Source organism: Strongylocentrotus purpuratus, unplaced genomic scaffold (genome assembly GCF_000002235.5).
Source record: "Strongylocentrotus purpuratus isolate Spur 01 unplaced genomic scaffold, Spur_5.0 spur5_scaffold_2, whole genome shotgun sequence".
NCBI classification, from domain to species: Eukaryota; Metazoa; Echinodermata; class Echinoidea; order Camarodonta; family Strongylocentrotidae; genus Strongylocentrotus; species Strongylocentrotus purpuratus.
Genome location: NW_022145605.1, coordinates 15,878,200 through 15,933,622, shown reverse-complemented (window position 1 = coordinate 15,933,622; position 55,423 = coordinate 15,878,200). Strand labels below are relative to the sequence as shown.

Here is a 55,423-nt window from a genome sequence, read left to right as displayed (position 1 = left end):
ACCATTTTTTAATTTTCCTAACCGTTTTTCCATAAAAAAAAAAAAACATGAACCAGGCTATAAAAAAATCTGTCAACACTTAAATGTCTGGAATGGATTGTGAAGCCATTTTATTGCTTTGTGACGATTTCCATTCACCTAAAATGTAATTAAATTGTAATAATATAGTAGGGAGAATTAAGGAATCGATCAGATTAGTTTTTCCCAATTTGTTCCATGAATAATGGTCCGTTTTCACTCAAATTTTCAGATTATCTTTAATCAAGCATTGAAGTCACTACCCTAGCACCACTATCTCACATCTGAACAATGTTACCAAGTCCCTTTAAGGTTAAGACTTACAGATGCTGCAAGCTATAAAGCCCGTCAAAAGCAGACGCTGATACAGTCTTTATCCCGGCCTCGTTTAGTTCCCTGAAGTGTACATTTAAGAGCAAGAACAGGACATTTATTATTAAATCATCCAGAAACGAATGTACTTGGTAAAATTACATAGTTTACAACAACAAAAACGTTATGCCAATGAGCTCGAGTCTTCTGACAGCGTCACAAAATCGACATCTTTTCTAAGTTTACGTTTCTATACAAACTTAAAAAGGCACCGTCCCTAATACATGATAATTTATAGCAATTTTTATTATTGAATTCAATAATTATTGAATCATAATCATTAAAGGTAGGTTTCTTCTGTGAGTGATGATAGCCGAAATCGAGAGGATCTTCTAAATTGTTTTATTGTGGAATTGTTAACAGCTCTGGGCAAATAAACAGTGTACTACTCGCTTACCGCAGAGGCGAGGGACGTCATTCTTTCAGGAATTGTAGGGGGATCACTTCGTTTTGGAGTTGCTTCAACTCTAAAATATAGTATAATCCACTTTCAAGTAGTCGTTTGAATTACTATTCTGACAGTGAATTTCAATATTTTCAGCTTTTTCAATGTATTTCTACTACAAGAATGGATTTTTGTTCCTGTACATTAGAATGGATGCACCTGAAGATTTGTTGTTTGTCATGGAGAATACAGTGTCTTTTCCGTATTACTTACAACCAAACTAAGCTGCCAAGTTCGGAAAAAGCTCCATCAGGAATCGTATCAAGATTATTCTTAACAAGGTACCTGCAAATATAATCAAAGTAGAAAATGAGATAGACGGGTGTCTGTCAACGAAAATCACAATCAAAATAGGCATGGGAATTATATATTCCATTCTTTCGCCATTTAGTCACAGTAGACAAGGGGAAGCTAGAAATACTTTCGTTCACTGGATTTTCAAGATAGACAATTTCATTATATTAAAGAAATAACAACGTCCAAACTTTATTAATACTTTCCATCAGCTTGATTCGTGTATTAATTTGAGGTTGACACAGTAAATAATAAATTTGTACTCACAGATATAACAGTTTGCTCAGCCCAGAAAATGTGTCGGGGTAAATCGTTGATATATTGTTGTCATTTAGGTCTCTAGGATTGAAATTGGAAAGGAGAATTAATTAAGCCCGTCAAAAGCAGACGCTGATACAGTCTTTATCCCGGCCTTGTTCTGTTCCCTTAAGTGTACATTTACGAGCAAAACGGGAAATTTATAAATAAATCATCCAGAAACGAATGTACTTGGTAACATTACATAGTTAAAATAACAAAAAAGTTATACCAATGAGCTCGAATCTTCTGACAGCATCACAAAATCAACATCTTTTCTAAGTTTACATTTCTACACAATGCTGTACGATACGAGGTGAAATTTCTATTCAAAACAATGTCTTTCATAAAATTGCCCACTCTTTGACGACCTTTGACGTCATGGGTAGGATGGAAAATAATATATACATTTATGCATTGCCTAGATAAAAAGTATATATATATTATAAGTAAGATTGTACTGATTTACTTTTCATATACTACAATTTCTATAGGTTTACCTCCTATAGCCCTATAATTTAACATTATTATGTCAAATAGTACATCTGTTAAGCGCTTGGAGATAATGTCGATGTATTATGCCATATATTAACCTAGAATATTCTCATTATTACTTTTTACTTAATAGACATGGTACGTTCTTCGAAGAAAAAACTATAAATCATTTAAATCAGCGATGAGATTCGAATCTACGGAAGGGTTTTCAATAGATATTATAAATAGATTAAAAAACTCACAACCATTCCAAGCCTTTGAGTCCATGAAAGACCCCACCAGGTAGCACCTCGATAAACGTTCTATTTAGATACCTGTAATGCAAAGAGTTGAATGAAATAGTTGGTGTTATACATTTATATAGCTCGAGTCAACTATTCACTAAATCCAATCAAGGGATTTTTTAATCATGCACTGAGGAACATGAACAGCAAATGAGATTGTCATAGTTTTATCAATTCAGATTCAATTGCGATACCAATATTTGAATAATATTGACTGCCAGAGAATTAGATGGCATACTAATAAATGTAACCAAACGATCCTATTTTCTCACCAATTAATGCAGCAAATATAAACGGTTAGATGTAAGAATTGATAAACCACACATCTTAAAGTTATTTAAAAACAAATACTTATTATATTTTTAATCATCTAGAACTTACAAATTTTTGACGTTTCTTTGGTGATCTAAAATTATCTGTCTCGTCATGTTCTCCAAGTTGTAGTCTTCAATGTTCCTGTAAAATGTATACCGAAATGGGATGCTTCTTAATATTTGTGACATGATATTTACAAACATCCATTAATTATGTCATATTAAATAAATACGCATGTACGTATATAAATCTCAAGACCTGAAGACCTGAAGCATTTAGTGTTTTATCTAATTGGATATGTGGGGAAAAAACTACGTTGTACAGTTCTTTTTTAAATGACCTGAAAAAAAACACTGAATTATGGAAATTTTATCTTAGTAAGAGTATAAATATATTCTTATATATATATAAAACATACATTTCATGAATAGAACCATTTTGTTTTAATTCTTTTACATGCATTTTCAAAATATTCGTGAAGTGTGATAATAGGCATGTCATTAATTTGTATTTGTTCGTATATCAATAAATAAAATAAAAATATCTGAGTATCTTACTATGCGCGCTGTAAAACATTTTAAAGAAAAAATGCTCAGAGATGAAATCATTTGGACACAGAAAAGCCGTAAGAAAGTTACTAAACATGTTAAAAGGGAATATATAATTAAATTAAACAAAAATGAGAAATATACTGTATGTAATTTACTCACATGCATTCTACTGTAGCCGACTCATGCAGGGAAGGTCTCGGAGGCATGCAAAACAGCCCTAAATTTAAACAAAAAACGGGATGACATATTTCACTGGCTGTCAGCTGTTTGTGCGATCAAATTTTATCAATGTTATACAACAGATATCTTTATTCATCAAATGTTGTGATATAGATATACGTCAGGTAATAAATTATGACATCAGTTTCTATTTTATTTTTCTATCTATGAGACGAAGTTAGACCTTCAACCTTGGATTTGAAAGTATTTGGCACAAACATTATCGTCACATGTCCATTATTCTAGCCTTAGGAGAAATACACTATCAATAATAAAATTGGTTCAGTAAGGTTTTTTTTTGGATCCGTTCAGTATTCATTGATACACCTTTTTTCAGTTGAATTGTAGATTTAAAAGAAGAAACCTTATCGACAGATTTTGCATAATATCTGTAGATTTTTATTTTTTAATCTTATTCTCATCACTGTTGTGCAATGCATCCATAATTTCTAATACAGTTATAACTATTACATTATACATTACATGTACTCCATTCTTAGCTTATATAATCTTATATAATTTGGTGCAGTATCAATATGGCAAAAGGAGCACCCTCTAAATGATTAGTAGAGAAAAAAATGATATGATAGTCATACATGCCAACTGTTCAGATTAAAGAGGAACATTCCTCTTTTTGGGAGAAGATAATTATCATTTTAATGCAGGTGTTCCTCTTCCTGTACAAATTTGTCTGTAGTATTGAATGGGAGAGTTAGGATTGTTCCTCTTTTTTTTTTTAAATAGCATAATTTGTACAGATTTCTGATTTTCAAATGTTGGCATGTATGGATAGTTAAACTTTGATTCAGCATCTCTTACCCCAAGTTGGCTCTATGAAGCAGTCTTGAACTGCTGGAATGCAAATACCAGTACCTGTGGATTTCAAAGAATTACGTATAAAAAACATTAGTTTGCATCTAGCTTTCAAGACCTCAATCTGTTTCTTCTCTGAGCTCTCTTTTCCCTCTTTCTTCCAGATGAATACATTCGTAGCGATATGGGTACCCGGTAGGATGCGAAAGTTAATGTGCCCTAGATTAGCAAGTGTGCTCTTGTAAAAAAAGACGCCTGGCTGGAATGCTCCCCAGGGAGTGGAGAATGTGCATATATTGTGTGCGGGTAAGCCTGAATCCGATGACCGGGGTAATAATATATATATCTGTAAAGCGCTTTGAGAGGGCCTTCGGTCCTGAAAAGCGCTATATAAGAATTAGCTATTATTATTACTGACTCACTTTCGACTTGTCTCGAGCTCATTATATATAATTTTTAAAAATCACAATTTTCTTTTATAGTGACACAGTGAAACATTCATTCACAAGTCATAAAAAAGCCGTTACATACAGTATACCGATCAATATACAGGCTTTAATAATGAAGTTTGAATGTAACTTTTATTATCTCCCGTTTTTGATTAAGTCATATCTTCCTACCGTTAAGAGTCTCCTTTCTCTCACATAGTCCAGTAATACAGACATCCTCTGTTGAAGAAAAAAAAAGAGATACATTCAATATCAAAGTACAATAGCTCGAACTACATGGCACATTGATAAAATCTAGTGATTAGAACAGCCAGTAGGCCATAACCTGACCTGTATTTTTTGTTGTCAACAATTCAGGTTAAACAAAGAAAACTGATTGCATAATATAGTGAAAGGAAAGATCACCTCCATAGCAAGTAACTCCGACGTCTTGCGAATGATTACAGTCATGAACTCCGAGCCCGCTATGAGAGCAATTAAAGATAGTGCTCTCGTTGCCGACGCAGTGGATGTCGTCGAGGATGATCTCGCCGATACCCTGGCCGAAGTCGTCCGCGCCATGGACGCTGACGGCGTGTCCGAAGCCGAGACTTCTGCAGATGACATTGGCGTTGTTCAGGTCCCAGGAAGTACCGCAGAGAGTTCCCAGGTAACCCTGATAAGCCACCTTCACACGGCCTTCCAGATAGGTGCTCCCGTTGACGAGAAAGACCGCGTAATCTGTATTGGCAGTATGCAGAAAGAAGAGAACCTCTTCATATTTACAAAATCGTGCTTTTTTTTCTTTCTATAAGCCTAGATCATAATACTTTTACTCTCTACATAACAGTCAATTTGTGATTTTTTCTTAAGCTCTAGAAACCACTTTTAAGGCTCGTTCAAATATGGCGCGGCTAAACCACGGCGTTATTTGTTTTGTTTCGTTTTCGATAATGTAGTTTGACATTATTTGAAATATAAAGAAAATTCGGAAAAAATGGGCTAAAAAAAATATTTTCAATGGCATTTAATTTTACCGTCAGGCGAACACGTGACACCCGCATCCATTCGATGAAAACATTTGAAGAAATTCGTGTCGTCGTTTTTGCAGACGTAGATATTCGTTTCGCCGCCGGTGCATTGGAGACCACCCAAGACGATGTCGCCCGTTCCTTGCCCGAACTCCGCGTACGACGACGCGCTAAGGGCGTATGTGTGGCCGAGACTCCTGCAGACCACGTGAGCGTCATTGATGTCCCAGTGATGGCTGCAGACCGTACCCCAGGCACCGTCGAAGAACACCTCAACCCGACCCTGAAGGCTGTTGCTGCCGCCAACTAGACGAACTGTTCAGAGACAATAATGGATGACAGTGAACTATCGGCGCATACAAATTGACAAATTGAGTTCCCCCACAATATTACAAGTCATGTATAAGATGGTATTCGGACTTTTTGTGAGAGTAAATTTACAAGAACGAAATTAAAATAGATTTTAACATCGGTAATCATTATAACACATAATGGCGCATGTGGAAGTAGAAGCGTTTTGAAAAAGAAAGTAGTTTACGTTGCTGATATTATTTTTTGACCGCTAACGTGAGTTTTCAAGTGTGTAAGAGATCATTTTATAAGTGAATAGTTTTATCAGTGAGTTACTATATCGTTCTGTAAAATAGTCAGTCCTTTATTAAGTGTATAGAGTTGAGTTTAGTGTTTTAGGTAGAAATTCGGTCATGCAATCTCACTTGAACCTTTTTAATCATTTATAAAGAATTTCCTACCGCCAGTATTGCATGTCACTGTTGCATCTTGTGTATGATTACAGTCGTGAACGCCTAAGGCAGAGTGTGGACAGTCTAGCAAGATGGATTCGTTTCCAATGCACTGGACTTCGTCCAAGAAAATATCATCAACCACCTCAGCATCATCTGGGTAGTCCTGGTAGTAGTCCACGACGGTTGTTTTCTCGATGGCCTCGCCTAGGCCTAGACTTCTGCAGACCACATTGGCATCGTCTATATCCCAGTTGTCCCTGCACACAGTTCCCCAGGAACCCGCGTTGAACACTTCGACTCTTCCCTCCCATGGGTATTTTCCGCCCACAAGACGAACTGTTTATCATTAGTCAAGAGAAAAAGAAAGAAATGCTAGGCCTACAACTTTGTATTCTATGACACGTTGATGACAAGATGTGTTTGTTCCTGGAAAAACAGTTGTACCCATTCATGAATTATGTGAGGTCCTACAAATAATATATCTATGTATAATTACATAATTATGTTCACAAATCCGTGACTAAATTTTAATCCTTTCATTGCCAATATTAGGACTTTCTGTTTATTGTATTTTAGAAACATTATGCTTCTTCTTCTTCTTCTTCTTCTTCTTCTTCTTCTTCTTCTTCTTCTTCTTCTTCCTCTCCTTCTACTCCTCTTCTTCTTTTGTATACATCATCTTCTTATTCTTCTTCGTCATCTTCTCCTTCTATGGTTTGTTAGGGACTATTGAGGGTCATACAAGAGTTGTAGCCTTTGCCATAATGCCTCTAGTCCACATCTTTATGCTATATATAAAAGCTTTAAAACATGTAATTCGGTTACATGTTACGAGAAATTTCCTTTCTTTTTAATTGATACCTGCACTAGTGGAACATCGAACCCCTGCATCCTCGTCGTGATGGCAGTCTTGAATCCCTATACCACCGTGACGGCAATCCAAAATGGAGGATTCATTCCCGTAACACTCTACTCCATCTAGAAGAATGTCACCTAAAGACAGAAATAAAAACAATATATTATTGTAGATAATTAGGCAGAGAAGGCAGAGAAGGCATAGAAGCATGGATTTCTAATAGTCTGAGACCTAACAGCAACAGTAAATATAAATGTAAGTCTCTCGTACTGTAGTAATGTCAGTGTTTTCTAAATATTTTCTAAACAAAATAATTGCAGAATCATGGTCTGAAAAGGATTATTCCAAAAGGTCGGTAGCGTCGCGTCGCGTCACGTTAACTTGAACGCGACCATTCGTCCAAAGCCCCCCCCCCCCCGGTTTTGCCAAAAAGGTGCGTTGTACCGCCTTAACGCACCCTTTCGGGATAAGCGGGGGGGGGGGGCTTTTCTCGAAAGGGTGCGTAGACTTGTCTTCCACATCAGTCGTTTACAATGGAATTTAAGGAATAGAAATTTAAGTCGTTTTAAATTCAAAGAAAAAAATTAATAAAACTATTTTTTACGGAGTCTTGAAAATTAGGCGTTTATAAGAGTTAAATGAATAACAAGATATACAATCAAATAATTTACAAAAATATTTTTTAAAAATATGAAATAAAGGTGTTTACCTAGTGTTGCATGTCAGTCGTTTATTTATCAAAATAACAACAACAAAAATCCATTTCTTTCTATGTAGTCTACTCCGTTATTTATTTATTTATTTGTAATTTCATTTGCAATAACAAGAAACACAATCGAATAATTTACTTCAAGCCTGTCTGCACTAGTTTGACCAGGGGGGATTAGATCTACCTTCGTGGTCACTGACAGGTGGTTATCTCATCAAATCAGCTCTCATGTAACATAAAAAAAGGGGACCATGGGGGACGTACAACAGGTAACGATTAGGTATTATTTGCTATATAGAGGGTGCAAGTAGGTACAAGTAGTGCAGTGGGGTTTTAAATATTTAAAAATGTCAAATAAAAAAATATTCATTTCTTTCTATGTATACAGGGTGAGTCAGAAAGAATGTCCCACTTTTTAAAAGTTGTATTGTTTGAAGTATGAATATTTAATTAGGGGTTTAATGATATGTCTTGATAGAGTTATCCTCCCAGTAAATTTAAGTACCATTTTCATTTGAATCCGTTCACGCATGACTGAACATCAGACAATCTACAAGACTGCCATATTTCACTTGAGCCAACTTACTGGGTGAGGAATAAAACAGTGCATTGAACAAAGACAGGCAGACAGACACACACACACACACATATGAAAATACAAATAAATGAATAAATAACGGAGTACATAGAAAGAAATGTATTTGTTGTATGTAAATGACTGGGTACCCGGTAAGAAGAAGAAAAAAAATCACATCATCCTCTAGAAAAGAGGACTATTCTTATGCCCCCCCCCCCCGTCCCAACTCCCCCTCTCCTTTTTGCCACCCTTCTATATGATGTCGTACCTGTGCCTTCGCCAAACGGAGCATTGCGTAGAGCCGCCACAGAGCTGGCGTAGCCAAGGCTCATACAGACAATGTTGGCATCTACAAGATCCCATAAATCATCACAGATCGTCCCCCATCGTCCAGCATGTAGAATCTCAACTCGGCCCTCCGAAGGTGTCGATCCGCCTACAAGTCGTACCGATGCTTCTGTAAATTTGAATTAATAGTGAAATTACGTGAAATACGATTTGTTTAAGCTCTTATCAATCCCTCTTTGGATGTTGTCACATTAATCCAGTTGTATTTATTTCAGTGCCATTACACGGAATTCCATTTGGCTGTATTTTGATTTCTTCTTGATATGTTTTCCATTATTCAGGTGATGGTAAAAACGAAAGAAAAAAATCAAATACGAAACCAATAATTTAGAAATTATTTTAATACTAAAATCAAGAATTAAGGTTTAGAGTGTTAAAAATGGTTTAATCTGGTTTAGACGAGGAACCCATTTCACAAAGGTTTTTTTCAATGACAAATGACAAAAATCAGTGACGAGTTATCTGATAACCAATCAGAAGCAAGGATTTCAGTAGCTTTTAACAAAAACTGTAATTTGTCACTGATGAAAAGTTTTGTGAAACGCCTCCCAGGTTTGTTTTTTAAATTGCATTAAAATTATTTGTAAACAAGAGAGAATTAACCCTTTGTGATATGCAAACATACGATACTGTATATTACTGAACAAAAGCCCTTAAGCAAACTTTAATTAATATAAAAAGCTTCTTTTTTTTTTACAAGACTGGTTATGCAGGTAGTGTAGATATACAGTGCGTCCCAGAAAAAACAAAACCGAGAGTTATTGATGTTTTATCATAACTTAATCACATTTATACTTAATAAATGACACATATTTGGAAAGCTTATATCCTCTTCTTTCATTTGATGCAACTCATTATGATGCATATTTCACGCATGAGTGTTTAAAATCAATTTGAAGAGAGGAAACCGAAAAGTCGTTTGGCGGGCTGTATCTGAATTTCAAAGAGGAAATCACATTTCTAGAAAGTTGAGTTTCATATGACACCTCAATCAGGAAAAATGAGCAAAAAAAGACAAAGATCTGTTTGTTTAAAGTAGCCCTTACATTTTCATAATTTTAGCAAACAAATTCGTTTTCACTGGCTGCCTGCCGTAGCAAAAAGCAGAATTGACTCCATTTCGTTAACAATCAGCCATGCATGAAGTCTTTCGTCTACTGCTGATTGTCAACGAAACGGAGTTAAGTCTTTTGTTAATTTCGTTTGTTGATACGGCAGGCAGCCAGTGAAAACGAATTTGTTTGCTAAAATTATCAAAATGCAAACACTACTTTAAACAAACAGAACTTTGTTATTCCTAGCTCATTTTTCCGGAATGAGGTGTCATATGAAAGGGCAGAAACTCAACTTTTTAGAAATGTGATTTTCTCCTTGAAATTCAGATACCGCCCGCCAAATGACTTTTCGGTTTCCTCTCTTCAAATTGATTTTCATCACTCATGCGTGAAAAATGATAAAACAGAATTATCGAAGGCACCTTCGAAATACTAAAGACATATCACATGGGAAGAGATATAAAGAGATATGACATAGAGTGTTGACAGAGAAAGCTGGTCAAAGAGGAGAAAGAGAGAGAGAGAGAGAGAGAGAGAGAGCAGACAAAATCAAATACTCTTTTGAATATAGGACATTTTATTGCACGATTCGATTTTCGCCTTTCGCCGCCTTCCCTCGCCATTGGTGTATTCAGCAGCATATATGGAAGAGTTGACTTACGCCCTATTTCAGAAATAATTAGCTTTAAAACAACGTTCTCTAAATTAAAAGACAAACAGGACAATTTGGGGACCTACTTTTATAGTGACCTACTATATTTTCGCTCTATTTTTTATCCAGCTTTCCAGATTGAGTACACTTTTTGTGTAATCCTAAACCCCAGTAGGTCAATATTGTGGAGTTGCTTGTGATCATCTCGTTACACCAATTATAATGAGAATTCACAGTATTATAAAGCCTCGTATTATCTTACAAGAAAAACCTTGCATTCTGTTCCATGCACCCGCAGTTTTTCGCATTTTCCCAAATCAAATTACCATGCCATTATGAGCATATCAACTCCACTGTCACATAATCCGTTAAAAAGTTCAGGGTCTTCTGTAGTGAAGTGCTTTTCCATCACTCGCACTTCTTGTAATGGTCAAAACAAGATCAATCCTCCCGGCGGAATCGACCGTTTAAGTAAACTAATGCCTCAGTCACACTGGCAAGATGACACCCAACTGAAAGTAGACCGAACAAGACTTTATATTAGACCGAATGGCCATAAATGGATCGATTTTGGAATCGGTTTGGTGTCAATGTGGCAATTAGATTGAGGTAGTAGGATAGATAATGGACCATCAGGGTGGAAAGGCGACGCGACGCCTTTCCAACAAGAACTAATTGTTGGTGCATACGCCCTTATGAGCATGACGGACAAAGAAAGAGGACAAATTATACAGTTCCATAGGTAGACAAAGGAACATCCCTTAACTGCTTTTATGTAAAAATGTGTAGAACAGGTGTCACATGCATATTCACCTGTTCTACACATTTTTACATAATAGCAGTGAAGGGATGTTCCTTTGTCTACCTGAGGAACTGTATATTTTGTCCTCTGTCTTTGTCCGTCACGTCATAGTGAATAATGTGAATATCATCAACTAAAATTCATTTTCAAATTTAATTCATCCGCATTAATTTAGTTTGACACTACCATGACTATGCATATAATCTTCTATTATGGACTATAAAACTGCTATATTTTCGATTTATTAAAACAATAAAGCATACATTGTTGTTTTCACAACAATCACTGATAGAGACCGAGTGTGATTTTTCGCATGGTAGGGGTATGATATTTGTAAGATATAAAGCAAATGTCCACAACGATATGTTTGCTGATTTGGAAGAAGTTCTATAAAACTGTACATACTCGATTGTTGTCATCACCAATAATTTTGATATCAGTATATGATACTTGTCCTGCCTTTATATATTGAACTAGCACATCCTTTTCATTGAATCGAATTTAAAATAAGGAACTTCTTTCTTTTCTCTCTCTCTCTCTCTCTCTTTCTTTCTCTCTCTCTCTCTCTCTCTCTCTCTCCTTTCTCTCTTCTTCTTTCTGCATCTCTCTCGCTCTCTCTCTCTCTCTCTCTCTCCCTTTCCCTGTCTCCACGCCTCTGTCTGTTTATCTCTCTATTATCTCTGTCTATCTATTTTCTTCTCTTATTTCTCTCTAGTTTATTCAATACATTCCTCTCGCAATGTCAAGATACGAAAATATTCATAAAATATTAATGGTCTAATTTCGTTTAATTATAGATGTACATCACATATTATTAGGTAAACATAGTTCACTGTGAAAGTCGTTATGAGAAATTTACAGTTATAAAAAAAGAAATCATCTTTAAAAAGGAATACACGCCTGGTATCGAGACAAAATTATCAAAATTGCATACACCGCTATTAATATCAAGTATTGTCAATATGCCTGTGTCGGTGTCTATCCTTTGTGTTCCAAATGTCCTCGTTCTTTCACCACATGCTGTTAATAATTGTTATGCCCATTCATTTTTTATTCAAAATGTTCTAACATATTTAGAAAAGCTGCCATCTGTAAAATATTTTCCTTTACATATTTGAACATTCGACATTTAAAAAAAAAATGTTAACTTGAATTTAATTGATGATGCCATCTGTCATGTTTTCTTAACATCAATGAGTCAAAATATTGAGAATCGATGGTATTACATTCGCTGTGACACTAATGTATGATATTGAAATTATTCGTAGGTAAAAAATCTGTATATAAGGCCCTGGAAAAAAATTATGCAAACGCTTTTCGTCCCCGTGTTCACTTTCAGCTTTTTAAATTTAAGATTTTGGATATTTTGCTGCGATTACGTTTAAATGGTAAGATAAGACTGTTTGTCTATACATATATGTTTTGCTTTGTGATAGTTATTTGACTCCTGTGTTTATTTTCCACGCGTATTACATTATTCTGAATGGAGGGAGCTCATTAGTTAAATCGTCATGATAATATTCTGTAAGGAATTCCTTTGGAAGTAATGCACTGGGAAATTAATTTTCATATTTACAACCTCGACCGCTGTGGCAGCAACCGTGGGTGCAAATATTGAATCTTCCACCCCATCCTGGACCATTAAAATAATGCGCTTTTTAGTGTTCAATGTTGCTTCCTTCTCCCTCACGATGGAGATTCGCAATGGAGATTCGCAACTTGTAAGATTCACGACATTTAAAGTTCAAACTTGCATACGTGTAATAGCTTGATGTTAATGAAACGACGATATTAAAAGGGGGAATGGTACATGCTCACAATACTCACCTCTTTTTGCACTATTCAGAGACAATGATTCGGTAAACTCTCCTGCTGACAAATAAAAGTTACCCGCGCAAAACACCAGACACACGGTCATTGGTATTAAAAGAACCATGTCGACTGAGATAGACGATAGAAATGATTCTAAAATTCAATCGCTCATAATAAGAACGAGCGAGGTCGAAACAGTCACTTCACTACCAGCAACATGATGGTTGGAGGCCAAACCTGGTTCAAGTAGACATCATATTCACACTGAAAAGTTGCAAGATTGTCCGTTTATAATCCATCCTCTTTTTGTAAAGGAGATTCACAGTCACATGCTTTAAGACTGTAAAGCCAAAAAAATGAAAAAGAATTATATTGTTGTCCGGCCCTTTCCTACTGGCTGCTTACTTTTTCCCCACAATACCATTCTGCATGACATGTTCGTGGAGAGGAGGTAACGTTCGAATATGGCTCCAGTGCTGGAAGGAGGGAATGAGATGTCAATATGAACAGAGTGGTATCAGACTGATCACTGGCCATGGACCTCGGATGTGTGCACTTTTCCCCGCTCTGACACTTATCCCCTAATTACATGCACCATCATATTGATGTATACGAATTTAAACTGTCACTTAAACCAAAATCCGTGCATGTTTCAAACCCGGGGCGACAATATGTGTTTAATATTGCCAGAAAAGAGGGGGTGCGCCATCCAACGTATGCAGTTGTAGGGAAGGGAGAATCTGATGTTTTCTTTATTATAGCAATGTAAAATTTACTACAAAAAATAAATGACTTTTTTTCTGGTAAGTAAGTGCATCTTCGAGCAAATTGCCGGCGAATCTTCCCGCCTCGCTCAGTACAAACAAGAAGTCAACCATTAAAGCTTTCAAGCTCAACTGGACGATTATCTGCAGCGCCAGAAACAACAGTATCGCAAAGTGAAACGCTCGAGTGACAATTAAAATGCGTCACTTGCAAAACGCTTCCGGGGTCGAAAGTTGAGGATATGTGCGACCCAGCTATCAAAATTACAAATAACCTACATCCCGAAGAAATCATCCATCATGTTGGTACTAATAACATCAGCAAATATGACCCATACGAAATAGGGCCTAAAATTGAATCAGTGAGTCTGCATATTCATAACATCATGCCCCTCATTGAAAAAGATTAACCTGAGCTCTATCATTCCACGGAAATCCTATGCCCCCCCCCCCCCCCCCATTTCCATACCAAAATTCAGGAAAGTCAACAGAAAGCTGAAATCATTCCAGGCCAAGCACTCACGGGGATACATCGATCACACGAATATATCATCCCTTATCATCACATCGGCCTTGATGGAATTCATCTGAATGACGGAGGAGTTCGCGTTCTGGCGATAAAACTGATCAACCATCTTAAAGCGGCTCCCTCAACGACGGAACGGATTAGACAGGACGATGAGCTGCCTGTGGCTGAGAAGAAACATCCGCCAACAATGCCTGACCTCTACAGTGATGTAGTACACGTACAACAATAATTTCAGTTGGGATCATCGATTACCTGCACAGTGCTCTCCAAGATCATCGATCTTACAGTATTCTGGGTGTTTCAACTTCGGTGAAATGAATCACAACAGGGAAAACTGCAGATTCAACACAATACTACGATGCCATCAATGTGGCAGGTTCGGCCACAAGGCCAAGCATAAATGTCCGTCAATTTTCGTGTACTAGCTTCCAGGCCAGGAAGAGGATGCCGAGACATCAGAATCCAGAGCGCATATATCAGCCATTTTCATCAGATCCATCAGAGTCGAAATACAAGCAGAAACACTGATGATGAAAGCAATGACTTTATCTGTGATATTAATAATGATCACAATGTCAGTGAGTCTTGCCAGCGCCACGACCCTCACACCACGAATACAGAAGAAAATGAGGCATACTATAGTCTCGAACACAGACATATCAAGCCATTTAGTGGAAAACGTCTAAAAATTTGCCATGTCAATATAAATTCGTTACCAGCCAAGATAGATGATCTAAAATATACTCTAAAGTATAATCCATTCGATATTAAAGCCATAACAGAAACTTACTTTGATAAGACCGTACCAGACTCCAAACTATTATAATAATAGAGGAATACAACATTATTCGTAAAGACATTTATTCTACGAACCCAGACAAATATAATGTCACTGGTGTTTATAAAACTTTCTTTGGCGATCATTTCTTAACTTTTACAATTTATGGCTCAGGGTTCAATCCTTGGGCCCATCCTGTTTACAGTCATGCTAAGAAAGTGTCTTTAAAGGTGAAACAAAAGCTTGTTTTCATAAGAAGATTAAAAACATATTTTTCTACCAAACAAAATATTGGGGGTACATTATACCCCATGTTCTATACTGCTGTAATGTATGTTCGCGCAGAAGTACCGGGAATGCAATACCTTAAACAAATTACACAAAAGGGCTGCTTACATAGTTTCAAAAAAGTCATGGGATATACCGTCCCTGGATGTTATCAAGTTACTATGCTGGCCAACTCTTGATAACTTGTTCTGGAAAACAATGTGCTATTTAATGTATAAATGCGTAAATAGAATAACACCCGAAATCGTACATGACAGATTTATATATAATGCAAGGTTTTTCCACCTCTGGTAGATTTAATGCACTTTTCATCCCAATAGATTTAGTTCTTACATGTTTATCAGTTTCTTTCTCATTATCTATTATGATTCGGTTTTTGTCATGTTACTTGACTCCATTACCATACCATGCTTACAATGTGCTGTTAGTATAAATATCATTAATTAACTGTTGTTCTTTTGTGTAATATTGATATGTACTTATTATATTCAGTTAATGTGTTCCCATGTTTTGTTTAACTTATTTGTATAGTTGATTTTTTATCATTATCTAAACCATGCATAAATTGTGTTAAATGTTATAATTTGATATTTTGTACCATGCTAATTGTAAATTATGTATTTTTCATGTACAGTTTTCCTAAACAGGGCTCTGTGGAAGACCAGATTTTTTTATTTGTGTATAATGAACAGACTACCCTGAATAAAGAAGTGAAATAAATATTATAAAAAATCTTGTATCACTATCATCTCATCTTAAGGTAATCTGATCATGTAAGAAAGGGGAACTCCCGAGATAGGAGGCCACCTGGTTCTTTATCCTCCTTTTTTAATAATGGTTGCTCTGAAATGAAAATATTAAAACAAAATTTCAATCAAAAGGGCCGTATGTTTTTTATTGCCATAAGGGAAAATGACACATGGCGCAAGGAGGGGGTGATCCTTGATATTCATGAGAGGATTTTTTTTTTATCATCATCAGAGGGATAATTTTCATCACAGGAGGGGCATTTCCTTTGTTTGCATGGAAGGGGTGACCCTCCGAACCCCGTTTTATCCGCTCATTCTTTGAGACGAGGAAGATTGTGGAGATCCAGACTACCGTGTCATCTATCATGTTACGCGATGCAAGTGGAACTATGTAAATGGGTAGCTTAATTATATTCCAATCTTTGATCCATATGTCGCTTCGCCAGGCTAAGAATAGCGGTAACTTAGAACTTTTCACAGCGTAGCCGAAGCTAATATGGTAATACTGAGCAAAAAGGATAGAATCACAATTTCGACAGCATGTTAATGAATAATTAAATGGGTGGATGAACACCGGATTAATAATAATGAATGAATGGAGGAAGGAAGGAAGGAATGCATGAACGAATGATTAACTCAACGTGTTTGACGTTTCCATTAAACATTCGTCGACAATCACATTAAAAAAAAAGACTCGATAATCAAATTAATCGTTTTTCATTTTAATGCCACTTTAATTTAATTGAAATTACGAATGACGAATATAGACTAAATAGACTGTATAGCATATTCAAATATAATTATGATAACTACAAAGTGTGTTCTTTATATGTTTAATGGCAGATACATGGCAAGTTATTTCGATACATCCTTTGTGCCCGAATCCATAGATAAAATTCGTTAAATTAATTCTGAAATAAATTGTAAATCAAGATTTATTTCGTTATAGGCATGATGACTAACATAAGTCTTGCTAGGCGTACAAACAACACGCAATATCAGTACAAACGTTTTCATTAGCCACTAAACATAACACAAATATTTTAGTACCTTTTGCAGCGATATATCATTACAAGTTAAAGAAGATGTTAGGTCTCACTTTTACGAAAAACACGATGCAATTAAAGTCTCTGAATCATCAAAAATTGAGAGCTGCTAGTGTCATTGCTTGAACAAAAAATTAATTATATTATCATAAAAGATAAACAATAAACTTTCAACTCATATACTTTTAAACTTACAAACGTAACATTATATTTCCATTTAGTTCTTTTTAATTTACAGTATAAACACAAAATAAAGTCCCTAAAGATATAACATCTCATGTACAGGCGCGCCGGAAGCAGTTTGGGATTGGGGGGGGGCGAACATTCCATGGGGCTCACCTTCTGGGGGCAGTGACATAATGAGCAAAAACTTTTGGAGGGGGGGCAGAAGATAAATCTGCATCACCACTTTTACACGTTACATGCAGGCCCTGCGGAACGTTTTTCAAAGTGGAGTATTAACAATCAGGTACGGCGTAAATTTGCTTGGAGTCCAGGGCCTGAGCCTCAGCAGGGGGTCAAGAGGCTGAGCACCCAGAAGCTCAGGGTGTTTAGGCATTTAATTACAGTTAGATAAGCACCCAGGGCCCCGCCTAAGGGCCCTTGGTGGGGTCCAGGGGGCAGAGCCTCCGGAAGCTCAGGGGTTTTCGGTATTTCATTACGGTTAGATGAGCATCCAGTGTCCCTCTTAAAGGTCATTGATGTGGTCCAGGGGACAGAGCCCCCGGAAGCTTAGGGATTTTAGGTATTTAATTACGTTCAAATGAGCATCCAGGGGCCCGCCTTAGGGCCCTTGGTGGGGTTCAGGGGGCAGAGCCCCCGGAAGTTAGGGGGTTTTAGGTATTTAATTACGATCAGATGAGCATCCAGGGGACCGCCTTAGGGCCCTTGGTGGAGCTCTGGGGTTTTGGGCATTTAATTACGGTCAGATGAGCATATTTTGATACCTCATTTGTGACATTGGCAGGTCACTTATTTTTTCTCTCTCTCTTTCCTTCTTTTCCTCTGTAACATACTTTTTCAAAAAGTGAGGGGGCTCGAGCCATGCAGACCATGACATAAACGCTTCTTAATAAGCATATTTTTCGCCCGACTGTAAATTTGAGAATTTCAATTTTTTGAAAAAACGCATAAAAAGGTATGACTTTCAAAAAGATTGAGAAAAAATACCGGAAAATCATGTCATTTCATTTTTGGTTGGGGGGCAACTACCCCCCCCCCCCCCCCCCACTTCCGGCGCCTATGCTCATGTATTAGAATAATGAAATCCGTTGTCATCTTCAATATTGGAACTAACCAAAATCACAATTATCTTTAACTCTATACATTGGAAGGAAACTAACTTGTTAATTGCATCAATTTCGATATCCATTCTATTAGCGTTCGAACACATTCAAGTCTGTTTAAGAGGTTTGGTTTGTGAGTTAGAAAGCAAAAATCCATTTTAAACCCATGGTAATACAAAATATTACCAAAAAAATAATTTAAGCCACAAGTCAGTATCTGTTTCAAGAGTTAATTCAAGTCTTTAATCTCAAAATCTGTATTCCGTCGTCTTTAGAGTAGTTTTTGAAACACTTCATGACAAGTTATTTGCTCAGAAAATATGACCAGTATTTTATCACGTTTCATCTTGCCCACAGAAAGTGAAGTATGTCTCTAAATGTTTACTTTGTACACTTTGAGTAATTGGTCTAGCTTTTTCTTTTTCCTTTGTTTAATATATCATTATCAAATATTGGGCTTTTGCAGTTCCTCTATTCCCTTATCTTTTACCATGTACATTGCAATCTCGGGATTTTTATTACTCGGCGCCTGCTTGTCGCTTATCTTTGAGCTGTTTGAGCCCAAGCGACTCGCCCTTTTCCTACTTCCCTCTTTGCTTAAACGAGTAGACAGAGTTTGGTGAGAACTATTTCCCTTTACTTTAGTTTTCATACCCTCGAGATAATTAATGAAGGTATAGAGGACAGGATTAATGGAGGAGTTGATGGGGATGATGAAAATCACACTCCAGGCATAAAGTGACGTTGGTAGGACTACCAGACCAGTTTGGGTCAAGATACCCATTGCTATGATGGGCATCCAACAGGCGAAGTCGGTCCCTACGATGAACGCCATCTTCCTGGCGACTCGGATCTCGCGTTTCCTGTTCGCCGAGTTCTGGATGGCCTCCGACGAGCGCTTGACGGTCACAAACATCACGACGTAGCAGGCCAGGATGATCAGGAAAAGCGCCATGTTGATACCGATAAAGGTCACGATGGAGAACACCCAGAAATTCCGTTTTTCGCCATCGGTGGCCACGTACTTAACGATGAACTCAGAGCTCAGTACCTGGTCCCAGATGATATCCAGCCTACCAGTCTCTCCCAGTTCTACATGTAGCGGTAAACCGACACAGACATCAGATAGTCCGTAGAATCCGGAAACGTTAGTTCCGACAATAAATGGAACCGAACCAAACAAGAACGTGAAGATCCATGTGAATGCTAAGGCGACGCTGGCAGATTTGGGCGTTATCTTGTATTGTCCAAACGGATAAACGATGCTGATGTATCTATCCAGTGTGATGAGGGTCAGTGTGAATACAGACAGTTCGCTTGAGAAAAATGCAAGAAAAGAGGATATTTTACAGGGGTAGGACTCTCGCCACAACGGGGCACTCAGGAAATAAAGTCTGTTGAAATAGCCATCTGCAGAGGTGATGATAATCATGTAAACACCCATTAGAGAATCTGCAACCGCTAGATTCATGGTAAAGATGTTCTGAACCGTCGCGCGTTGTTTCTGAGTGGCACGCAGAAAAAAAACGATCACGTTGCCGCAGAGAGATGATAGACCGATGATCCAGCCGGCAATACGCAGGACAACGCTCGGGTATAGGCTGCCGCATGTGTCCAGAGGGCTGGGTGGAGAGGTTCTGGCACAGGTGACGTTTTCAGAATTGCTGAGAAGACAGCAGAGGCGGTTGTCTGATGTGGAGCTGTCGAAAGCAATTGTCAAACTTTGAAAATTAATTACTACAAAATCATCATCGATCAAATACCTGCTTATTAAGTAAATGATTTATAAGATTTTTTTTAGCTTCTACCAACCCCACAATTTAGTAGGCAAGTTTCCTTCCTCCCCCTGTGGACTTCTCGAGCCAAGCGATTATTTAAACAGTTTCATCGATAAGACAACTATGTACTAGAAGGTTTCATGAATTAATTACCAGGATGTTAAAGATATTTTTGTAGACATTCAATAGAAGTTAGATTGAAAATGGGAGGGCATTTACAAGTCAATAGTTTAAGAAGGAGCCTGACACGACAGGTGAGCTGTTTAATATGTTATAAGTCAGGAAATAACCAAGAAATAGATATATTAGTCTGATAAACAAAACCATTGATCTTTTCATCATAAGTTTGATAAAAAATAATTCAAGTAATTACCTATCCTACTTTAAAAATCAATATGTTATGATACATGTAGTAAACTTTTAATTTATGCACTTTACTGAGAATTTATGTCTCAAAAAGTTAAACTTCGAAACTTGAAACTCACAAAACTTTGAGGCCAGGTTAAAAAACAACAGTATACTTGGTATAATTTGATTTGACAACACGATGCGAGAAAGATATTAAAACTTGTTATCCTAATTCTCGTCATCTTTTCATCCTCATTAACGTGGCTGGGAATTATCATGAAGAACTTTGAAATATTCAACTTACATAGCTTTGAGTCCAGTTAGACCAGTCATTGTGTCATGAGAAATAATGTCCAGCTCAAGATCTAAAAGAAATCTACAAAGATGAACGAAACATGTAAAAAGGCAAAGAATAACTCACTCCTTTGCTATAACGTTTACCTTAAACAATAACTACTTCACATACTCTTCATTCTATGATTATCAAGTTCAATATAATGTATCCATACTACTTTCAATTCTATTGAAATTGCACAGCAATTTTAACGTCCGTATTAGCTCTATCAATAATTTCTATCGACTCGTTCTTCGGGTTTTAAAACGTATGTATAACATGTGAAACCAACATATCTAAATCCAATCTGGTTAAAGTAAATCGTGTCATATTCTTCTCGTTATGATTTTAACTTACATGCTGAGAAATAAAGGAATTTACTTAAATACTGAAAAGAAATGGGATTTAGATTTATTGTTGTTTCACTTTCAATCGATTTCGTATTAATAAGTGTGCTTTATAACCCTATTAGAACAATCCCGCGTAAATTAACTCTGAATTGCAAAAAAATGCTTAATCACAGATAATGCAGGTTACTCAGGTTTGCGAATGCTCCAGCTTCAATGTTCTTTATCCGATTGTATCCCAAGTCCCTGTTTGACATAAACAGACAATTTGGAAGAGTAGACATGTCAGTTACATTACACATTTTACTCATATAAAGGCATACTGTACTTTCAATTTTTATAAACCTTTAACTTCACTTTCTATGTATCATTGCTCATGAATTGTCTTATAGAATCGTTTTCACTCGTGTGACAAAAAAGTTCAGTGTAGTCGTTTCGTGCTTTCATCGTTGGAATGCATGCCATAAAAAATTGTAAGGATAACTGAATTTCATATTATTATTTGTATGAATTTAGGAAACATTAGAAGCAGAGAAATGTCGTATTTTTCGAAAATGTATGTATTTTGTGTAACTGTAATGGTTACTATACGAAACTATATTGTGTCACTTACAAAAATTCTAAGTTTTCTTGCCCCAGAAATGCGTCATTCTGCAAATGAGTGATGAAATTAGATGACATATTTCTGTACAGAAAAAAGGGACACATATGAAATTATCAATCATTTTGTTATTCCTCAAGTAATTACTATGATTTTATCTACATTACAGTGCCGTTCTACAGCCACAAGTGGGCATAAATTTATTTTCACTGGACTCTACGGATCTGGGGGTAACCATCTGGACAGATCGAAAGAGGTCCAGAGCTAAAGCTAAAAAACATTTCCGTGAAGAAATAGATAACCTTGAAATATACAACAAAAAATAAAATGGATTACAATTCGGTTCTTGAAAAGAAATAAAGTTATTATATGTTTGCAAAAAATCGAACTTAAAGGTTGTCTTACATTCACGTGTAACCCTTTATCACTCGGATAAGCGCATACAATTTTTTGAACATGTTAAACCATTAATGTACTGCTATTGGAGTACGCTATGTACACAGATTTACACACTTTTATCAACGGTTTCCTCATTGAAACATTAAAGGGATAGTTGAGTTCTTGTTTAAAACCGCAAATGCCTTCAAATGCATGGTTATTGCTCTTATAATAATAATAATACATTAATAATACATACTTATTCTTATTCATGACATTTCTAGTGCCCTTTTAGGACCTGAAATGGCTATGAAGGTAATTTTTAGACCGCAAAATGTGTGAAATATAGATTAAATAAGAGTACCAATTCAGCTCCGCTTTCAGAAAAATATGGTGTCCGTTAATTAATTAAATAATTAATAATATATAATACATCTGGCCGGCTGGTTGTGCGTATCACGAGCCAATAAAAAGCGAACGGTTGGCATTGGCGGGAATTAAAACGTATGAGGTGCTATCTCATTTTTCAGCTACTAGTTCAAAATTATCGAATATTTGTGGTGATATTAGAAATTGTTATATTTATGGATGTTTCAAACGTCTTTTAACCGAATTTGATCTGAATTGTATATTCTTTCAACATTTGACACTCAGTTTTATATTATTTCACACACAAAATTGAGTAGCGCCCTCTGCAACAAACTCAACTATCCCTCAACAAGAGTTAGTGTGCTAGACGACATGAGTTGTTGTAAAGATATTCTTTCAAATTATATTAAAAGAATAAACTATGCCATTATACCACCCATCAACGTTTCGGGGTTGACTTACATAATCAAGGTTTTGCGTGCAAATACACACGTTCAGTAAACTTCTTTTTGGGGGGGTCTGTTTTTGTTATCAAGGCAATTCGCAGAACATAATGCAAGACGCCTGTGAGAGTTTAATATCTTTTCGGAAGAAAATAAAATTATGAGATGGGATAAAAGTCGTAGCCCAGGGAGAGTTGGGAGTGGGCTCAATGTCACTCTCTCAATCGCATTTGTGAGTAAAGCGAAAAACAAAGAGATAGGGGTAAACAAATGGATATCCTCATATTCTTGTATTTCATGTTCAAGTTCGTGTCAAGTTCGAGTGCAAAGTAACATTTATTTCATTCAAATTCTTTTTTCCATATCAACAAATTACCCAACTTAAAAAATGTTTACAAAGAGATTAACATGATCTATCTTTATTAAGAGCATTAACAATTCGAACACAAGAAAGGTTGCGGAATTCTTAAACCATAGGCTTGTGTGGGATTCGCCTTATTGACCAAAACACTATTATGTGGACATCATTAACAGTCTTAAACAAAACTGTTGCCCCAAATAGGGAGACACAAGGACAAATGGAAAAGAAATGGGGGAATAGGGATGCACATTCAGTCATTAAGGCCGCCGAATTATCCCACACACACACACACCACTCCACACACGCGCACATCCGCACACACTTTTTTGTAAATTTGTGTTATTCTTCCAAATGTGTAGTACAAATAAAAACATACAATTGAATAGAATAAATAAACGTTTTCAATATTGATATTAATTATTTATACATAAACATGATTAACAAAAAAGAAATCATTCGCAGTATACATAATAGCAATGAAGTAAACTTAAAGTACATAAACATAATTTAAAAATCAATTGTACATGTTATTCACTTATTTATTTATTTTTTAAATTAGACAAATCTGGAGGTTATTTTACGTACAATGTCTGCTCCACTATGCCCCCCCCCCCCTCCATCACACAAGCACACAAACTCACACACACGTACACACAACAGTAAGCCCCAACGGCTACGCCGTGTCATGGGAATACTAACAAAGTGTTAAGACGAGACAGATAGTTGAACACCCCGTCTGGTAGTTCAGTGATGTTGTTATTCTGCAACAATCTGCATAAAAGAAACATGGCGAAAAGAAGCATTAAAAAAAATGTTTTGCGTATAAGCGGGAACATTAACAACTAAGAGGCTTTTTATACATCCGACAACAAATTTTAAAGATTGGTCTGAACATTTAGGGCCATTTTTCTCATCTGTACCTCTACCAAGAATGTAAGGATGTAATTGTGTTCCTTTACATACTGAATATGCCGACAAACTCTCCGAAAACTTTATCAAAGGTTTCCTGACAGGAATTCCGAGCGAGGGTCCATTCAACCCCTTCTCATGATGACTGTGACGATAAAGATGGGCAATCCAACATAATAACAAAGACTTTCGAAAATATCAAACTAACGCAATTTTAAATCCTTCCCATCATGAATGTTTCAATGCATGAATGTTCAAGGTTTTAAAAAACTTGATATTAAATGCGGTTAATAATAATGACGATAATGATACCTTTACATTATAATAATAGTAATATTAATAAAAATAATAATAATAATATAATGATGATGATGACATAAGTGACAATGATAATACTAATAATAATAATGATAATGATAATTAATAATAATAATAAAAATGATAACAGTGTAATGGATCGATGACTACGAGTTCAGAGACAAAATAAATACGAAACAGTCCGGAAATACAGTTGAGGTCCAATTTATTATTTATAATGTCGCTACAAACTCAGCCGAAGCTCCAGTATTTTAAACTAAGATTATCTTTTTAATGGCATTTTATATTAATTATTCTCTCAAAGACTGGGTTGCCCTAAAAGATCGCGAGAACTCAGCAGCACATCCTAATACAGAAACGTAAAAATCAAAAATGGGGTACGAAGTCATGCACGTGGTGCTTAAATATGCGTGCGCCCGACACGGCTTTAATGTGACATGATCTTACTAGCCAATCGGGAGGGACCTTATACGAAGACAACCAATGACAAGATAGGATATATAGAATGACCCGTAAGCCACCCGACCTCGAGATTAGTTCAATCTACCAATCAAGAGAGCAGTTATACATTCAATTAAATATAACCAATGACAAAGCATAATAATTAGAGTGTTTCTGACTGCGTACCGGAAAAAGTAGGAGGAGCCTATAGCCCGCAAGAATGTTAGATCCCCGGGAAAAAACAGTTTATTGTCTAACGTGTTTATTGTAATTAAACACCTGTAATTCTAATGCAAAAATTTAGGTCCAGTGGTTGTTTACCCGTTTTTGGTATACTATCGGAAACATAATTAATTCTGTACAACTTTAGATGTATACAAAGTCCAACTAACAACAATACAAATGATCAAATTAACCCAACTCCTCTATTGCTATAGCGCCCCCTTTAGGTAAATGTTTTGCCTAAATCAGCGTACCACTACAGCAATAAGACTATAATAATGCAATACATTATTGATACTTGTAAACATTTATCGTAATTCCACCTCACTTGGTATACATGTATATTAATTTCGATGCATGACTATATCTTTGTTTGATTGTTTATGGTTTTGGTTGTTTTCTGTGAACTCGAAAATTATTTTATTGAATTTTACTATGAGTGTTTATGTTATAGATGTGTATTTATATACAATGTAACACGACGAACTTCCATTGTTAAATGGACAATAAATATGAACTTTGTAAACTGGAGGTATCTTACAGGGTCCTCAACGTCTCCATTTCAGACAAAGCACCTTCCGGGATTCCATCAATCTGGTTATCTTGCAGGTATCTGCAGAAAAATCCAACATAAAATGTGTATTATTTAAAGAAGTTTTGGCTTGCACAAAGTCAATTCAGATCACTTGCTCGATCTTCAAATTAAAAAAACAAATCAGGAAAAATATTGGAGCCAGAGGGATATGAATCTGTATACTGCTTGCCGGGCAGCGACTCTACCACTAGGCTATCACTGGTCTACGGCACAGTCACGACGAACCGGAAACAAATATTATTTTGTGTAATTACAAGATCGAGCATATTTATTTACTGGGTGCAAGCCGACATTTCGTTATAAATTAATTTAAAATATTTCTAGGAAACCCAACATTCAAAGCTTTAAAGAAATGCTGTAGAGTTCATACAGATAGAATGGTTACAATTAAGTAATAATGAAAGAGTATTAAACACACACTTTTAATGGTATAAGTAATTGTTTTTTTTTTACAATGAAATTGGAAGTGGAACAAAATTGTTGATACGGGTGTTAAGAAAATGCGTCTTCAATTTAGCAAATGATACATGTTTTCAAATTTGCTTTCAGGATATTTATGATAGTAAATATTTATAACAGTAAATAATGTTTTAAGCAAGCATAAAAGAGACTCATGTAAATTCAGATTATCTCCAGAGTTCGAATGAAAAACACAAGCAATAGGAACGAGCACATTAATACTAATTAGAAAACTGAAAGTCCATATTGATTAGAATATTTCATCATCACTTACAAATAGAATAAGGCGTGCAAATCTCTGAAAACCATTTCTGGTAATATTTTGATCCTGTTGTTCCTCAGATCGCTTAAAGAAAAAAAATGGCTTGACGTTTATGTAATTCATTCAAGGCAGACATATAAGAATCAGAAATAATGCAATGTTCATAACTCTATATTCCTAATACAAAAATCCGAGAATTTAAAGGGATAGTTGAGTTATGTTGCAGAGGGCGCTACACAAAATAATTTGTTTGTGAGATAATGAAAAACTGAGTGTAAAATTTGAAAGAACATACGATTTAAATAACAAAATCATCTTTGTTTGATCAAAATCGGTTCAGAGACGGCTGAAATATCCATAAATATAACGATTCCTAATACTTGTGTACCACCACAAATATTAGATAATTTGAAAAAGACGTTGAAAAAAGAAATAGTGCCTTCCACGTCGTATTTCAGTCAATGCCGATGTTGGCTCTTTTGTTGGCATTTTCGTGTTGGTTATATTACGCACAACCAGCCGGCCCATGTATTGTTATTTTTAATTAAATAATTAATTAATGGTCACCGTATTTTTTTAAAAGTGGAGCTGAAAGGGTTTGATCGTATTGGCTAAATTTCACACATTTTGGGGTCTAAAATTCCCTTCATAGCAATTTAAGGTTCTAAAAGGGCACTAGAAACGTCATATATAAGAATAAGAGCAATAACCATGCACTTTGAAGGCATTTGCAGTCTGAAAACAGAACTCAACTATCCCTTTAAAGAATTACACTCTTTTGTTGATTATATACATATACTCTTAAAGCTAATCTTCGATAAAAACCACAACTCCCATTTGCACTTAGTGACCTGTGTTAATCACATGGTGTAGGGCCTACTTACCCGGATTGCCTTATCTTTCTATGCTCATTATTCAGCCACCATACATTTTCTACCAAAATCGTCAGGCACATGTCATTGATTTGTAATTTTGAACATTCACTGTAAGTTTCGTTGGATTCTGTGAGAATTTTTTTGTTAATGTTTACCAGACTCAAGTTTATCTCTTATCTGAAATAAATCTGTTCGAACAATTTGATTTTTAAAAAAAGAGAAGGAAATGAGCAAAAATAAATGAAAAATTCCATCATCTAAATATGAGCTATTCGGAGCAGAGTAGAAAGCAGCTTGATGCTGGCAATGTTTTTTTTCTGTATTGATTTGTTACATTATGTTATTGTCACTGTGAAAAATACAAAAGCAAGCTTGAAATACAAAGGTTTGCCATTTCTAGTTATTCGGGTGTTTAATTCAATATTGTTACTCACAGTTGATCCAACATAAACAGACCGTCGAATGCACCCGGCGATATGACTTCGATGTTGTTGTGAGAGAGGTCTCTATTATATAACAAGATATTAGAATTAAAGTGCGAATCTTAAGTTACATTAATATTACATGTGAATATGCAAGGAAAATACAAAATACGAAATATTAAATACACCTTTTAATCAATTTCTTTAAAAAAAATAATCAGGTATTTCAAATGTAGGCATTTAAATTATATCATTGCATGTAAGAGGTAAACAAAAAGTTTTGAACAGTAAATACTTATTTCTGTATAAATATTAAGCTCTCGTGCTCCTAAGATTCACATCGCTATAACAAACCTAAAGCAAATTACATGCTTAATCTATCAAGGAATTTTAAGTTGTCATCAAAATACCATTCAAAACATATAGAAAACGGACGAAAACTGACGAAAACACCTATAGAGCTGCAGCCTTTCATATGCCATGTCTTCTAATATCAAGATCAGTAATGACCTAGGCACATAACTGCAATAAGGAAGATAGATTAAAATAATCTAAGTCTAGAAAAATATAATTTAGGAACCAAATTGCATCACTTACAAGTAAAATAGGAACGACAATCCGTCAAAAGTGCCATCAGTAATTACCTCAAGTCGATTCTGATGGAGATCTCTGTTTGAAAGTATCATCGGAAAGTTACGTAATACCGCTCGTTAAATTTTCATTAAACAAATCGAAACAATAATGTCCTGCATCCAAAACTGAAATGAAGTTGAATTACATTGTAAGTTCATGTTAATCGGTTCCCTGTTTGAAGACGTAAGCCTGTATTTTGGTATCATCATCATCATAACAAAGTACGTCGTATACTGTGTTATTAATAGTATTGACCCACAAAATATCAGAACAGAGTTTACATGTCTCAGCTTAAATGCACATGTCCTTCATGACCTCAGACTCTAGATTGTGAAATATGGAAATGATTTTGAAATTTAAAATGATACACTCACAGATAAAACAGAAGGAACAGACTGATGAATGTCCCATCTGGAATTGATCTTATTCGATTTTCATGCAGATACCTATAAATGGAAAGAAAAAAACAGATTTGCTTTAGGTTTTTTCTAAGAGGGAAGCAACAAAAATGTTGTCAACCTTTAATGTTTCCCTATGTAGCATAAATTGTGATAATTTGTAATTAAATTACGAATATTTGAGAGTTGTAGGCTTTTCTGACAGTTCGTTGCTTGTATGTACACAGTGATTTTTCATAAGGTACTCTGGGTCTGAAAAGACAATCGTGTTTCTAAATCATAACTATTGAAATGGAATAAACTACCGTGATTTTGTGTAAAAGTATAGAGATTCGTTTTTCGATTGTGTTTATCATGGATAAGCTACTTACAAGTAATTCAAGCTGAATGTTCCACTAAAGATGGATACTGGTAGGGTTTCAATCAAGTTTCCATCCAAGTTCCTGTAAATCAAACGGACAGACATTTAAAAAAATCGGCCCCAGCGGTTTCGTGTTAGAGATTATGAGACAGTGCTATCCAGTAAATTTTATCACATTGTTAAATTTTGCCATCCTATAGACATAAATATATTGTGGGTGTGTGTGCGTGTGTATGTGTGTGTGTGTGTGGTATAATACGTTGATCGCTTTGGTGGATAACATAAGGCTTTGAGCGCTTATGATGAATATATCAAAATGAAAATGTCTTAGAATCTATTAAGAGCGGATTGATGCAAAGATCTCTGCAGAGGGCGTGCAGGATGAAAATATGAAAGGCATTTTTACAGTGATTGAAATTTACAACATTTTAAAGAAAAGCCTTGTATTACTGCTATTCTCCACCAATATATGTGATGGTTGTCAAGCAAACAGTGGTAAAATTCAGATAAATTGTTATCATCAGTATTGCTATGTTTTGAATGTCAAACACAAGAGGCAATAAATTTGTTGTAAATAAGTGTAGTTACGGTTTAGACTTACAGATGTTGCAAGCTATAAAGCCCTTCAAAAGAAGACGGTGATAAAGTCTTGATTCCGGCCTCGTTCAGTTCCCTGAAGTGTACATTTAAGAGCAAAAACAGGAAATTTATAAATAAATCATCCAGAAACTAATGTACTAGGTAAAATTACATAGTTACAAAAATAACAAAAAACTTATACCGATGAGCACGAATCTTCTGACAACATCACAAAATCTATACAAATTCTATGTTTACGTTTCTAAAGAAACTTGAAAAGGCGCCGTCTCTTATACATTATAATTTATAGCCATTGTAACTAGTGGATATAGATGGACATTGTGCAGCATATCATTGAAAGTGGGTTTCTTCTGTAAGTGATGTAAGTGATGTATTACTCTCTTAGTACAGAGGGGTGGAAAATCATTATTTTAGGAGTTACATTATAGGGATCACTTCCTATAAGAGTTGATACTACTCCAAAATATAATGGATTCTATTACAATTTCGTTGTTTGAATAACTCCAATGGGGTTGATTCCCTTTTTTTCAAGCGTGGATTTCCACTGCAAATTGTAACGATTACAAGAATGAATTTCTACTCCTGTACATCAAATTCTACGCCTTTCAATGGTGTTTATCATACACCCACAACAAAAAGTGAGTCATTTGACACATTTAAGCATAATTTTCGTGAGTCAGGTGTAAATTGACTCATTAGTAACAACCAATGAGTCTCTATTGACTCATTTATATTTCACCAGTGTGTCAATCATGAGCTGACGCATTTGCAAAATGCTTCGACTGACTCACATGATCGTAAAAAATGAGTCAAGATCGACATAAGAGCATTTTAGAAGAAAAAAGTGAGTCAACTTGAAAGTGAGGCTGTATGCATGTGCGCGCATGCTTTCGTGACGTCATCCAAAATGCGCATTCTCGAGCCATATTTGAATTCCCGATCGACGACGCGACGTCGCCATCTTATATCTTGGATTCAGAAGAGTTTTGACTGCAGCTAGTGAAAAATTGGTACGCATAATTATTCATATGGTTTTAAACGATGATTTTTATGACTGGATTCGTGGGCTGAATTTTCTGATTATTATACAAATGATGCATGCGTTCATTTTACGATATCCGCACTCGAGTTGATGAGGCTGTGTGTAACTTAACTATATAGATTCTACTGTATCGCACGAAGCCGTGTCGAATGAAAACATGCATGATCTTGCATCATTGTTTTATACAACGAAACTCCTAGATCCTTGTTATTTGATGTAAAACGAATTAATTCAAGATTGTTTCGTGACAGTATGGGTGACAAATAAATCTCAAGTTAAGGCTTAATTTAGTGCGTACAAAGTAGATTTTTCAGATTCGGGTAGCGGGACCACCGATTACATCGCTAAAATGTGATATTTTAGGATATATTTTCCATTGCAAATGTGGACAGTGACTCTGGCATGGTATGGTATGTGTGTGATAGGCCTAGGGAGTAGGGGGGTATATGTCATGATGCACCCACAACAAAAAGTGAGTCACCCTTACTCAAATTGATGAGTCACTGGTTTGTCCGTACAGCGAAACACTTGAAGGATCATGTGAGTCACTATGACTCGATACAAATGAGTCTTATTTATCTGAGACTCATTTGTATCGAGTCATAGTGACTCACATGATCCTTCAAGTGTTTCGCTGTACGGACAAACCAGTGACTCATCAATTTGAGTAAGGGTGACTCACTTTTTGTTGTGGGTGTAGAGAATACTCTGTCTTTTCCTTATTACTTACAACCAAACTAAGCTGCCAAGATCAGAAAAAGCCCCATCAGGAATGGTATCAAAATTATTCTTAATAAGGTACCTGCAAATGTAATCAAAGAAAAAGAAATGAAATAGAAGGTTAGATGCTGCTTATGTAGATAGAAGGTTGTTTGTCAACGAAAATCACAAGCAAAGGAAGCATGGGAATTATACATTCAATAATTTCGCCATTTAATCACAGTACACGAGGGGAAACTAGAAATACTTTCATTCACTGGATTTTCATGATAAATAATTCCATTATATCAAAGAAATAACAACGTCCACACTGTATTAATACTTTCCATTTGCTTGGTTCGTGTATTAAGTTGCGTCTTTACAAAGTACTTAACATAATGTGTACTCACAGATATAACAGGTTGCTCAGCCCAGAAAATGTGTCAGGGTAAATCGTTGATATATTGTTGTCATTTAGGTCTCTAGGATTAAAATTTGAAATGAGAATTAATCAAGAGGTACATGATCAGTATTCAAAACGATATTTATAAAAGCCCCCCTCACGAACCCTTTCATATTTCCGTTTTCACCTCTTGTGCTATAGTAATGCTGTATAATACGAGGTGGAATTTCTATTCATAAAAATTGCCCACTCTTCGGCGACCTCTGACGTCATGGGTAGGATGAAAAATGATACGTATAAATATTACTAGTTATACAATATATATATATATATATATATAAGATTGTTCGGATTTACTTTGTATATTTTACTATATATTTAGTTATGTTTACCTCCTATACCCCAAAAATTGAACATATATATGTAAAATAGCATATCTGTAACGCGCTTAGAAACATCGTATATATATCAAGCGTAATATAAACTAAGACTATTTTACTTATGACTAACAACTTTATAGATATGATACGTCCAACGAAGAAAAAAATAAATTATTTAAATCATCGATTGAATTAAAAACCTGTTTGACCATTGAAAAGTTGTCAATATATATCAACAATAGATTTAAAAACTCACAACCATTCCAGGCTTTTGAGTCCATGAAAGACCCTACCAGGCAGCACCTCGATAAATGTTCTATTTAGATACCTGTAATGAGATTGTTGGTGTTATACATTTATATAGCTCGAGTCAACTATTCAAATCCGATCAAGAGATTTTTTAATCATGCACTGAGGAACATGAACAGCAAATGAGATTGTCATAGTTTCATAAATTGCGATTCAATTGTGATACCAATATTTGAATAACATTGACCGCCAGAGAATTTAGATGGCATACTGAAAAATGTAACCGAGGGATCCTACTTTCTCACCAATCAATGCACCAAGAATAAATGGTAAGATGTAAGAATTGATTACCCACACATGTTTAAGCTATATGAAAACAAATACTGATTATGTTTATAATCGTCTGAAACTTACAAATTTTTGACGTTTCTTTGGCGATCTAAAATTATCTGTCTCGTCATGTTCTCCAATTTGTAGTCTTCAAGGTTCCTGTCAAATGTATACCGAATGTGATACTTTTTATCTATGACATGGATATTTACAAACATCCATTAATTCTTTCACATGAAATACATACGTTTGTACATATATAAAACTCAAAAAATTCAGCTCTATAAAATATCCTAGACCTGATGCAATTAGTGTTTTATCTAGTTGGATATGAGAGGAAAAAAATTACGTAGTACAGTTTTATGTACTTGATCTAGAAAACACACTGAATTATGGAAATTTATCTTAGTAAGAGTATAAATATATTGTTTTATAAATATATATATATAACATACATTTCATAAATAGAATCGTTTATTTTAGCTATTTTACATCTATTTTCGAAACATTCGTGAGGAATGATGATATAGGCATGTTATAAGTTTGTATTATTTGTATATCAATAAAAAATAAAATATATCCGAATATCCCACTATGCGTGTTGTAAAACATTGTAAAGAAAAAATACTCATAAATGATATCTTTGGGATACAGAAAAGCCGTAAGAAGGTTACTAAACATGTTTAAAGGGAATATATGATGACATTATACAAAACAAATGATAAATATACTTTACTCACATGCATTCTACTGTAGCCGACTCATGCAGGGAAGGTCTCGGAGGCATGCAAAACAGCCCTATATTTAAACAAAAAACAGGATGACATAATATTTCACTGGCTGTCAGCTGTTTGTACGAACAAATTTATGGCTTTTACAACAGATATCTTTATTCATCAATTTTTGTTAGATATAAGTTAGGTTACTTATTATGACATCCCATCTTTGAATCAATGTTAGATCTTTAAGTTTGATTTTTTAAAGTGTTTAGCGCAAACCATACGTCATTATGTCGTACATTATTCTATCCGTGAAACGGTATATAGGAGAAATAAACTACCAATAATATGACTGCTTCAGAAGTATTTTTGTTCTAATCTATTCAGTATTCATTAATGCAAGTTTTTAAGTTGAATTGTATCTTTAAAGAATAAATCTTATCGACATATTTTGCTTATATCTGTAGATTTCTATTCTTTGATCTTATTCTCATCACTGTTGTGCAATGAATCCATATTTTTCAGTTATAACTATTACATCCTTCATTACATGTATTCCATTCTTAGGTAATATAATCTAGTATTATTTAGTACAGTATTAATATGGCAAATAGAGCACCCTCGTCATGATAAGTCAAGAAATATATGATAGCTAAACTTTTATTCAGCATCTCTTACCCCAAGTTGGCTCTATGAAGCAGTCTTGAACTGCTGGAATGCAAATAACAGTATCTGTGGGTTTCAAAGAATTACGTATAAAAAACATTAGTTTGCATTTAGCTTTCAAGACCTCAATTTTTTCTTCTCGTTTTAAAGATAAATACAAAGTTTTGGTATGGGGTCATGAAATTTGTTCAAATGAACATATTGGAAGCATATGCGATCCTACAATATTCAGTGATCGTTGTCACGGTTAAAATGGAGTCTCAAGTAATGAAATTGTAAATAATTAACTCTTTATGTTGTATAGCTCCCTCTCAAGGTCAAGATATTAATTTAACTATAAAACAATGTTTATTGACTATAATCGACCGATTGGCTTTTCGTTAGGAAATTATATATCACAACTACAATTATCCTGATATTTTCATGGTCGCAGCTACCGTTGTATGGCCGTAGGCGCTATTTGATATTCAATTTTTCTCAAAAGCAGAAGTGTTTTAGGAGCTAAATTTTTTAGTGCCCATAATACATCTACATGAGCATCCAAATGTATCAAAATTGTAAAGAATCCCTATCCAGCCAATTTTCTAAATTTACGAAAACTTTGTATTACCTTTAAGATAAGAAATAAACTCTCTTTTCCCTCTTACTTCCAGATGAATACATTCGTAGCAATATATATTACTGACTCACTTTCGACTTGTCTCGAGCTGATTATACATAATTTTCAAAAGTCACAATTTCCCATTTTAGTGACACAGTAAAACATTCATTCATAACTCATAAAAAAGATGCTACATATACCAATCAATACAGGCTTAACGGATTTTTCGAATGTTTGAATGTAACTATTATTGTCTACCGTTTAGGTTAAGTCATATCTTCCTTCCTAAGCGCATGTCCCGAAGGCTCCAACATGTTGCGTAATGCCATGGCAACGAATGACGCGTCGTCTGCTAACGATCATAACGACCATCGCGATCATGACGTGGCAACGCCACAAGTTGACGCCGAGGGGAAATCCGCACCGCACGATCAAGCTAAGATGAGCAAGGAACGTGAAGCGACGCGACAGACAAGTCTCGAGGACTTTATCGCCAACGTCCGCCACGGAGTCCAAAGAAAGGACAAGGCTCCTGAAGCAGATGCCAGCACGAGTAGCGTTGCAACCGGTACGAGATCGGCCAGCAAAGTACGCGACGCATCAAATGTGACATCGGCAAAAGTTAGCGTAGCTAGTACGTCACATGTCAACAGCAGCGAAGAATGCGACAGCAATGCATCAGGGAAAATCGATTCGGGTGGCGATGAGGAATCTTCAAGCGAGTGCGATGATGAGCCGATACCACATCCCAAGAATCAGCGCAAATTGAAGAAGAAACCAGCACCCGTAAAGCCAAGAAATTCAAGTAAGAAAAAATAGCAAAGCTACATAATACAAAGATGACGAAATACTGTTGAAAAAAACAAACAAGAAACGATGAATGAAGTATCAAGAATACTTTTTGTGTCCCTCAATGTAAGAGGAATAAGAGACAAGACTAAAAGAGGCAAAATATTTCGCTGGATTAATGATCAAAAATGTCATATCGCATTTTTACAAGAATCATTTGTAACAAAAGATCTGGAATCAATAATAAAATCAGAGTGGAACGGAGCATGTTACTTCAATAATGGAACAAATCATTCAAAAGGAGTCGTGATTCTAATACACAACCGATTATTTAGTTCACTGATATCAGTAAAAGCTTTCACACGAGGAGACGGAAGAATTCTTGCATTACAGTTTTGCTTGTATGGTAAATCATACTTTTGTATTAATATATATGCACCAACAAAGAGTACGCTGAAAGAAAAGTTTTTTAAAACTTTAAAAATATGGTCAAATAAGTACAAGAACCATAATGATGTGCTTCTTGTAGGTGGTGATTTTAATTGTGTCCAAAACCGAAAATTAGATACTAGGGGTATTTCACACATAAATATACGTAAGCGTAATCTTTCATGTTTTCAACATTTGTTCAATTTGATTGATGTATGGAGAAAGCAAAATCCAGATAAAAGACAGTTTACATGGAGACAGGTTTCTTTAAAGATGTTTTCAAGATTAGACTATTGGCTTGTTCCAGCTGATTTTATGCACAGGGTTTACTCAACCGATATCAGACCTGCATTAAAGTGTGACCACAATGCTGTTTCACTTACGATTAAGGTTCATGAACAGAAGCGTGGGAAAGGTATTTGGAAACTAAACTGCTCTCTGCTTGAGGACGAGACATATAGAACAAATGTCACAGATGTTATTCGAAAACTAAAACTTGAATATAGACACTTAGATTTGCAACAAAAATGGGAACTTTGTAAAATAAAGATAAAGGAATTTAGTATGAAATATGCAATAGATGTGAATAAAAAGAAAAAATGTTACATTGTTAATTTAGAAAAAGAATTAAGAGATCTATGTGAAAATGAATGTAACCTATCTGTAGAGGATAACGATAGAATGAAGAAACTAAAAAATAATATTGACAAATGGTATACATATCAATGTAGAGGTGCTTTTGTACGTTCAAGGGAGAAATGGTTAGAAAAGGGTGAAAAATCAAATAGATATTTCTTGCAACTCGAAAAGAGAAGGGGCCAGAAAAAAGAAATAGACTCTTTAGAAGTTAATGGGAAAATTCAGAAAGATAATATTTTAAAGCACATACATAGTTATTATACGAATTTGTATTCAATCGATGATCATCAATATAGCTCTCACGACGTGTTTACAAACATAGATATTCATTCATTGTGCGAAGAAGAAGCAGACAGCTGCGAAGGTTTACTTACTGAAGCAGAATGTTGGAACTCATTAAAAGGCATGAATAATAATAAATCGCCAGGCAGTGATGGCCTAACAGTGGAATTCTATAAATGTTTCTGGTCAGAGATAAAAGACCTGGTGTTGGAAAGTCTGAATACGGGATTTTGTAATGGGGAGTTGTCATGGTCACAAAAACAATCTGTTCTTACTCTTATGTATAAAAAAGGTCCTAAGACGCGCCTTGGCAACTGGCGGCCAATATCATTACTCAATGTCGATTACAAAATCGCTGCTCGTGCCTTGTCACATAGACTGAAGCGTGTAATAAATACTATAGTATCGGTCGATCAGTCGGGTTTTATGAAAGGAAGGTCAGCTACTGAAAACGTACGTCTTATACAAGATATAATAGACTATTGTGAGTCAGAACATGTTCCGGGTATTATTATGTTTATCGATTTCAAACAAGCTTTTGACAATGTTAATCATTCTTTTCTTTTTAAAACGTTGGAAATATTTGGGTTCAAAGATACATATATAAAATGGATTCGCACACTATATCACAATGCATGTGGTAGTGTTATGAATTATGGATGGCTCTCAGAAAATTTCACAATTGAGAAAGGTGTAAGGCAAGGATGCCCACTATCAGCATTGTTATTTATTATTACTGCAGAAATCTTAGCGTTAAAGGTGAATCAAAATAAAGATATTAAAGGTATACAAGTTCTAGATAAAAATCATCAAGGACTTGAAACAGAAATTAAAATTGCACAATATGCAGACGACACGGTAATGACACTCAGTTCACTTGCGTCAGTGAGACATGCAATGGACGAAATAAAAAAATTTGGCAGATATGCTGGTATTTTGGTGAATTGGGATAAATCGAAAATAATGCAGCTTTCACAAAGATGTGATGCAAATGAAATTGAAGGATTGGCTTTTTCAAACGATCCATTTAAATTTCTTGGGATTTATGTAGGGATGAATATAAAAGAAGTAGAAACACTAAATTGGGAAGGAAAAATTGACAAGATTAAAAGAATTTTAGATTTGTGGAAAATGCGTCATCTGACGTACTACGGGAAAATCACAGTTATAAAGATGCTAGCTGCATCACAAATAGTATATGTGGCTACTGCTGTTCCAGCACCCAAAGATGCCATCAAAAGAATTAATAAGTTATTATACTCCTTTTTGTGGCGCTCAAAAACAGAAAAAATAAGAAGAAATATTTGTATTAATGATGTTACAAGTGGGGGGTTGGGAATGATTGATCTGGAAGCTAGAGTTAGTGCATTGCGTCTTTCATGGATAATGAAATATTTGAACTGTCAAAATACCTCATGGAAAACATTGTTTTCCTATTGGATTGACAAGGTTGGGGGAATACCCTTAAGTTTAGAATTTAACTGTCACAAGAAAGACATGGAAAAATTATGTAAAACAGCAAATTTGCCATATTTTTACTTTGATTTGCTTTGTATATGGTCTGAACTAAAATATGTAAATATTGAAGGGACGAATAACATAATGAGAACGATACTATGGAATAATAGTAATATTAAAATAAGGAACCGAATGCTTCATTTTAAGGTGTGGGAGAGAGGAGGAATAAAAAGAGTACACCATGTTCTTAATGACGGTCGATGGAAAAACTCTGACGAAACTGCCCAAAGATATGGGTTACCCAAAATGTTATTTGCTTTTAAGTTTGCTATGTTGAAAAAGGCTTTCCCCTTGGTATGGTTGCGTAAATCACAGGATGTAGAACGTGATGAAGTAATTGATTTACAGACCATTGAGATTTCGACAGGGGATATGATAGATTTGTCAAAACTTAATACGAAAATAATATATTCACTGATTGTGCAAAAAAATAAGAAAAACCCATATATTTTAAACGCATGGCAACAACGACTACACTTACATGCGGATTTTAATTGGTCATCTGTTCTACAGTTTAAATTTCATGTTGTACGGAATAATAAAATCAGAGAATTTAACTTTAAACTTTTGCATATGATTTTACCATCACGATACAATTTATGCAAATGGAAGATCTTAGATTATAATACATGTGAGATATGTAATACGCTAGAAACCACTAAGCATATGATGTTGGAGTGTGAAAACGTAAGATTGTTTTGGAGAATTGTTTCAGGTGTAATCTTCAATTTATGTGGTCTAAATATTCAGATGACTGAACAGATTTTAATACTTGGTTATGAAGTTGAAAACTCAATTTGTCATTTAGTAAATTTAATAATAAATTTTGCTGAGTATGTAATATATAGAAACCACATAAAGAATTTACAATCATTTAATAGAACACATGCGAGAACTCTATATCGTAGTCTTAAATATGAGTTGACATTTTATTTGAACTGTAAAAGTATTAAAAGAGAAAATAACAATATGGTACAGAAATTAATTGAGATGCTGTAGACAACGAAAACAGATGTACTCATGAACAAACTAATGGGACGTTGCAATATTTTATTTGTTTATGATTGTATATGAGTTGAATTTGTTTATTTGAAGGAAAAGAAACAAAAAGGAATGTCAATTTGAATAATAAAGTTCCTCTGATTGAGGTTAAAGAGAAAAAAAAAAAAATCTTCCTACCGTTAAGAGTTTCCTTTCTCTCACATAGTCCACTGATACAGACATCCTCTGTTGAAGAAAAGAGAATATGGGATACGTTCAATATCAAAGTACAATAACTCAAACTACATGGCACATAGAGAACATTTGCTTATTTGAACGGCCAACAGGCCATAACTTGACCTGCATTTTTTAACCATTCGGGTTAAATAAAGAACGGATCGCATGATATAGTGAAAGGAAAGATCACCTCCATAGCAAGTAACCCCGGCGTCTTGCGAATGATTACAGTTATTAACTCCGAGCCCGCTATGAGAGCAATTAAAGATAGTGCTCTCGTTGCCGACGCAGTGGATGTCGTCGAGGATGATCTCGCCGATACCCTGGCCGAAGTCGTCCGCGCCATGTACGCTGACGGCGTGTCCGAAGCCGAGACTTCTGCAGATGACATTGGCGTTATTCAGGTCCCAGGAAGTATCGCAGAGAGTTCCCAGGTAACCCTGATAAGCCACCTTCACACGGCCTTCCAGATAGGTGCTCCCGTTGACGAGAAAGACCGCGTAATCTGTATTGGCAGTATGTAGAAAGAAGATACATATTTACATAATCGTGTTTTTTTTTCTATAAGCCTAGATAATAATATTTTTACTCTCTACATAACAGTCACTTTAGGATTTTATTTTATTTTATAGAAACCACTTTTGAGGTTCGTTCGAATACGTCGCGGCTAAACCGCTGCGTTATTAGGTGATACGTACGTAGACGTATCACCTTTTGATTTCGTCAAGATTTTTATTATTTATTTATTTATTTATTTATTTATTATTATTCTTCCTCGAATTTGTTCGCAAGATATCTCAAGACTGAATGAAGCCATTGTCATGAATCTTTTAATGATGATAGATCTTAGTCTAACTTAGAACTGCGTGAATTTTCAAAGACTCAAAGTCATCGTGACGTCATCCAGGCGCCATTTTGTGAAAATCAACTAATGATCATATCTTCATAACGAATAGTAATTTCTCATTCATATTTATCACGATTTAGATCAATATCCGTCCGGTCAATTTCAGGTCAATAAATGTGCGTAAATGCGCGCGTGCGCGCTCGTCCGCGCGTTTACGCGCGCGCAAAAATTTAAAATGCTCTAAATCATCCCAAATTTTTTTTGCATACGTTTCAGGCCATATGGAGCATTTGATAAAAAAATTACGCACACGCGCATGCGCGCGCGTTTTCGCGCGTACTGGCATTTTGCAACTTAGAATCGCCGATTTTTTTCTGTCATCATATTCGGTACATTTTTCCAAGCATTTTGATAAGTTGTTCACCTTTTATTAACGCAATGAGCGTCCGTCAAAGTTGACAGCACGCGCGGATTTGCGTTATCTTTATCCACAATACATGGGCAAAAACATGCCTATATAAAATTCATTGTAACTCTTTAGAATAGATAGAAACTCCTAATATTTTGTCATATTTGGATAGATTATGAGTCGGAAATATGATTTCATGTCTCATTTTATCCTCAATTAACTCATGACGTCATCATAATGGCCTCCAAACTCAAAATTTCAATTTGCATATTATGACGTCAGCATATTTTTGGAAAATTAATTGTATCTCTGTAAATATTGATCAATTTTCTTTTTAATTTTGATATGTTCTAGCTGAGACAATTTTCTACAAATGTAGTATTCACAATTTTTATTTTTGACAAAAGTATCATGGTGTATTTTTGCGATTAAAGGAGGCATGTCAATTTTACGCATTTTGCGTGTATTCTCTATAGGACATGACTTTTTCTCAAAACTGGATTCTACACTCCTGTCTTTCGCGAGCAAAATCTCCGTTGTTTTAGCTTCGTTTTCGCTGAACTTTGGATATGTTGTAGCTGAGACAATGAGCTATCAAAAGTGTGCCTTTTATTTTTCGATTAGATGCCGAGATCATGCTCATATTTCACTTGCAAAGTAGGATTTCTGAATTCCATTTCCCGTTTACGTGTAATCGCAATGGGAGATGTTTTGGTATATCGGTAACGCACTTGACTTCCAACCTCGAGATCCCTGGTTCGAGTCCGGGTGTCTCCAACACTTTTTTTTTCACTTTTTTTTTCCTTTTGACCTTCACTGTACCATCTCCTTTGATTATTTAAACACGTAGATTCGCAAATAATGTCATAAATAACCCTTTTTACTTTATTATTACCCTATTTTCACTTAATCCATTACTTTTTGCGTGTAATCCCTATGGGAGATGACTTTTTCTAAAATCTGGAGTCTACATTCCTGTCTTTTGCGAGCAATATCGCCGTTATTTCGGCTTGGATTTTGTTGATTTTTGAGTATGTTGTAGCTGAGACTATATGCTATCTAAATCAACCCTCATTTTTTCAATAAGATGTCATGATCGCGCTCATGATCATGATCAAGATCATCATGATCATCATTATCATAATGATGATAATCATTTATCAATTACATTTTCATTTCTTTGAATAAGATAAAATCGTCAAAAAGTGTTCTTCATGATGTAAATTAGAGTCAAATGTGTAACTGGTTACTGCACAGGGTCAAAGGTCATATATTGTTTCAATCTATCTTCCCTAGATCCACGATGATCAAGGAGACACAATTTAATCTTGACATATGAATAGTTCACAATGGGAGAAGCATATGAAAGGGAGAAGCATTTTACAAAATAATATATCGTGTAATGCATTATTCGTTATGTAAACCATTATCATACGTATCACCTAATTCGTCTAAGTGACGAATTAAAGTCTAGTTTTCTTTTGTTTCTTTTCTGATGTTGTAGTTTGACATTATTTGTAATATAAAAGGACTTCGGAAAAATGGGCTTTTCAATGGCATTTAATTTTACCGTCGGGTGAACACGTGACTCCCGCATCCATTCGATGAAAACATTTGAAGAAATTCGTGTCGTCGTTTTCGCAGACGTAGATATTCGTTTCGCCACCGGTGCATTGGAGACCATCCAAGACGATGTCGCCCGTTCCCTGCCCAAACTCCGCGTACGACGACGCGCTCAGGGCGTATGTGTGGCCGAGACTCCTGCAGACCACATGAGCGTCATTGATGTCCCAGTGATGGCTGCAGACCGTACCCCAGGCACCGTCGAAGAACACCTCCACCCGACCCTGAAGGCTGTTTTTGCCGTCAACTAGACGAACTGTTCAGAGACAATAATGGATGACAGTGAACTATGGCGCATACAAATTGACAGTTGAGTTCCCCCACAATATTACAAGTCATGTCTAAGATGGTATTTGGACTTTGTGTGAGAGTAAATTTACAAGAACGAAATTAAAATAGATTTTAACATCGGTAATCATTATAAGACATAATGGCGTATGTGGAAGTAGAAGCGTTTTGAAAAAGAAAGTAGTTTACGTTGCTGATATTTTTTTTTTGACCGTTAACGTGAGTTTTCAAGTGTGTACGAGGTCATTTTATAAGTGAATAGTTTTATCAGTGATTTAAGAAATCCTGCTGTAACATAGACCTTTAGGTGTAAGGAGTTGAGTTTAGTGTTTTAGGTAGAAATTCGGTCGTGCAATCCAACTTGAACCTCTTAAATCATTCATAAAGAATTATCTTTACCGCCAGTATTGCATGTTACTGTTGCATCTTGTGAATGGTTACAGTCGTGAACGCCTAAGGCAGAGTGTGGACAGTCTAGCAAGATGGATTCGTTTCCAACGCACTGGACTTCATCCAAGAAAATATCATCAACCACCTCAGCATCATCTGGGTAGTCCTGGTAGTAGTCCATGACGGTTGTTGCCTCGATGGCCTCGCCTAGGCCTAGACTTCTGCAGACCACTTCGGCATCGTCTATGTCCCAGTTGTCCCTGCAGACAGTTCCCCAGGCACCATCGTTGAACACTTCAACTCTTCCCTCCCATGGGTATTTCCCGTCCACAAGACGAACTGTTTATCATTAGTCAAGAGAAAACGAAAGAAAATGCTAGACCTACAACTTTGTATTCTATGACACTTTAATGACAATATGCGTTTGTTTCCCAGAAAAACAGTTGTAGCCATTTATGACTTATTTGAGGTCCTACAAACAATATGTCCATGTATAATTACATAATTATGTTCACAAATCCGTGACCAAATTTTAATCCTTTCATTGCCGATATTAGGACTTTCTGTTCATTGCATTTTAGAAACATTATGCTTCTTCTTCTTCCTTTCCTTCTTCTCCCCTTCTTCTTTTGTATACATCATCTTCTTATTCTTCTTCATCATCTTCTCTTCCCTCTGTGGTTTGTTAGGGACTATTGAGGGTCATACTTTTTGTCTCACGCAAGAGTTGTAGCCTTTGCCATAATGTCCCTAGTCCATATCTTTATGCCATATATAAAAGCTTTAAAACATGTAATTCGGTAACATGTTACGAGAAATTTCCTTCTTTTTTTTAATTGATACCTGCACTAGTGGAACATCGAACCCCTGCATCCTCGTCGTGATGGCAGTCTTGAATCCCTATACCACCGTGACGGCAATCCAAAATGGAGGATTCGTTCCCGTAACACTCTACTCCATCTAGAAGAATGTCACCTGAAGGCAGAAATACAAGATAATTAGGCAAAGAAGGCATAGAAGCATGAATTTCTAATAAGCTGAGACCTAACATCCCGTATCTAGACACCTACCCCCTGGACATCCACCCCCGGATAACCACCCCCTGTCAACTACTTTCTAGGACTACCCACCAGGTCAATTACCCCCTAGGATAGTCGTCCAGGGGGTATTTGTCCTAGAGGATGGTTGTCGTAGGGGGTAGTTTAACGGGGGTAGTCGTCCTAGAGAGTGGTAGCACTAGGGGGGTAGTTGTCCTAGGGAGTAGTTGTCCTAGGGGGTAGTTGACTGGGGTGGATGTCCAGGGGGTAGGTGTCCTAGAACCCCAACAGCCATGTGCTTTTTAAATATTTTTTTCTAAACAAAATAACTATTGTACCTCGGAAAAAAAGGCCTATCTTTACATAGTCCCCTGTAGCAACGTTAGAAACAGGTTGTATAATATTCATTAGTAATAGTAAATACCGGGTAAATGAAATTGTTCCTTCTGATCCTCTTTTTAGGTTCGTCGATAACACTTATGGTGCTATGCATCGATTACTTTCGTCTTTTTATTTTGCTTTTATTTTATCTAGAGAAATATCACGGTGGAGATATCGTGGTCTAATGGACACGTCACCGGACTATGGATTACATTAATCACATTTCGAGTTCTGCATCGATATCAATATCCTGTGGCATTTCATTAATATACATTTGCAACTCTCTACCCAAGTAAAGTAAATGGCTGGGTACCCGGTAAGAAGAAAAATATCACATCATCTTCTAAAAAAAGGGAATATTCATGGCACCTTCGCCGCCGCCCCCTCCCCCCCCCCCTTCTCTCTCTCTCTCTCTCTCTCTCTCTTGCCGCCCTTCTATATGATGTCGTACCTGTGCCTTCGCCAAACGGAGCATTGCGTAGAGCCGCTACGGAGTTGGCGTAGCCAAGGCTCATACAGACAATGTTGGCATCTACAAGATCCCATGAATCATCACAGATCGTCCCCCATCGTCCAGCATGTAGAATCTCAACTCGGCCCTCCGAAGGTGTCGATCCGCCTACAAGTCTTACCGATGCTTCTGTAAATTTGGATGAATAATGAAATTACGTGAAATACTTCAAATCGATTTGTTTCATCTCTTATCAATCCCCCTTTAGTGTTGACATATTAATTTAGTTGCATTTATTCCAGCGCCATTACACCGAACTCCACTTGGCTGTATGTTGATTTCTTCTTGATACGTATTCCATTGTTCAGGTTATAGTAAATAATTATAATAATCAAATACGAAACCAGTAATTTAGAAATGTATTTAACACTAAAATCAAGAATTAAGATTTCAAGTGTTAAAAATGAGTAAATCTGGTTTAGACCACATTTTTAGATGGGGGTTTGGGCATTTAAATGATTTGTCAACGAGGGAGAATATTAGCCCTTTGCGATATGCACGAAAAGAATACTGTTTAGTATTTACACATTCTTATGCTAACAATAATTAAAACAAAAAGCTTTTGTTTTTACAGGACTGGTTATGCGGGTAGTGTAGAGATATAGAAAGATGATCTTCAATGATAAAACAGAAATATCGAAGGCAGCTTTAAAATACTAAAGAGATATTAAATGGGTAGAGTTATAACAAGACATGAGAGATAGTTGACGGAGGAAGATGGTCAGAGAGGAGAAAGAGAAAGAGATTAACAAAAAGGGGGGAGAGAGAGAGAGGGGGGAGAGAGCAGATAAAATCAAAAACTCTATTAATATGGGAAATTTATTGCACGATTCGATTTCGCCTTTGGCCGCCTTTCCTCGCCATTGGTGTATCGAGCAGTATAAGGAGGAGTTGACTTACGCCCTATTTCAGAAATAATGAGCTTTAAAACAACGTTCTCTAAATTCGAAGACAAACAGGATTTGGGGACCTGACCTATTGTATTTTTAGCTCTATTTCTTATTCAGTTTTCCACATTGAGTACACTTTTTGTGTAACCCTATAACCCAGTAGTTGAATATTGTGGAGTTGCTCGTGGTCATCTCGTTACACCAATTATAATGAGAATTCACAGTATTATAAAGCCTCGTATTATCTTACAAGAAAAACCTTGCATTCTGTCATGCACCCGCAGTTTTTCGCATTTTCCCAAATCAAATTACGAGGCCATTAATAAGCATATCAACTTCACTGTCACATAATCCGTTAAAAAGATCAGGGTCTTCTGTGGTGAAGTGCTTTTCCATCACTTGCACTTCTTATAATGGGTCAAAACAAGATCATTTCTCCCGAAGGAATCGACCGTTCAAGTATACTAATGCCTCAGTCACACCGGCGAGATAACAACCAACTGAAAATACACCGAATAAAACTTTACATTGGACCGAATGGCCATGAATGGGTCGATTTGGGAATCGGTTTGGTGTCAATGTGGCAATTAGACTGAGGTTCGAGGATATAGATAATGGACCATCGGGTTGGAAGGTGGCGCGGCGCCTTTCCAACAAGAACTAATTGTTGGTGCATACGTACATTGTTCCTCTGATCAGATTGGTCCATGGACGAATGCTTCAACACTTAAATTTCACCAAGTAAATTTCATTTTCAAATTTAAATCATCTGCATAAATTGAATTTGTTACTACCATGACTATGCATATAATCTTCTCTTATGGAATATAAAACTGCTACATTTTCAATTTATTAAAACAATAAAGCATACATTGTTGTTTTCACAACAAACACTGATAGAGACCGAGTGTGATTCTTCGCATGGTAGGGGTCTGATATTTGTAAGATATTTATGTTGTTGGTACAATCAATATTCTACATTTTTGTTTCCTTGGATACGGCGGTGTATTGATTTTGAAATAAAGCTGTTCTATGATGAGAGATCTGCAGATATTTTTTCTATTTACTGACCATCTATTCTATTTGACGAAGACTTTAAAATTTGGCCGTACGATTGACACAGCTGTGATTGACATGTGGTAGTCAGATCAGACCGTTTCCATTTCATTTCATTTCGTTAAAAGGTTAAGTACGGCAGGACCACGGTAGGAAAAATTTGAGAAATGGTCAAACGATTTCATTATGAAAGAAGCCGTGTAGAACTCCCGAAGGGATGCATATTTCATATTTAAAATTGATAACGTAACTATGTAGTAAGCAAGAATTATCATATATTCAATTCAATTCAATTCAAATTTATTGGTCCAGAAGGAAATTCGTTTCGTTTACATGCATTGTTCACAGAGAAAAAATAGATAAAATGTACCTGTGACATGATACATACAACATAAAACAAGTATTTGGAGGTCTTTGGATCATCAGAATGATTTTAATAAAATACTCAACAAACACATAGGTTCTCTTTTTGCCTAATATCGGGTAAATTTTTAACCAACTTATTTTCGAGTGCGAAAGGAGGGAAAGGCACCGCACAAAAAAATATGGGTGTGGGATTAAAATTCACACACACACACACGCTAGCGCACATACCCTCACACACACGCACACGCACATGTGTTTTTGTTTTAATTTGGTCCAAAAACATAAAACCTTTTAGTTATATCAGGAATATGAGGATATTTCGTGAGTAATCCAAGTTTTTGTCATTCTGCCATTGCGATATTTTTGTCCAAAAAATATGGAAAAGAATTAGAAAGTTCAGAAATGTGTTATAACTATTATCACACGTCAAAAACGTCATAAAATTAATGAACAAATATCCAGTTCTTTGCGGGTACGTCTTGCCATGTTCATCTCGACACAAACGTTTTGCAATTATTTTATACTATGCAATTTTTGAGGTTGTCTTGAATTTCAACCACGAGACAATCTGTTCTTGAACCAAGTAACTATATAAAGCTTTGGCGCCTATACATGTACATCCACCAATAGCAGTAGAAGAAGTGATTCTTTTTCTTCTTCTTTTTCATCTCTTTTTTATTGTTTTTATTTTCGTATTCATCTTGGGTTTTTTCTTATTCTTCTTCTTCATTTTCTTCCCATACTTGACCTGCTTATTTTTCTTGTTATACTCCTCTTATTCTCTTACTACTTCTTCTCTTACATGGTTGTTCGATGATTGGTATTTTACCTTATCTGATATTTTAAATAATTAACTTTTAAAGCTGCATGTAGGCCTGTATATTTACTTCTCATTCTACTCCTTTTGAAAAGGCAAACCTGTGGTACCTGGATTCTACAAATTGTCCAAAGTAGTACATTCAGCATCTTTCATCCGCTATTCAAGTCGGGAAAATGGAGTGAAAATTGCATTTTTCATCAGCGAAATACATCTCTTTTGTTGATTATTAGTGGTCAATATAATGCGTCCCATTGTATTGACCATTATTATACTAATGGACTCGATCTTCGCTTTTAGTGATTCTCTTTACCATGTCTACCACATTGTGGTCCAATTAGAAGTTTTCTCCTAAAGATACTTCATGTACTCGCTATCAAATTCGTTTCTTTCAGAGGAAGCGTTTATTGATTTTGTTGCTCGGTGAAGAGTTTTTCGTTTTCCATTAATTCAAAATTGGTTTCTTGTTTCGTTTCTTTTCGCTTTGAATCTATCCTTCAAGTTGATGCGTGTCAAACACAGTATCATAAAAATAGTTTGGCTCATACTTCAAGGACTATAGAGTTCGAAATAGAATCTTCTAAAATAGTTTTTGATAATTATTGATTTTTTTTTTTATAGAAAAATGTGCCACTACCTAACGATAACAACACAAATTTAATTTATAACTACTGCAATAGAGGGGTAATAATTTAAAAGGTTAATTTAAAAGGTCTTTATAGTTGTGCTATGACAATGTGATAAAAATGATTGCGATAAAATGGAAGAATTTGAATTACTGAATGCAAACACTGACAGAGAATGTAATTGATATTGGATATAATGTCAAATATTTGTTTTCTTCGTAGCATTGATGAAATGTATTGATATATCGTGCGAGAGTGAAGGAATCACCACGATTGAAATGTGAAACTCTCAAGCAAGACAATACTGTTCAGGTTATATAAAGGGACTGTTTTGCCTTCTTCTTCTTTTTCAAACTGAAGGCTATCGTCAATACTTTGGCGTACGAAAATCATAAAATGGGGTAGTAGTCATTTGCAAAGTTAATTTGGGGGAAATACTTAACAACTTATTTTCCTGTAACTATACATGTATTCTCAATTGACATCAGAGCTTCCCTCCCCCTACCCTCCACACCCAAGGAAACTGTATATTAACTATTTTCTCTGCTAAGAGTTTGTTCTGATTTGTTACAATCGACTTTAGTATTAAAAAAACTGCGTTAGTTTTTGTTTTTTTGTTGTTTTTTTTAATTTTCCTTTCTAGCCTATGGTTCTCTCATGCTTCCAATCGAGCTTTTAATTTCAGATCCGTATTTCTTGTGCATTATGTCTAAATATATTTTCCATATGCCTCAGTCTCATGTAGAAGTTCTTTTTTGTTATCTACCGTCTGTTGAATTATCGACAATAAACGCTTCCTCGGCATGCTAAGTGAAATGCTTCTGGACAAGTCGAAAGTCCATATTGTCGATGGCTAATGGTTTTGACAACCTTTATGTTTACAACCGGGTGAACAATGTAATTCAGCATGTACAACAGAACATGTAAAGTGTTTTTCTTTTTCAATGCTATCAAGTTAACAGACACGTGGAAACACTTAAAAATCAAAAGGCGTATTTTCAAGCCACAAAATATAAATATGTGAAATACTTCAAGGTGCAATTTGTATGGCGGAAATAGTTCAATATTTCAACAGTATCTATTATGTCATGTGTTACGTTACATCACTAATCACAAATTTTCACCGAGAATTGTTCTTAATTAGAAATTAGTCCATACATGCACTGTCCCTAATTCAATACACGTCAACTCCTATTGTTTATATAATATTCACTGACTTTTCTTGTTAGTTCACTATTTTGTTTTGTAACTTTCTTTAAATCACCAATCTATTTCCTACATTTTCTTCCATCATTTAAAAGAAAATTGTTTTAAAAAATGGTCATCTGCATTACAACTTAAATTTGGGGGATCGCTTCAATTTGCATTATTCTCAATTTGCCACTTGATTATGATGATTATGTCCACGATTGGAATACAAGAGTAAAAAGAAAGGAATCCTTAGAAATTTTACGATTGGAATACAAAAGTAAAAAGAAAGGAATCCTTAGAAATTTCACGATTGGAATACAAGAGTAAAAAGAAAGGAATCCTTAGAAATTTCACGATTGGAATACAAGAGTAAAAAGAAAGGAATCCTTAGAAATTTCACGATTGGAATACAAGAGTAAAAAGAAAGGAATCCTTAGAAGTTTCATGTTACAATTGAATGGTTTAGTGGTACCGTTTATAATACTTCGCTACGAAACTGCTGGATTAATGCATGATAATTCTAGGGATTCATGTTTACTCATAATATGTAAGTAACCAGCTTTGACGTAGGCATATGCATGCCGCTCGTATTGTTGACCAAACTATGAAATACGTATGTAAGATCAAATCTTGCTTGCGTACATCTCTCTATCACCATCAATTCGTTTCTCCTTGTAATATAGACTGATATCACCAGATATATAATTTGATTAATTCTTCTTCACCGTATGCTTCCCATTGGACAAAAAGAAAGCCAAGTATTAATTTTCCTATTTTTTAAATATTTGTTAACTTTTAATAATTATTTGCATGGCTTTTGTTTGTCCTCTGTACATACAAAAAAAAAATAGGTCTTGCCCGTGACATACGAATATTTTTCTGCATAAAGGCTTTGAAACGCATTGTACATGTATAAGATGGTAGTGCGGCATACTTTAAAGATGTACGATAATTTTTCCTGTCGCCTATCATGTTAGCCGCGGTGTGCAGATCTGCCATCACAATATATATCAAGAAATACAATTGTAATTCTATATTGCGCTACCCGAGTTCACTTCTTCTTCTTCTTCTTCTTTATAATAATAATAATAATAATAATAGTCATTTCTAAAGCGCCGTCTATCTAGATAATTCTATTCCGAGGCGCATTTATTATTACCCCGGCTTTAGCCTAGCTGCCGTTTATACAGCGCTCCAGCATTTCAATTTCAAGGAATTAATTCCTGCCAGGTACCCATTTACATCACCTATTCTTCTCCTCTCTCTTCTCCCTCTCTCTCTCTCTCTCTCTCACTCTCTCTCTCTCTCTCTCTCTCTCTCAATCTTCGTACCCCTTTCTCTATCCTCTCCCACCCTTCTACCTGTTTTCACCCGGTCTCTCCTTTTCTCTCTCTCTCTCTCTCTCTCTCTTCCTCTCTCCCTCTTTAAAAGTTAAGCAGATGTTACTGGGTAAATCGAAGTTGGGCAAATTTTGTCCGATAATTGGGTTATTTTCTCCCAACCGTTTACTATAATGAACTTACCTAATGAAAGGTTAAAAAAAAATAGGTTGGGTAGGTGTTACTTGGCAAATCGATGTTGGGCAAATGCTGTCCAATATTTGGGTTATTTCCTACCAACCATGTAGTAACCGATGAAATAATTGGGTAATGTCATTGGGCAAATTAGAGTTGGGCCGGTTTTGTCCAACATCTGGGTTATTTTCTCCCAACCATTTACTACATGTATTTACCCAATTAAATGTTTAAAATAGGTTGGGCAGATGTATCTGGGCAAACGTAAGTCGGGCAACATTATTATCGAACAATAGGGTTGTGTTCTTTTATTGGAGTCCCGCCGCGGCACTAATCTCCTTTTGCATATATAATATTTTATCCAACTTATTTGCCCAACTATAGTGTTTAACTTATGCTACACATTATGGTGAGAACTGGGTGAATTTCTGATTGGATAATTTTTTGTTGGTTAAATGTTGGGTATTTTCTTTTAATCCAACACTGGGTAAATCATGCTAAATCTTTAATTTACCCAATAGTTGGTTGGACACATAATCGCCCTCATGTTGGGTAAACTTATTTTTAGAGTGTAGCGTTCTTTCTCAAACGCTCGGAACCCGACATTGAAAGAAATCATCCGGAAAGACAGATAAGAAATCAAATCAACCGAATGTATAAAATGGAAATCAGCATATGTAATCATAGACATCATTAGAGATCATTCAAAATTGACATCTTGTAAAAACGGAAAAATTAAGAATTTCAATGATATAAACTAACCAAGATTGTCTCATCAATCAAAATATATCATCATGTAATTCCAACAGCCAAAGGGAGTGCATGCATGCTGATATTCGACACAAATCGAATTCTATTGCAAATAGCAAAGGCGACCGTGCTGATGGGACTTTGTTTTTTTTTACGTCTACTAGGCCAGTTGCTCGACAAATATTTTTTCAGTGGCGGCCAAAATCTGCCTCTAGTTATAAATACATCCCCCGAAAATATTAAAATGTTAAGAACATTCGGCGAGGATAGCGTGATCATGTAATTAATTTTTGACAAAGAATCCTGGATCCATCACTGCATTATTTTGTCACAATATCGGTCGAATACATTTGCTACATGAGCCTCTAATAAGCCTTCTAATGTAACGCACTACGAAAGCAATATTCTTTCTAATGAATTACCATTAAATCTTTCAATTCACTGCAACGGTTCGAATATGATGCTGCATATGTTTTCATTTTTTTCTTTTCTGTTTAGTAAACTAAAGCTACCAAAATCACCCTTGTAGTTGTTAAATCATTTTCTTATATTAATCATTACGAATTGTTTTTCAACTGACATAATAGTTTACCACTACTTTTGTCTCATAATTAGGCAATACATTTATTTTCCACATAAACAAAATATATGGCTGATATCTAGAAACAATGAAAATGATTTGCTTGTGATCTTATATCGCTATTGTTGTCAATATACATATATATATATGTGTGTGTATATACAGTATAAACATGAATACCATTCTTGCAACAATAGCAGTTCATTACACACAGAGGAAGGCAATAAGAAGGAAGAAGGAATTCAAACCACGCGTTTTATGTTTTCTCCATTGATTTTTCGTCGTATACTACAAGATAATAGAGTGCCTTCACGAAAGGATGATATCAGGATATCATCGTCATCGTCCACTTTAGATATGACAAAAAGAATTCCAAGGATGGATGTTTCTCCGGGATGTTTCTCCGGGATGTTTCTCGATGTCATTATGGCACGACCTCGTGTAAACTGATAAACGAATGTCCACAGTAATGTGTTTGCTGATTTGAAAGAACTTCTTCAAAACTGTACATACTCGATTGCTGTCATTAACAATAATGTTTGTCTGTTACCTGTCATTGTTTTTATTGAACTGACACGTCTTTTTCATTGAATCGAAATTAAAATAAGGAACTTCTTTCTTTCTCTCTTTCTCTCTCATTCTCTCTCCTTTCTCTCTTCCTCTTTCTTCCTTCCTCGCTCTCTCTCTCTCTCTCTCTCTGTTCATCCCTCTTTCTCTGTCTGAATATCTCTGTTTATTTATCTCTCTCTCTCTCTCTCTCTTTTGGTATTATCTCTGTCTATCTATTTTTTCTCTTATTTCTCTTTAGTTTATTCAATACATTCCTCTCGCAATGTTAAGATACGAAAATATTCTGATTTCGTTTAATTATAAACGTACATCACATAAGATTAAGTGAACATAATTCACTGTCAAACTTATTACGGGAATTCGATAGTTATAAGAAAGAAATCAACTTTGAATATGAATACAAGCCTTCTATCAAGACAAGTTATCAAAATTGCGGATTTTTAATACCTTTTTACACCGCTATTATTGTCAAAGTATTTGCAATGCCTGTGTCGTTGTTTGTCCTTTGTGTGTGTGTTCCAATGTCCTCGTTCTTTTCACCACATGATGTATTTAATTGTTTTCCCCATTATATTTTTTGTTTAATGTGTCGACATGTTTAGAAAACTTGCCAATTGTAAAATATTTTCACTTTTCATTTTAGAATTACGAAAATTTGGAAAAGAAACGTTAACTTGAATTGAATTGAAATGCCGCCTGTCATGTTCTCTAAACATCAATGAGTCGAAATATTGAGAATCGATCGTATCACATTCGCTGTGACACTAATGTATGATATTAAACTTCCTGGTAGGTAAAAATCTGTATTATATAAGGCTCTGGAAAAAAGTTAAGCAGACGCTTTTCGTCCCCGTATTCACGTTCAGCTTTTTAAATATTAGATTTCAGATAAGTTTTTGTAATAATGTTTAAATGGTAAGATCTGTTTCCTGCATTTGTTCAATCATTTAGAATAAAATTGTAAAAAATTGCCATCTGCCTTACAACTTAAATGTTGGGGGTTGCTTCAATTTACGTTAGTCTCGTTTTGCCCCTTGATTGTGAAAATTATGTCCAAGTTTTGAAATACGATGAGAGTAAAAGAAAGGAATCTTTAGAAGTTTCATGCTACAATTGAATGGTTTAGTGGGTAAAACCTTTTTTCGGCTGATAAACTGCTGGATTAATGAATGAAAATTCTACGGATTCATTTTTACTCATATTATGTAAGTAACCAGCTTTGACGTAGGCATATGCATGCCGCTCGTATTGTTGATCAAACTATGAAATACGTATGTGAGATCAAATCTTGCTTGCGTACATCTCTCTATCACCATCGATTTGTTTCTCCTTGTAATATAGACTGATATCACCATATATATGATTTGAGTATTTCTTCTTCAACATATGCTTCCCATTTGACGAAAAAAAAACAAGGATAAAATTTCCTTGTTTTTTCAAATAATTATAAGCATGGCATTTGTTTGTTTCCTGTACATACAAAAAGAGGTCTGCCTGTGACAAACGAATATTAGTATGTATAAATGCTTTGGAACGCATTGTATAAGATGGTAGTACTGGATATATAAATTGGTTTACTATGTCGCCTATCATGTTTACC

At 35.5% G+C, this 55,423-nt stretch overlaps 5 protein-coding genes and 1 long non-coding RNA gene across 6 annotated transcripts; all 6 read right to left on the bottom strand.

Annotated features, from left to right (window-relative positions):
* Window positions 1-4,709: 4,709 nt before the first annotated feature.
* Window positions 4,710-17,631, bottom strand: LOC105442531 (deleted in malignant brain tumors 1 protein-like). The gene is made up of 7 exons (XM_030991073.1): window positions 17,613-17,631; window positions 8,719-8,907; window positions 7,170-7,301; window positions 6,315-6,644; window positions 5,569-5,877; window positions 4,958-5,272; window positions 4,710-4,771 (listed from the first exon to the last, which is right to left on the bottom strand). The coding sequence occupies exons 1-7, from the start codon at window positions 17,629-17,631 to the stop codon at window positions 4,710-4,712; spliced, it is 1,356 nt and encodes a 451-aa protein (XP_030846933.1).
* Window positions 17,632-18,494: 863 nt separating this feature from the next.
* Window positions 18,495-21,136, bottom strand: LOC105442517 (G-protein coupled receptor GRL101-like). Its single transcript, XM_030991042.1, has 2 exons — window positions 20,990-21,136; window positions 18,495-20,259 (listed from the first exon to the last, which is right to left on the bottom strand). The coding sequence occupies exons 1-2, from the start codon at window positions 21,016-21,018 to the stop codon at window positions 19,005-19,007; spliced, it is 1,284 nt and encodes a 427-aa protein (XP_030846902.1). The 5' UTR covers window positions 21,019-21,136; the 3' UTR covers window positions 18,495-19,004.
* Window positions 21,137-25,750: 4,614 nt separating this feature from the next.
* LOC575082 (reticulon-4 receptor-like 2) lies at window positions 25,751-32,151 on the bottom strand. Its single transcript, XM_030991072.1, has 9 exons — window positions 32,138-32,151; window positions 31,786-31,857; window positions 30,015-30,086; window positions 29,424-29,495; window positions 29,029-29,100; window positions 28,619-28,690; window positions 28,034-28,105; window positions 26,737-26,808; window positions 25,751-26,021 (listed from the first exon to the last, which is right to left on the bottom strand). The coding sequence occupies exons 1-9, from the start codon at window positions 32,149-32,151 to the stop codon at window positions 25,946-25,948; spliced, it is 594 nt and encodes a 197-aa protein (XP_030846932.1). The 3' UTR covers window positions 25,751-25,945.
* Window positions 32,152-33,203: 1,052 nt separating this feature from the next.
* Window positions 33,204-34,568, bottom strand: LOC115926568. The gene is made up of 3 exons (XR_004065097.1): window positions 34,514-34,568; window positions 33,857-33,914; window positions 33,204-33,275 (listed from the first exon to the last, which is right to left on the bottom strand). It is a non-coding gene; the product is annotated as an uncharacterized LOC115926568 (long non-coding RNA).
* Window positions 34,569-38,711: 4,143 nt separating this feature from the next.
* On the bottom strand, window positions 38,712-43,139 carry LOC115926394 (deleted in malignant brain tumors 1 protein-like). Its single transcript, XM_030991071.1, has 4 exons — window positions 42,804-43,139; window positions 40,168-40,482; window positions 39,939-39,986; window positions 38,712-38,722 (listed from the first exon to the last, which is right to left on the bottom strand). The coding sequence occupies exons 1-4, from the start codon at window positions 42,832-42,834 to the stop codon at window positions 38,712-38,714; spliced, it is 405 nt and encodes a 134-aa protein (XP_030846931.1). The 5' UTR covers window positions 42,835-43,139.
* Window positions 43,140-43,523: 384 nt separating this feature from the next.
* LOC115926393 (scavenger receptor cysteine-rich domain-containing group B protein-like) lies at window positions 43,524-53,678 on the bottom strand. The gene is made up of 4 exons (XM_030991070.1): window positions 53,567-53,678; window positions 45,404-45,592; window positions 44,378-44,509; window positions 43,524-43,873 (listed from the first exon to the last, which is right to left on the bottom strand). Exons 1-4 carry the CDS (start codon window positions 53,676-53,678, stop codon window positions 43,524-43,526), a joined length of 783 nt encoding a protein of 260 aa, XP_030846930.1.
* Between the last annotated feature and the right edge of the window lie 1,745 nt (window positions 53,679-55,423).

Coding starts and splice junctions, on each gene's coding strand:
- LOC105442531 (XM_030991073.1), bottom strand. Junction 5,878..6,314: donor AGTGACATGCAATACTGGCG/GTAGGAAATTCT, acceptor GTCTCTGAACAG/TTCGTCTAGTTGGCGGCAGC. Junction 5,273..5,568: donor TGTCACGTGTTCGCCTGACG/GTAAAATTAAAT, acceptor CTGCCAATACAG/ATTACGCGGTCTTTCTCGTC.
- LOC105442517 (XM_030991042.1), bottom strand. CDS start 21,018: ATGACTGGTCTAACTGGACTCAAAGCTAT. Junction 20,260..20,989: donor CTAACTGGACTCAAAGCTAT/GTAAGTTGAATA, acceptor TGCTTTCGACAG/CTCCACATCAGACAACCGCC.
- LOC575082 (XM_030991072.1), bottom strand. Junction 29,496..30,014: donor CTTTATAGCTTGCAACATCT/GTAAGTCTAAAC, acceptor TTTGATTTACAG/GAACTTGGATGGAAACTTGA. Junction 28,691..29,028: donor CTGTTCCTTCTGTTTTATCT/GTGAGTGTATCA, acceptor ACTTTCAAACAG/AGATCTCCATCAGAATCGAC.
- LOC115926394 (XM_030991071.1), bottom strand. CDS start 42,834: ATGGATGCGGGAGTCACGTGTTCACCCGACG. Junction 40,483..42,803: donor AGTCACGTGTTCACCCGACG/GTAAAATTAAAT, acceptor CTGCCAATACAG/ATTACGCGGTCTTTCTCGTC. Junction 39,987..40,167: donor CGGGGTTACTTGCTATGGAG/GTGATCTTTCCT, acceptor TTTCTTCAACAG/AGGATGTCTGTATCAGTGGA.
- LOC115926393 (XM_030991070.1), bottom strand. CDS start 53,678: ATGACATCGAGAAACATCCCGGAGAAACATCCCGGAGAAACATCCATC. Junction 45,593..53,566: donor TATCCTGATATCATCCTTTC/GTGAAGGCACTC, acceptor CCAAATTTACAG/AAGCATCGGTAAGACTTGTA. Junction 44,510..45,403: donor TCCGTTTGGCGAAGGCACAG/GTACGACATCAT, acceptor TTCTGCCTTCAG/GTGACATTCTTCTAGATGGA.